General features: G+C 41.4%; 6 protein-coding genes across 7 annotated transcripts in view; all 6 read left to right on the top strand.

Moving 5' to 3' along the window:
* Positions 1-9356, top strand: part of LOC139450054 (uncharacterized) — a 9479-nt gene extending 123 nt beyond the window's left edge. The window contains exons 1-4 of one of the 2 annotated variants that reach the window (XM_071231686.1): positions 1-43; positions 4248-4356; positions 6881-7026; positions 7543-9356. The exon at positions 1-43 is cut by the window's left edge and continues 123 nt beyond it. In XM_071231686.1, the coding sequence (XP_071087787.1) occupies positions 1-43; positions 4248-4356; positions 6881-7026; positions 7543-7907 (663 nt within the window). In that variant the 3' untranslated portion in view covers positions 7908-9356. Of the gene's footprint in view, positions 44-840; positions 894-4247; positions 4357-6880; positions 7027-7542 lie in introns of those variants that run through there. The other variant, XM_071231687.1, reaches the window with a different exon arrangement.
* Positions 9357-12416: 3060 nt separating this feature from the next.
* LOC139450478 (uncharacterized) lies at positions 12417-16156 on the top strand. Its single transcript, XM_071232189.1, has 2 exons — positions 12417-12534; positions 15385-16156. The coding sequence occupies exon 2, from the start codon at positions 15395-15397 to the stop codon at positions 16085-16087; it is 693 nt and encodes a 230-aa protein (XP_071088290.1). The 5' UTR covers positions 12417-12534; positions 15385-15394; the 3' UTR covers positions 16088-16156.
* A 7931-nt stretch (positions 16157-24087) lies between these two features.
* LOC139449710 (uncharacterized) lies at positions 24088-31325 on the top strand. The gene is made up of 6 exons (XM_071231222.1): positions 24088-24142; positions 27233-27347; positions 28073-28224; positions 30742-30793; positions 30875-30997; positions 31085-31325. The coding sequence occupies exons 1-6, from the start codon at positions 24088-24090 to the stop codon at positions 31323-31325; spliced, it is 738 nt and encodes a 245-aa protein (XP_071087323.1).
* Positions 31326-33667: 2342 nt separating this feature from the next.
* Positions 33668-40484, top strand: LOC139450664 (protein shisa-4-like). The gene is made up of 4 exons (XM_071232461.1): positions 33668-33770; positions 37745-37859; positions 39387-39574; positions 40080-40484. The coding sequence occupies exons 1-4, from the start codon at positions 33668-33670 to the stop codon at positions 40361-40363; spliced, it is 690 nt and encodes a 229-aa protein (XP_071088562.1). The 3' UTR covers positions 40364-40484.
* A 3896-nt stretch (positions 40485-44380) lies between these two features.
* On the top strand, positions 44381-48760 carry LOC139450656 (uncharacterized). The gene is made up of 4 exons (XM_071232450.1): positions 44381-44456; positions 45585-45708; positions 47581-47750; positions 48278-48760. Exons 1-4 carry the CDS (start codon positions 44381-44383, stop codon positions 48586-48588), a joined length of 681 nt encoding a protein of 226 aa, XP_071088551.1. The 3' UTR covers positions 48589-48760.
* Positions 48761-58166: 9406 nt separating this feature from the next.
* LOC139450587 (uncharacterized) lies at positions 58167-66163 on the top strand. The gene is made up of 4 exons (XM_071232342.1): positions 58167-58232; positions 58812-58911; positions 64612-64766; positions 65718-66163. The coding sequence occupies exons 1-4, from the start codon at positions 58181-58183 to the stop codon at positions 65834-65836; spliced, it is 426 nt and encodes a 141-aa protein (XP_071088443.1). The 5' UTR covers positions 58167-58180; the 3' UTR covers positions 65837-66163.
* The last annotated feature ends 5926 nt before the right edge of the window (positions 66164-72089 follow it).

Genomic DNA, 72089 nt, shown 5'->3' with positions numbered 1-72089 from the left:
GTTATTTTACCGATTGTGGCCGTTTGTTTTGCCCTTATACAAGGTGAGTGACAAAGCTAGGTTATTTGTGTCCAGTAATCGCTTGCTATAGTATCAGATAGACACTGAGTGAACACTATGAAATATATCGCCCAGCACATGCCTAGTTGTAGAGTAACATATATAAACTGACACAGGGTGAACACTATGAAATATATCGCCAAGCACATGCCTAGTTGTAGAATAACATTTATATACTGCCACGATTAAACACAATGAAATAAATCGCAGAGTCTATTGCACGACAGAAACGTCAGTAACGTGTGTATGATCCACGGACATTGACCACAGCTTCAACCCTACGCCTCATACTCATTACAAGTAGTTGAATGCTTCTCTGAGGCAAACGGATCCATTTTTCATGAAGTGCGGCTTCGAGTCCAGCGAGATTTTGAACTGGGGGATCACGATGTCTGATTTTCCGGCCAAGAATGTCCCAGAGATGCTCAATCGGATTAAGATCCGGACTACAGGCCGGCCAAGGAAGAGTAGCAATAGCTTCTTGACTCAAATAAGCCAAAACTGCCCGAGATCTGTGTGGTCTAGCATTGTCGTCCATGTAAATAGGTCTTGTCTGAAGAGGACTACCACTGGACGAAGAACGACATCTTGTTATTGTTGGCCATTCAGGTTTCCACGAATTGTCACCAGCGGAAGTTTGCAGCCGAAGGAAACACAACCCCATATCATGACAGACCCCCGCCACATGCTAAGGTCTTCTGGATGTTCCTTGGTGCAAAACGAGTGTTACGTTGCCTCCAAACACGTATTCGACATCAACAGTTCGTAGCAGCATTCGACACTCGTCAGACCAATGGATCCTTCTCCAGTTGGCCAAGTTCCATCGACTACGGGTACGACACCATATCAGACGATTCCGCATGTGCCTCTCAGTCAGTTGAGGACGTTTTACTGGTCTTCTGGCGTTATAACCAGCTGCTCTGAGGCGACGCCTTACGGTCATCGTCGAGAGTCTCTGATGGGTAATTCGCTGCAGTCCTAAATCTGTTAAAATGGCAAATGGATTTCGTCTGACTATCCTGAAAAGACGTCTATCCTCTCTGTTAGAGGTCTTTCTTGGCCTACCAGACCTATGCCTGTCATTGACATCATTGTTAGGACCATGTTTGACAATGAAACGAGTGATAACACTGTGATGACGACCCATTTGTCTTGCAATGGCCCTGCATGACATGCCAGCATTTATCATGCATATCACTTGCCATCTTTTAGCGTTCGTTAACTTTCTCCTTACCATGGCTGATTTTCAACCTCTATTGGAAGGGGAATCTCACACAGGAGCAATATGGAAGTATCCTTGTGGTATCTGGACAAATTTGGGTTCATGAAACTATGGAAGCCTAATTCAGTCATACATCATCATATTTCGTATTTCTGATTCCCACACGTGAAATCAAGAGACTATGAATTTGGTGGCGCTTAATTTTTGTGCATGTGTATATATGAACTGACACAGGGTGAACACTATGAAATATATCACCTAGAGCATGGCTGGTTGTAGTATTAGCTATAAATTGACACAGGGTGAACACTATGAAATTGATCCCGTAGACACATGGTTAGTTTTAGTGTTAGATATAAATTGACACGGGGTCAACACTATGAAATATATCGCCTAGCACATACCTAGTTGTGGTGTCATATATAAACTGACGCGGAGTGCACACTATGAAATATATCACCTGGCACATTGCTGGTTGTAGAGTAACATATATGAACTGACACGAGGTGAACACTATGCCATATATCGCCTAGCACATACCTAGTTGTATCATATATAAACTGACCCGGGGTGAATACTATGAAATATATCGCCTAGCACATGCCTAGTTGTATCATATATAAACTGACACGGGGTGAACACTATGAAATATATCGCCTAGCACATTGCTGGTTGTAGTATCATATATTAACTGATACGGGGTGAGCACTATGAAATATATCGCCTACCACATGCCTAGTTGTATCATATATAAACTGACCCGAGGTGAACACTATGAAATATATCGCCTACCACATGCCTAGTTGTATCATATATAAACTGACCCGGGGTGAACACTATGAAATATATCGCCTAGCACATGCCTAGTTGTATCATATATAAACTGACCCGGGGTGAACACTATGAAATATATCGCCTAGCACATGCCTAGTTGTATCATATATAAACTGACCCGAGGTGAACACTATGAAATATATCGCCTAGCACATGCCTAGTTGTATCATATATAAACTGACACGGGGTCAACACTATGAAATATATCGCCTAGCACATTGCTGGTTGTAGTATCCTATATTAACTGATACGGGGTGAACACTATGAAATATATCGCCTAGCACATGCCTAGTTGTATCATATATAAACTGACACGGGGTCAACACTATGAAATATATCGCCTAGCACATTGCTGGTTGTAGTATCCTATATTAACTGATACGGGGTGAACACTATGAAATATATCGCCTAGCACATGCCTAGTTGTATCATATATAAACTGACACGGGGTCAACACTATGAAATATATCGCCTAGCACATGCCTAGTTGTATCATATATAAACTGACACGGGGTGAACACTATGAAATATATCGCCTAGCACATGCCTAGTTGTATCATATATAAACTGACGCGGGGTGAACACTATGAAATATATCGCCTAGCACATGCCTAGTTGTATCATATATAAACTGACCCGGGGTCAACACTATGAAATATATCGCCTACCACATGCCTAGTTGTATCATATATAAACTGACCCGAGGTGAACACTATGAAATATATCGCCTAGCACATGCCTAGTTGTATCATATATAAACTGACACGGGGTGAACACTATGAAATATATCGCCTAGCACATTGCTGGTTGTAGTATCCTATATTAACTGATACGGGGTGAACACTATGAAATATATCGCCTAGCACATGCCTAGTTGTATCATATATAAACTGACACGGGGTCAACACTATGAAATATATCGCCTAGCACATGCCTAGTTGTATCATATATAAACTGACGCGGAGTGAACACTGTGAAATATATCACCTAGCACATGCCTAGTTGTATCATATATAAACTGACCCGAGGTGAACACTATGAAATATATCGCCTAGCACATGCCTAGTTGTATCATATATAAACTGACCCGGGGTGAACACTATGAAATATATCGCCTAGCACATACCTAGTTGTATCATATATAAACTGACACGGGGTCAACACTATGAAATATATCGCCAACCACATGCCTAGTTGTATCATGTATAAACTGACGCGGAGTGAACACTATGAAATATATCGCTTGGCACATGCCTAGTTGTATCATATATAAACTGACGCGGAGTGAACACTATGAAATATATCACCTAGCACATGTCTAGTTGTATCATATATAAACTGACCCGGGGTCAACACTATGAAATATATCGCCTAGCACATGCCTAGTTGTATCATATATAAACTGACCCGGGGTCAACACTATGAAATATATCGCCTAGCACAAGCCTAGTTGTATCATATATAAACTGACGCGGGGTGAACACTATGAAATATATCGCCTACCACATGCCTAGTTGTATCATATATAAACTGACGCGGAGTGAACACTATGAAATATATCGCCTAGCACATGCCTAGTTGTATCATATATAAACTGACGCGGGGTGAACACTATGAAATATATCGCCTACCACATGCCTAGTTGTATCATATATAAACTGACGCGGGGTGAACACTATGAAATATATCGCCTAGCACATGCCTAGTTGTATCATATATAAACTGACCCGGGGTGAACACTATGAAATATATCGCCTAGCACATGCCTAGTTGTATCATATATAAACTGACCCGAGGTGAACACTATGAAATATATCGCCTAGCACATGCCTAGTTGTATCATATATAAACTGACGCGGAGTGAACACTATGAAATATATCGCCTAGCACATGCCTAGTTGTATCATATATAAACTGACACGGGGTCAACACTATGAAATATATCGCCAACCACATGCCTAGTTGTATCATGTATAAACTGACGCGGAGTGAACACTATGAAATATATCGCCTAGCACATGCCTAGTTGTATCATGTATAAACTGACACGAGTTGAACACTATGAAATACACCATGCAGTACATGATCACGACATGTTTGAACGGGTTTGAAAGTAAACTTTGTGTTTCAGCCTGTCATGCGTATGCGTACTGTTACAACAGTTACAGCTTCACCACCACCTCCTGCTATGGCTATTGCTGTGGAAGTCTGAACGCGTCGTGCTGCCCGTATTTCTTCAGGTAAGCAAATGATTGTGATGGTATACCCTGATGATGTACCCTGATAATATGCCCTGATGATATAACTCTGATGATATACCCTGACCGATTATCTTCTCTGATTGTCGATATGCACTGGTTTACGAAGAACACCTACTGTCGATATTTCTACATTGACGTACACAACATATCCCGGCTTCCGAGTTGTTTATTCCATGCTGGGTATTACGCATTGTGATTTTTAGAAAAAAATGAAAAGGCGTATGAAAAAAACTAACTGAAGAATATTTTCCCTGACGTCAGCTTATATTTGAGATAATCTTATCAATGTGTGACGTCTTGAATAACGAATGACAATTGAGAATCGCTTAAATGCAGATATCAGAAAGGTATTGCTTTATTCTCTAACGTATGGAAGAGTATTAGTGCCACAGTTTAAAATAAATACCATCTGCGTAGATGGTACTTTCCTCTCCCTAGTTGAGACTTTCACCTCCCTAGTTGATACTTTCATCTCCCTAGTTGATACGTTCATCTCCCTAGTTGATACTTTCATCTACCTAGTTGATACTTTCATCTACCTAGTTGATACTTTCATCTCTCTAGTTGATACTTTCATCTCCCTAGTTGATACTTTCATCTACCTAGTTGAAACTTTCATCTCCCTAGTTGATACTTTCATCTACCTAGTTGAAACTTTCATCTCCCTAGTTGATACTTTCATCTACCTAGTTGAAACTTTCATCTCCCTAGTTGATACTTTCATCTACCTAGTTGATACTTTCATCTACCTAGTTGATACTTTCATCTCCCTAGTTGATACTTTCATCTACCTAGTTGAAACTTTCATCTCCCTAGTTGATACTTTCATCTACCTAGTTGAAACTTTCATCTCCCTAGTTGATACTTTCATCCCCCTAGTTGATACTTTCATCCACCTAGTTGATACTTTCATCTCCTTAGTTGATACTTTCATATCCCTAGTTGATACTTTCATCCCCCTAGTTGATACTTTCATCCACCTAGTTGATACGTTCATCTCCCTAGTTGATACTTTCATCTACCTAGTTGATACTTTCATCTACCTAGTTGATACTTTCATCTCCCTAGTTGATACTTTCATCCACCTAGTTGATACTTTCATCTCCTTAGTTGATACTTTCATCTCCCTAGTTGATACTTTCATCCCCCTAGTTGATACTTTCATCCCCCTAGTTGATACTTTCATCTACCTAGTTGATACTTTCATCCACCTAGTTGATACGTTCATCTCCCTAGTTGATACTTTCATCTACCTAGTTGATACTTTCATCCCCTAGTTGATACTTTCATCTCCCTAGTTGATACTTTCATCTCCCTAGTTGATACTTTCATCTCCCTAGTTGATACTTTCATCTACCTAGTTGATACTTTCATCATCCTAGTTTATACTTTCATCTACCTAGTTGATACTTTCATCCCCCTAGTTGATACTTTCATCTCCCTAGTTGATACTTTCATCTACCTAGTTGATACTTTCATCCCCCTAGTTTATATTTTCATCTCCCTAGTTGATACTTTCATCTACCTAGTCGATACTTTCATATCCCTAGTTGAAACTGATCTCATCTACGTAGAAGATACTTTCATCTACCTAGTTGATACTTTCATCATCCTAGTTTATACTTTCATCTACCTAGTTGATACTTTCATCCCCCTAGTTGATACTTTCATCTCCCTAGTTGATACTTTCATCTACCTAGTTGATACTTTCATATCCCTAGTTGATACTGCGCTCATCTGCGTAGAAGATTCTTTCATCTAGGTATCAATATTTTCTCGAGTAATCGACACTAGTTCCGGGTCAGTTATATATAACCACTGGCTTAACTGATAATGACCGATTTGTTTGAATCTCCACCTTGACATGTCTTTTCTGAGGTATAATCTTCATTTCATTACGTCAAAGTTACTTGAGAATGACACACGCCTTGCTCTCTCACAACCGTAATAAAGAGAGTAGAGCACAAAATGTCCTCCAAACTACAATGAAATAAACACCTGAAGGTCATTATTCAAAATTTTAGCGAAATTATACATCAACCATAACATGGTTAAAGCCGGGGGAATATGTTGATCCTCATGATTTCTCCATTACGGAAATTAGGTTTAAGAGGTAAAACGTGAATATGAAAGGGTAAGAATCATTCAAACTATAAACCTATATCAAACCAATACTCGCCATCATCATATCATCATATGGAGGTACAATTCTGTAGTTTGAGTTTTTATTTTAGCGCTAATAGTTTGACACGTTGAAAAAAAACCAACATGCTCCCAAACATTTAATTAAATCAGTAATTAAGTAATCACCTTTATTAACAAAATATTAACGTTTGTATCTAACTAGGTTCGCAACTGCAAAAGACAATATCGCTCTCTGAGAAACGATACTTACGATCATTATATCACATACGGAGATGGAAGTATTATCTACGTAGATACAAACACTTTCTTCCCTAATGGGTAATATTTGATAAACAAGCTGACGCTCATACTGTTCCAGCACGGGCATCATCATTGCAATTGTAATAGGAGTGATCTTTGGCCTCGTCGTCTTGATTGTTACTATCCTGGCCATCGTCAAGACATGCTGCAAGAATGAGACAGGACGAGTGATCCACCCACAACCTCAGACCGGTGTATTCGTGGGTGGGTGAGAATTGTCATACTTTAGATTAAACGTTCCATAAAAGTTAAGTCATAATAATAGTTTGAAAATGATAAAATTGAGTGTGCGGAAAAATGACATAATGATATATCATACTGCATTGTTTGAAATATAATTATATTTCAAGGATGTAGACGTTGTTTTAAGTCTTTACTCATGGTTGGGGGCGGTCGGGTAGCCTAGTGGTTAAAGCGTTAGCTCGTCACGCCGAGGACCCGGGTTCGATTCCCGAATGGGTACAATGAAGCCCATTTCTGGTGTCCCCCGCCGTGATATTGCTGGAATATTGCTAAAAGCGGCGTAAAACCATACTCACTCACTCACTACTAATGTTGGACGACATCATTCTCGTAGAAATGTGTCCGGTTGTGACTTTGTATTTACCAGATTAGATGCTTTGGAACTAGGAAGTACCGTTGTACGTGTCACTAGCAGATGTTCCAGTTCTGTGAGAAACGCTACACACTTTGTAAATAACATTTTATGATGTATTACAGGTCAGAGCGGCTATGCCCAATATCCAATACCCGCACCAATGCCAAATATGACATATCCACCCTCGGGGGGCAATCCAGCTTACCCCCCACCCCAACCTCCATCAGGCGGACAAGCCCCACCTGCTGCTGTGTCTTCTTATCCGTATCGAGGCCCTGGTGCAGCTCCACCTCCTGGTCAAGCTCCGCCTCCAGGTCAAGCTCCGCCTCCATATCAAGCTCCGCCTCCTGGTCAAGCTCCACCCCCTGGCCAAGCTCCGCCTCCAGGTCAAGCTCCACCTCCTGGTCAAGATCCTCTCGCTGCAACTGCCCCTCCCTCTGCGGGAGGTCCTGTTAAACCACATGCAGCACCTGCTGGGAACGCTTGACAAGCGTGGCATCCTCCTGACGACATCATCGTTGATGCTTCTCCATGCGAGATGCTATCTTCAATAGGATGCCATCGATATCAACATTGTAGTTAGAAAATCGAGACATACGTTTAGTTAGTACACATATTATCAATACACGAAAACCTAATCCCATGACTTTACAATTACATGTCCATACACACGTTGTACATATTATTCATCGGGAAATTCTGTGTTGTGTTGACCGCCGCCGTGGTCTAGTGGCAGAGCGTCCGCCCGGAGAATAAAAGATCAGGGCCGCGTCATACCAAAAGACATAAAAAGGTGGTACTTGTTATTACCCTGTCAGACGTTTGATTTATCCTTTAAGGCGCTCGGCATTAAGGGGCTAAAACAAGGACTGGTCGGCTTGGAGTCAGAATATACTGTGTCTGAGTGGGGTATTCATGTTAAACTGCGGCATGGTATCTCAGTTGGCTGGCACTATAAATCGGCATCAGTCTGGACTAGTACAAGCAGCCACACATACACACGTGCATGCACGTCACTATGTAGGTGTCAAAATCTTGGACGCGGCGTTAAACCCCATTTCTCCTCACCGCTATGTTTTGTTATTTGTTTAGCCCTAGGGTTATCATGTGTTATCCGGGCTAACATGGCACCTGGTACAATAGCTGAAATTAACGAGATTTTCTCTGTGTCGCTATTCCTTAAATGATACGACAGCGATATTAACCTGATTGACCTATTAATTTACCTCATGATTTACAAAACAGAAATTCCAAAGATTCCGCAATTGTGTCCAACAACTCTCGTTCAAAGAGATATATATCACCCAGGTCAATTTTCAGGAAATAATATTGTATGCGAACATATTGTATGGGAAAGTTTTAAAAAAAACATGTTGATATTAGTGTACAAATCACAAAAACACAAAATGGATGAGTAAACTGCCGGGCAAAGGAAAGAAAACCTCCATGTTTAATGATGGCTAAATATGAACCAAACAAGAAATGGTTATTCTATGACGACCGCCTCCGTGGCCTAGTGGTAGAGCGTCCGCCCGTAGAGGGGAAGGTCCGGGGTTCGATCCCCAGCCGCGTCATACTAAAAGACGTTAAAAGGTGGTACTTGTTGTTACCCTGTCTGGCCATCGGCATTTAGGGGCTAAAACAAGGACTGGTCGGCTCGGAGTCAGTATGCTGTGTCTGAGTGGGGTATTCGTGTTAAACTGCGGCATGGTATCTCAATGGGCTAGCACTATAAATCGGCATCAGTCCGGACTAGTACAAGCAACCACACACACAAACACGTGCATGCACCTCGCTATATAAGTGCAATACTCTTGGACGCGAAGTTAAACCAAATTTCACCTCACCTCACCTTATTCTATGATGATGCATTTGATACCGGTTTCCTGGTTAAGTGTATTCATTATTTTGCCCGGCAGTTTGATTTCTGCCATTTTCTTTTTTTTTTTGGGGGGGGGGGGGGGGGGGGGGGGGGGGGTGTTAACTCTGCTCTGGTGATGGGTTAATTAATCGGAGTAATATTGCTACACCAGAATGCGTTCGTGAATGTTGCTTTACGCCGCTTCTAACAATATTCGAGCAATATCACGGCGAGGGGGTGTAATTATAACTGTTGCTATTATGTACCCGCTGTGTCTTTGAATAAATCTGCTTTTTGTATTAATAATGTCTCATTTCTGTGATATGTATACAATTTTTAACACAAATCATGAGCATACATGAAATGTTTGTCACATGTTGTCTGACTGATTTCTTTCAATCAAACTGATGATTCCAATCTTAATAAAAATAGTCATCCAGCCTTACTATAAGAATGGCGGACCTTAAGTGTCACCTAGCCTAATAGTCATCCAGCCTTACTATAAGAATGGCGGACCTTAAGTGTCACGTGGCCTACTAGTCATCCAGCCTTACTATAAGAATGGCGGACCTTAAGTGTCACGTGGCCTAATAGTCATCCAGCCTTACTATAAGAATGGAAGGCCTTAAGTATCACGTGGCCTAATAGTCATCCAGCCTTACTATAAGAATGGATGACCTTAAGTGTCACGTGGCCTAATAGTCATCCAGCCTTACTATAAGAATGGCGGACCTTAAGTGTCACGTGGCCTAATAGTCATCCAGCCTTACTATAAGAATGGATGACCTTAAGCGTCACGTGGCCTAATAGTCATCCAGCCTAACTATAAGAATGGAAGGCCTTAAGTATCACGTGGCCTAAATATGTCATAATGGAATTCTGTTTCTGCACACGTCAGCAACGCAGCATCTTGATAAAAAGTATCTCGCAAAACAAACAATCCATTGAGTAGACATTGTATAGAGCGCTGTGTTACACATTGTGTAGTCATGTGTGTGAGCTCTTCTTGTAGCTAAATGTAGGCAGTTAATTATAGGCAGTTATTTTTGTTATATCGATAAATCATCTACTTTGATGCAACGATTAGTGCATTTATTAGGTTGTAGTTCTGTGCTGGAAAACCTATTAATACAACTTGTAGTGAAAAGTGAATAAGTGTCAGCATCAACATGACGTCAGTGCCATGTCTGTCTTGCCCTTTATGTGAGCCTACATTCCCATTTGATGTATGTATGTAAGCCTACATGCCCATTTGATGTATGTATGTAAGCCTACATGCCCATTTGATGAATAAATGTGAACCTACATGCCCATTTGATGTACGTATGTGAGCCTACATGCCCATGTGATGTATGTATGTGAGCCTACATGCCCATTTGATGTATGTATGTGAGCCTACATGCCCATTTGATGTATGTATGTGAGCCTACATTCCCATTTGATGTATGTATGTGAGCCTAAATGCCCATTTGATGTATGTATGTGAGCCTACATTCCCATTTGATGTATGTTTGTGAGCCTACATATGTGAGCCAACATGCCCATTTGATGTATGTATGTGAGCGTACATGTCTATTTGATGTATGTTTGTGAGCCTACATATGTGAGCCAACATGCCCATTTGATGTATGTATGTGAGCCTACATTCCCATTTGATGTATGTTTGTGAGCCTACATATGTGAGCCAACATGCCCATTTGATGTATGTATGTGAGCCTACATTCCCATTTGATGTATGTATGTGAGCCTACATGCCCATTTGATGTATGTATGTGAGCCTACATTCCCGTTTGATATATGTATGTGAGCCTACATGCCCATTTGATATATGTATGTGAGCGTACATGTCTATTTGATGTATGTATGTGAGCCTACATGCCCGTTTGATGTATGTATGTGAACCTACATGCCCATTCGATGTATGTATGTCCGCGTCATGCCCACGCTTTATGATACAGACCTCTTTAAGCAGCTTCCTGTATAATGACTACAAACTGTCAGTGAGGTGTCCTCCTATTAGTTAGACGTCCCAATAGTTAGACAGCTTATAACAACACTTTAAACGGCTGAGTGCACACTAATCCTTATGTTTGTTACCTCAGACTTTAAAATGGAATAGTCCAGATAAGATCTGACAAACAAAGCAAAGCAGCTTTAAGTAGATACTTTAATATTATACTTAACATTTAATGACACTTTACATTTGATAAATATTATACAGTTTGTAACAACACTTTGTGACAGTTTCTGGTTATGTTCCGACTGATTGCGAAGAAAGTCACCGACAGTCGTACATTTCCCATTGCACGTCTTGACGACACATCTCTACTTTCCTTAAACCAGCCATATCGATACTGATAATGATACGTACCCCAAGATCATTTTCATTTGTTTGATAAGTAGATAATCTAAACTCAGCTCCTTCAACTGATCATACAGTAAGACATTTAAGCTACTCCATAGTTCACATAGTTAATCTCATGCCTATTGAACCTGTGCTGAGAGTAAGGTAATTTAGGTTAATTAAACGAAATTGTAACATATATACTCCCTAAACTGTGAGTCCCCTATCCCTATTCAGTACTTTAATCTAATTAGGACTGATCCATTACATCTGTAGGTATATTCCCTCTTTGCCTAACGAAAAATGTCTAACAATTGGGACGTCTAACTAATGGGACGTCTAACTAATGGGATATAACCACCGACAATGTCCCTTTCTAAGGTGTAATAATAATGGTAAAGCCTTTTATTTTCATGCATTTAGGCCAGCGTCAGCTGACAGACTGATCACTGACGGTTATATCCCATTAGTTAGACGTCCCATTAGTTGGCCTAAATGCATGAAAGTAAAAGGCTTTACCATTATTATTACACCTTAGAAAGGGACATTGTCGGTCGTCTGTAGAAGTATCATGACAACGATATTGGTAGACCTCTTTATAAATGTGTGTATTAGAATGAATGGTATTGTGCAACGCGAGAGTTGAGTGACAAATGAAAGAAGGACTCGGTGGCCAAAGCGCATTACAGATCTATAGGAATTCATACAACTCCTTTGACTATTATTGACAAAGGCGAAACAGTCGCTTCACACTACGCAGTGACAAGCGTTATTATGACTTTGTCGACCGACTGAAAAGCCTGCATCAACAACAGCACATATAACGAAGTATTACTTGTCTAGTGCTGTCTTGGACATCCCTGTACTACTTACAGAGTCGTGTTGGCTATTTTCCTGTGCTAAAACAAGGTACGCATCTTCTTACATTGTCTTAATTGCATACCTGTCTACATCTGTTATAAAATAATCTTTAACATTAACATGAAGCCAATGCTCCTTGCTGCTTCCTACAGGGTTACGTACACATTGTAAAGCTGTTCACGCAGGTAGATCTATGTGGGATACTATGTATCAGTCCTTCTTATCAATATGTATACACTCAATGTATCATCTCCAAAATGAGGGGCGGTCGGGTAGCCTAGTGGTTAAAGCGTTCGTTCATCACGCCGAAGTCCCGGGTTCGATTCCACATGGGTACAATGTACGAAGCCAATTTCTGGTGTCCCCCGCCGTGACATTGCTGGAATAGCGGCATAAAACCATACTCATTCACTTACCTAATGTAATAGAAGCACACGAGGACCGAGATAACAGGCGTTGACAACCTCAGTTACACCAACAAATATGTAGCTCACAAACCAAGGTCATGATTGCAACGAATTTGGGATTAGAACCAACGAAATGCGGCGTCTTAAACCTCTGTGTCACTTCTTGCTCCAAGGGAGGGTAGCATTCGGGGGCTACCACAGGGGTTGTACCGATTGAGCGGACTGGAATGACAATGGGTCATGTGTAGCTAGGCTGTATAGGTTGAAAGTGCATGTTTATGTTTGTTATGCGGTGTGGACCCCAGAGGCAATGTGTTGCTTGAGAGAAATAACAAACCATTATGGGGACAAAACACTGCAGGACAATGAAGACAAACATCTTGCCCTGAAGCAGATGCCGTGAATCCTTTATAAGAAACTAAGCTTGTGTTAATTGGCAGGTCAGGCAGACAGACAGATAGTTTTATTCAATAAAAGTTCCCCAAAGATACACGCATACACATGCATGAGCATGCATGATCATGCATACATATATTGTATCAGATATACATTTGAGCGCTGTATTTACATGATTCAAACAATATTTAACACGTCCGTAAGTTGTATAATGTAGATTAGTCTAGGAAAATATAATTTACCTTATAGAGTCATGACTAAAGAGTGAGTGGGTGAGTGAGTGAGTATGGTTTTACGCCGCTTTTAGCAATATTCCAGCAATATCACGGCGGGGGGGTAACCAGAAATGGGCTTCACACATTGTACCCATGTCGAGAATCGAACCCGGGTCTTCAGCGTGACGAGCGAACGCTTTAACCACTAGGCTACCCGACCGCCCCTGACTATGAAGAACTGTCGGTGTTCCATTATCACACAAGGCACCGAAAGTTGACCTCTGACTTAGGAGTCTTCCTATTAATGCGTTGAATACACAAATTGGTCTCATGTAACAAACATTATATCTGGGATAACATTCTTTGTAAAGTACAAATTCTACTACGGTTGAGTCCCACCTGGGATTCGAACACACACTGCAAGAGTGAGGCACCTAATTGCCAGTAAAGTCAGCGATCTAACCCACTCAGCCACCGAGGCTTCCATACAAAAATGACAACTGGTAGTTTAGATCACGTACTTTGTGTACCCCTCTGACAACTGTAAATTGGCATGACCGAAAGCTATGAATACACAATGCCATTTAGAAAGGGGTCAAATGTAACAAATGTTATATTCGGGATAACACTTACTTAGTTAAGTACAGATTCTAGTGTTTTGAATTTCAGTACTAGAGTTTGCACTTTACTAAGCAAGTGTTAGCCCAAATATAACATTGGTTACATTCAGCTGAAGCAGCTTTTTTTTTTAGTATGCAATATCGACCCCATGTGTTATACTTGTAAGGTGTACATCCTACACGCATTATGATGGTTGGTTGGTTGGTTGGTTTGTTGTTTAACGCTGCACACAACAATATTAGAGCTATATGACATCGGTTTGTAAATAATCGAGCCTGGACCAGACAATCCAGTGATTACTATCATGAGCATCGATCACGCAATTGGGATTGATGACATGCATGCAAGTCAGCGAGCCTGATCACCCGATCCCTTTAGTCGCCTTTTACGACGAGCATAGTCGCCTCTTACGGCAAGCATGGGTTGCTGAAGACCTATTCTACCCCGGATCTTCACGGGTCACACGCATTATGAAATCACGTGGATAAAAATGAAAACCTACTCATTGCCCATACAGACACAGACAGGTCAGACTTTCATTGTCGGCAAAATCACAACAAATATACGCTGAAGCGCTCGTAACATGCAGCCATCCACGCGTGTCTTGTTTCTGTGCGTGTCAAGTGTCACTGACAACTGGCTATTCGCAATAAGCGGTGACGATGCAACCTTGTTCAACTTGCATTATGTTAATCTTATCTGTAATTGGACTAATCTTGTCTGTAAAACAGACATTAAACATATAAATCACAAGATTGTGTCAAAGTGTCAGTTCACTTCCACATGCTATCAGGGCGGGCAGCAGTAAAAGGAAAAGCTATCAGTCTGGACACAAAATTGCGAATGATAAATGCTGTTGATGCAGGCATACCCTATGAACACACACAACAATTTAGAAAGTGGTCAAATGTAACAAATGTTATATTTGGGATAACACTTGCTTAGTAAAGTACAGATTCTTGTACTTTTGGGGGTTGAGTCCCATCTTGGATTCGCACCCTCACTGCCGGTTCCTGAGTGGGTTAGAGAGCTAACTTTGTGTGCTGGCGATTAGGTGCCGCACACTGGCAGTGTGGGTTCTCGGATGGGACTCAACCCCAAAATAGGATAAGAATCTGAACTTTACTTAGAAAGAGTTATCCAAAATATAACATTTATTACTCACACACAGACACAATAATCACTAATTATTCCGTATATACTAGTGTTTTTCGTTTTTTAATACAGTTCAACTAATTATCGTTTGTGATTGTTTTCAGGTCGGATGAGATGAGCGGACCACCTCCATACAAGGGGGAGATGCCCCCGCCTTACTCCACATACCCAAACACTGCTCCTTATCCTGGGATGGCGCCTTATTCAGCATATGGTCAAGCTGCTCCTCCTGGTCCTAATCCCGGGTTCCCCATGTACAACCTCGGTCCTACACCGTACCCAAATACGGCTCAGTATTACGGAGTCCCTCATCACAGCATGGGGCCCTCACCATACCCAAACACTGCGATGACAAGTCAGTTTCCATCACAGAGCCCTGCATATCAGACTCCATATGGTAGCCAAGCCCCGCCTCCTGGTCAAGTACCGACTCCTGCCCCAGTCCCTGCTTCAGGACAAGCTCCGCCTCCTGGTCAAGCACCGCCTCCTGCTCCAGTCCCTGCTTCAGGACAAGCTCCGCCTCCTGGCCAAGAACCGCCTGAAGATCAAGACCAAACCACACTTCCAGGACAAGATCCGCCTGAATGTCAAGCAATAGGCATCACATCAGAAGAACAGGACCCGGCGAAGTCTCCTCCAGAAAATGCTGATTTTGATCCAACGCCGGATCAAACTTCATCTGAGACGCCTCCGGATCCACCCAAAGAAGAAACTTCGGATTCGGATCCGTTTGGTGCTTTTCAATCACCTCTCCCTGATTCTGCTCCTCCTCCTGTCGCGCCCAGTGCAACTGCTTTCCGTAAATAGCCCCCGTTTTAAGAGGAAATGTAATTTCAGTCTGATAAGTGTATTCCTTAATGAAATATAAATTACTGGTTATTGCATATGCGTATGGCTTGTTTAATTTAACGAGGAAATTAAGTAGTTAGGCGCTGCAATTTACTATGCATCCCTTAGGCGTCTCTGAAACCTATGGTCATTGTTCAAACTCCAGATTGGCCCTGATGTTTCTTGGTTTGTAGGTTCATGCCTTAACATGTAGATAGTAGCTCATGCTGTCAACCACTGATTTGCCTGGGCAGCCTATTTACAGATAAACATGGACTCGCTAGAATATTTTGCTAACTAGCTGCGTGAAACATACGCTATTACACGGTTTAAATGTGTGTGTCTTGTTGGCATCACCGTATCATGTTTCAACCTGAGGTTGAAATAACTGAAAGAATGTTACAGTACGTTTAGACACTTACTTTGCAACTATTTAACTTTACAAATGAGTATGTAATGTAATGTCTAGTTTAAAGTTTACAAATGCATTAAACTATTTTGTGATGCAACTATTTACTTCTTACTAATGGCGACCATTCTTTCAGCATGTTGAAAGCTTCGAGGAATTATGCTGTGTACATTTGTACTTCCGTTCACTCCATGGACCATTTGACACAAAACGTGATGTAAATAGATGAAATTTACATCTCTATCATCAAGGTTCAGGACAACGTGTCCAGAATGAAAGCAAATGCCATCCGAAGTTTTCTAAGGAAATGGTTATGTTGAAAGGTATATTAGCTTCGGGTATAACTGTGATCTGATGTTTTTTCAATAATGGTCAAATAACCAACTTCCTTCAACTGATTTATCCATCTGATAAACAAGTCAAAGAGGCGATTGTAACTGTGTCATCTGTTTCCTGTTAAGAGACCGCCTCCGTGGTCTAGTGGTAGAGCGTCCGCTGTCCGGGCGGAAGGTCTGGGGTTCGATCCCCGGCCGCGTCATACCAAAAGACGTACTTGTTACCCTGTCTGGCGCTCGGCATTAAGGGGCTAAAACAAGGACTGGTCGGCTCGGAGTCAGTATACTGTGTCTGAGTGGGGTATTCATTTAAAACTGCGGCATGGTATCTCAGTCAGCTAGCACTATAAATCGGCATCAGTCCGGACTAGTACAAGCAGCCACACAAACACACAGACGTACATGCACGTCGCTATATAAGTGCAATAATCTTGGACGCGACGTTAAACCCCATTCACCTCACCTCCGATTTAGATCTGTGCATAAAGATTCAGAGTGACAAAATTCTCTCCACAAGGCTGTAGACAAGAGGTGTGACATCAACTTTCCAAAAGTCAACCTACCCTTTGTGTCGACCAATATGCCTGCAGCTCCAGCCTTTGGTGTCCACATTTCACAACTCTCGAGCATACTCTTTCCATGAAGAATTGAAAAAAAGCGTCATGCGACTCCTGCTCAAAGGTTGTTTGATCATAAATAATGTTTGATGCAATTCCCCTTTTTTGACTTCTATTATATGTTTCCGAGTTATTTTTCTGGTGAACAACATACGTGCATGTGTTTATGTGAGTGTCATCTTTCACGAACACCTGGTGAACTACAGACATCCTAATGATATAGTCGGATTCATACAATGGACTCTGCTTTAAGCAGTGATTTTTGTATGATTAAGGAATTTGTTTGTCGCTTTTATTCCGCAGATGGAATCCACTATGGTCATGGTAAGAGATCCAAATAGATCAATTTATCATCCCAAACTGGCTTCCACAGGGGATATCGCTTGGGTGAGATCAAGCGATATCTACATTGTAGATATCGCTGCAATGAAATAGCATCACAATGCTTTGCAGGTCATTGTGACGTCATATGACATCACTAATGGCTTTGCTACTGAAGCTGTTAGTAGTACTTTATACATTTAAGACACTGCTTGTTACTGTCTACAAACTGAAAAAGTTGAAAGAATGATTTTGGATAATAAATAAAATCTCAACCTTGTGTCATTTGATATTAAATATACAATTGTTGATAAAAGTGGAAAAATCCTCGGCATGTCTTGGGTTTTTTCCATTTTTTTATGAACTTGTGTTGATATATTTGATATCAAAAGACAATGGGGTGAGATTCTCTATTTTAGTCATTAGATCATTCAGGAACATGCCCTATTGAATACACTAATTGAATTATAACCTTTTCCCTTGATATGAAATATATAATGTTTGACAAGCCAGCGGGAATATTCGAAACTATATTGCAGTCATAATTTAGGGATCGGTTGATTTCAGAGATGTGTTTGATTGTTGTTTAACACCGCACTCAGCAATATTCCAGCTATATGACGACGGTCTGTAAATAAATTACAGTCTGGACCAGGCAATCCAGTGATTGATATCATGAGCATCGATCCACGCGAATGGGATAAGATGACATGCATCAACCCGTTAGGGTATGGGTTGCTGAACACCTATTCTACCTTTTGTTTGTAACTTCTTCCGATCTCACTCCTTCTTGAATTCACAGTCTGTTTCTGTTTAGAGGCAGGTTGTTCTCTAGCGTTGATCGTTTGTATTGACTTGAACTTGGTCGATGTTTCATTTGTTTCCGAGTTTCATCATGAGCTCAGTGGCATTTATCATTTGTGATGAGTCAACTATAAAAGAAATGTTTGGGCCGAGATATTAAAATTGCCCCCCCCCCCCCCCCCCCCCCCCCCCCCTCCCCCTTTATTGCACAAAACATGTTTCTTAAGTGTTTCTCTTTCAGAAACTCTGCATTTGTTAGCAGCAGGCGTAATTCAAAATTGAAACATAATTTTAGTTTCTTTTCACCAGGTTGTCTGGTCGGGACTCGATTGTGTGGGTAACGGGTGCTTGCCCTTTTCACGAAAACCTGGCGCCATCACTGATCTTCTGTTTCCATTCAAAACATTCAATAAATTCAATAAAAAAATCACAAACAATGTAGGTGAGCGATTGGGAAACGCCTGGCAACGGACTGTAACGCCCTCCCTTATACAACACTATATACACATAAACGTAGTAATCCACCTTGCACATTATCTTAAAGAAGTATATTTTTGGTTATGGTGTCTTTAGTTGCTTTTTACGGTGTCACTCAGAAACATATTTACACCATATTTACGGCAGCTAAAGAAGCCATATTAACGAATATATTATGCCAAAAGGTTTACACTATCTGATATCGATATCACACATGTCATGTCAAAACACATGTCATGTCAAAATAAAAACTTGACACTTACAACCGTTGACGTTAAGGTTCAAAAGGAGACTACTCTTCAAAACTTAGAGGCCAAACCTTGTTGATAATTTTAACCATAATCTTTATCAATGAAGTCACGAACGATCTAAAAAACGTTAATGTCCTTGCACATCAAAATCAATTACATTAAAACACAAAACGAATTTCTGTACCAGAATTTTGATGTGAAATATGTGAGGTTGGTGTTGGAAAATCCGAAATGGCTGTTACTGACGGTATACGTCTCATATTGGGTTAGTAGCTCTGCTCTCTGATTGGTCAAGCTCACTTTCAGGCATAGGTATAACGTATAGACCTTCGTATTTCCTAGTAAATGTATTAAAAATTCATCGTGTAGTTTCCTCCATGTAAAACCAGTCTCCGACAACTAAAACGAGGCTGACCGGAAGCGGAAGCCACGGCTGCAGTGCAGCATTGTCACGATCATCTTGATCACGTTGAAACAAGCTGATTTGCTCTAATGAAACACCCGACTCATCTATATTGCCATTGACCAGTACCAAGACACCTGACACTTAGAGTCCAAAGAAAGCACTTATTCTAATATCTTCCTCTTTCTTGAGAGGCGGTGTTTGAATATTCTCCTAAATACTCGTTGTATGTTAAAAGCTTAAAGCTGATACAAGCAAACAGAAAAGAAGCATTACGAATGAAACGACAATTTCTAATTTGAATGCTCCGAATCTTTTACCGTCGTCATTTAGTTGATATATTCCGCGGCAGTGGAGAGTGATAGCTTTGCTAATGGTCAAAGTGTTCGTTCTGTGAACTAAAGACCCGGGTTTGATTCTTCACATGTGAGCAATTTGTGACGCAAAAGCATGCTTGGTGTCCACCGTAGTGACGTAGCTTTAATTGCAGCGTTAAATTCTTACAATTAATTAACCCGCTGTACTTCTAATGCAGTTATTAAACGTCTTTTCTTTTCGAATTCGCCAAATCACGAAAACAACCCATATCTTGAATGTAAAATGATATGTTTATGTATTGCACAAACCTGGACACAGCGCTGACACACAAGGTCACCAACAGCACCCCAAACACCAAGGTCCCGAACAGCTTTGGTAAGGGAAAAGGTCAACAGTGTAGAACACAGACACTTTACTTACTTTATGTAATCGTTAATGGTTTAAACCATCACTATGAACACTCCTAAATCTTAATAGTCGGTCACTTGCGATAGCAATCTCTTCAAGGAAAACCTACTCTGAAGAGGAACTTTGCTCTATGATCTGGTTTCTAATTTCATCGTAAGAGGCGTCTAACGGGATCTATGGAACTATGCTCTATGGTCTGATTGATCTGGTTTCCAATTCCAGTCTAAATCTGGATATTCTTATCTGTGCCATCTATGACACGTTTCTGTTTAATTGACATTTCCGATTGATAGATAATATAGTTTGAGTTTGAAGACAAACAAAGAGCTACTAAATACCTTGAATCAAACATAGTTCCAAATTCAACTTTAATACTCTCGGATGTCCAAAACATCTTTGAAAGAAACTAGCGTTTGTAAGTACTCCAAGAATGGGCATTTCGTCTCGTTCATGACTCTCTAGTGTATTTTTATAGACATTTAGTTCATCATTATCATAAGGTAAATGGCAGGATGTAATTACAGAGTACTATGCAACCTTCTCATCCAGTTATTGACTAAGGGCATGTGTTCAATGTTACAGTTCACATCATTATACATCAGTCGATACACATCAAGGCACGCCCCTGTTTATATGGGATTCTGTCATGATAACGTGCTGATTACTACCTGGTCAATAATGGGCAAAATATAACCATAAATGAACTAGAAAAAACAGAAGCAACATTCTTAACAATAGTATATTATATTGTGGCTGTAAAAAAGCGACAAAAACCTTTCCAAAATCATAATACATCTCAAATAAAATAAACGTCCTTTGTTCGATTGCAATAGGAATATATTATGAAAACGTGTTTTTGCATCAATGTCAATATGTGATGATGCAAATTGTTCACGAAACGTTGAACATATTCTGCGCATAGGTGGCTTCCGTCACAAACACAAGCAAAGGCAAGTCAAGTGTTCGCCTAACAAAAGCAACACGGGAATCTATGGTACAAGTCAAAATAGGGAATCATGTTGGTCATTGATACGTCAATTCCTATAGTGTCTCCACATGTCTACCATAAAACGTTACTTAGGCCTTGAATGTCGTAATCCTTATCAAAAACCTTTGACATCAAGCCCTAAGTGAAGTTTTATGGTAGACATGTCGTAATCCTTATCAAAAACCTTTGGACCCGTGAAGATTCCGGGGTAGAATAGGTCTTCAGCAACCCATGCTTGCCGTAAAAGGTGACTATGCTTGTCGTAAAAGGCGACTAACGGGATCGGGTGGTCTGGCTCGCGACTTGGTTGATGCATGTCATCGATCCCAATTGCGTTGGTCGATGCTCATGACATTAATCACTGGAGTGTCTGGTCCAGACTTGATTATTTACAGACCGACGTCATATGGCTGGAATATTGCTGAATGCGGCGTTAAACAACCGACCAACCAACCAACCAAAAACACTCTTTGAAATCTCCTTAGACCGAGCACGCTTGCTTGTACCTCAAACGTTTTGAAATGTAGAGTGACACAGCTGCTTGAATATTGCTCGACATAAAGGGAATATTCTTTTTTTACTCTAAATATGATCTTAATATGAAATTGATGAGGCGGTCTCACTCGTCGCTTTTATTTCTAACTCAGGTGAATAAATCATTGGAAAGGAATTGGCTATTTTACCACAACTGAACAATGTCACATCATAGATATACCTGAAGCTTAATCAAACTCCATGGCATCAGTTCCTTGGTTTGATGTTGCAAATTCGAGACTCGTAATCATAAAGAAGCTGATCAGCATGCAGTGGATCAGCACAATTGGTGTCCAAGGAGATGCCTCCTTGCCTAAATGTCCTATCACCACATTTTATACAACATTTTAAGTCGGAGTCAGTGTGCGAGACTGTCAGATTAATGGGTCTAAATAGCACCGATTTAATCGGTTCCCATCATTAGTGTCGGATAAAGCCGATTGTCGGATTAACGATGTCGGATTAACGAGCCTTCACTGAAGATGTTATCTAGGAGGATGTCCAGCATTTCACCTACTGCTTTCTCAGTAAACTTCAGATGCATGTGCTTTCATTTATCCAATAGTCCTAACGCTCTGAAGATAGAGATATAGCTATATTTATGGTTTATAATGATCCCCCTGCATCAAAAAATGATGTTTTTTCGTAAGTCTGTCGTGTGGAAAAGTGGAGTACCCAATTGACATAAATGAACTTGGTTGTTTCCTTGGATTCCACATTTCAAGCAAATACTGTGAGTTTTTAAAAATCCTCATCAATGTCACTTATCTCAAGTACTTTCTGCGAATAGGAAGATACATTCTATTGAGGATTATGTTTAATGTTTGGAATAGGAAGGTGGTAGTATATTTGCTGGCTTATTCCATTTCTGTTCCCTCTTTTTTAGTTTGTGCATTCTACCAATGACAATATGCATTTACTTTACCCAATTTAATCTTTTCATTGGGGCCATGTTTTAGCGAACGCTTCAACAGCATCCATAATGATTTTAAAATTGTGATCCTTATTGAAGCAGGATGTTCTTGATATTTTGGGATATATTTGAATAAATGACGATATGGGGTGAAGGGAAATGGAGTGAGTGAGTGAGTATGTTTTACGCCGCTTTTAGCAATATTCCAGCGATATCACGGCGGGGGACACCAGAAATGGGCTTCACACATTGTACCCATGTCGGGAATCGAACCCGGGTCTTCGGCGTGATGAGCGAACGCTTTAACCACTAGGCTACTCGACACCGCAAATTGTTCCTCATGATATTAATCACTGGACTGTCTGCCCAGACTCATTATGTATAGACCACCGAAATACAATTGTAATCTTGTGTGCCGTTAAGCAACAAACAAATCAACAAATCTGTACAATTAAAATATGAAAGATATCTATAATGTTTGTGTTGCTTTTCACTGCAATGAAAAAATATAAATAATTCATTCTTACGTTACTGTATCTTACAATATGTAACTGTTTCGCTTTTAGTGTCGTTATTGTTTAGAAAGTTCAGTGTTTCCGCGAACACCTGGTATCATCACTATTTGATAGGGATTCATGAACACATGCTTATGATAAAGTCGGAATCGTAAAATGAACATCACCCATTTCAGATATTTTTTATGAATATGGAACATCCATTGAACCAGAGAAACATGTAGTAATATTCAGAAGCAGACCTCTTTCCAGTGTATGTGAAAAAGAAGATCGGTGTCACATTTTATTAGTTTCTGCTCACATAGAATAATCATTTTTTCTAAAATGAGTTTTTATTGATCCTCATAATCATGAAAAAACAAGGTCTAACGTCGCGTTGAAGATTAATGCACTCACATGGCGATGTGCATGTACATAGATCACATACAGCACTGAATCTACCTTTCACATAGATATATGCTCATTTGCCCTTACAAAATTTCTTTACACAGTAAACATTAAGTATTCATTGAGTACCGTACACCATTGCCGGTGAGCTATCAAACCTGCATACAGGCAATTTCAACATGTGCCTCGATATGGCACGTGCATATGTTTGCAAACATAATAACAGTATACGCTACAGAGTGTGGTCTCTGTTGTCAGTTGTCAGGTCCAGTTCAGTCTGTAGGACTGCGAGATATTAGATGGTCATGGATGTACTGCGGTGCTGTTTCTTGTTGGGCGTTTTCTGTATTAAGGGTAATTATATTCTAGTTCTGATCTCGTTGTGTTGTGTACACCGTTTGTGTATTGACCGAAAGGTCTCTGCTTTGTACTAATAATATAGGGTTCACAATGGTACTCTTTTTTAATGTTACCATAAGTTTTCACAGTGATACCCACACATTTTTCTAACGTTAGCATATGTTGTTTGTTTGTTGTTTAACGCCGCAATATCCAAGCCATATGGCTGGGGTCTGTAAATAATCGTGTCTGGACCAGACAATCAAGTGACTGGCATCATGATGATCGATCCACGCAATTGGGATACGATGATATGCATCAACCAAGTGAGAGAGCCCGACCACTCGATCCCGTGATAAAATCATATTTGCTTTTTACGGCAAGCATTGGTTGTTGAGGCCCTTTTCTTCCACGGATCTTCACGGGTCTTATCATATTTATTTTTCGTGAACATCTGGTAGCATCACTATTTTGATAGTGATTCATTAACATGATTCAGTAGTCGGAATCGTTCAATCGACTCTGCTTTTAGCAGAGATTTCGTATGAATAAGGAAAGGGTTTTATACGGGTTTTTTTATTATTGTTTGCGTAAATGTTTTTCATTTACATTTCCGGCCCAAAATTCCGAAAATAAAGTTTCCGTTTTGAAATTGTGGAAATAACTTCTGTCACAGTTGCTGATTGCTAGTAAACTATTTCAGTTTTAGGAAATGCATATGTGAATGATTCATTTAGGTGTTCTTTGATGTTAATTAAAGGGCAAAACGAATTTCACAATCATTAGAAATCTGCATCAAAAGCAGCGTCCCTTGTACGACTCCGAATAAGCATAAACATTTTTATGAATCACTATCAAAATAAGGACCATCCACGAGGAATTACGTATACTACGGAAGCGTAGTAGGGCCACGGTGAATTTTTTTGTCTAAGTATCTCCTACGTAGGACTTAGAATCTTCTACGTGGGACTTAGTATCTCCTACGTAGGACTTAGTATCTCCTACGTAGGACTTACGTAGGAGATACTAAGTCCTACGTAGGAAATAGTGATTCTAGGCCATACTAAGTCCTACATAAGAGATACTAAGTCCTATGTAGGAAATATTACGTCCTATGTAGGAGATATTAAGTTCTACGTAGGAGATAATAAGTCCTACGTAGGAAATACTTAGACAAAAACAAAATTCACCGTGGCCCTACTACGCTTCCGTACGTATACCATTATTTCATGAGAGGCACACAACCCGAATTTCCCTGCCGTATATTACCCATTAACATGAAATCGTTACGAAAATAAATGACGATCTTCAATTGTTTACGGCAATTCGTAAACAAGATTTCAAGTAGCTGAGCGCAACCATGGGCGGGTATCAGACAATCAACATGAAGCAACAAATAATAAATAACAATTACTAAGAATAATATCACCATGTCCTTGCGTTGCCCCGATACTAAGTGTAATAGTGGCCGCTACCACTCGAAAAGCATCATCAACTGCAAAATTATTTATTATTTAATATTTATTACTTCATGTAGCACTATTAATAGTATCTAAAGAATTTTCTGTAGTGTTACCATACTATGTTACCAAACACGTGTTTCTACATTAATCGTGTTACAATCAGAGTCCACTGAAGTAAAGAGGCAGATTGTACGGTTAGTTAGCCTATATACGGGAGACGGCTAATCAAAACGTAAGACTGTCTCTCAACAGAAACCTTTTTTCCTTCTGTCATCACGTCACCGGTGTTCCTGAATGTGGTCCCAAATAGTTCTGTCTGCCGGTGTACAAAACAACCTTACCCCTACGACTGTCATAAGTCTGTGGTAATGCATCGTGGGAGTTACGATCCCCTCATCGCTGAGACCACTCGTACAACGCTACCCTGGTATTACCAGCGGATGTGTCCCTGATATAGGGCATAACTGACGATGGTGTCACATATTTCTGGAGTTACCGGCGGGGTTGTGGCACTTGAAAATTGGATATAGCCCAAAAATTACAAACTTTATGAAAACGTCACTAGGCTGAAAACAGTCGCCGAAAGAATGCTGACTTTATATCCAAAACATAACTATGATACCCGTATCAAATACATCACATCGAAAACACATTTCTTGTTTGTTATATTACTAGCCACCGTCAAACATGGGTGAAAACATTCACTTGCCCGGCATTCTATTTCTGGAATTGACCTTTTTCGTTTGTCACCCGACCCGTGAAAATCCGGGTCCAGAATAGGTCTCCAGCAACCTATGCTTGCCGTAAGAGGCGACTATGTTTGTCGTAAAAGGCGACTAATGGGATCGAGTGGTCAGGCTTGCTGACTTGGCTGAAGCATGTCTTCATTTCCAGATTGCGTAGATCGATGCTCATGATGTCAATCACTGGATTGTCTGGTCTATGCTCTATTATTTACAGACCGCCGTCATATAGCTGAAATGTTGCCGAGTACGGCGTTAAACAACAAACAAGCAAAACAAACAAACGTTCGTCACACATTTCTGGTGCTACCTGTAGGACTAACACATACATATTATTTGAAACAAACTGTCTGTATATGTTTGTGGTGCATCTGACAGGACTGTCACTAACGGCTGCCTTCACCGGTATGTCTGTGATACATTTTGATTACCATCAGCATAGAAAGACCCGTGAAGATCCGGGATAGAATAGGTTTTCAGCAACCCATGCTCGCCGTAAAAAGCAACTATTCTTGTCGTATAAGGCGACTAACGGCATCGGATGGTCAGGCTCGCTGACTTTGTTGGTGCATGTCATCGATCCCACATTGCGAGGATCGTTGCTCATGATATCAATAACTGGATTGTCTGGCCGAGACTCGATTATTTACAGACCGCCTTCATATAGCCGGAATATTGCTGGGTGCGGCGTTAAACAACCAACCAACCAAACAACAGAGACGTCATACCACCAGAAAACTCATTACACGTATTGATACAATCGGCAGGGATGGTGCACAGCATCCCATCACATCAATTTCATCTCGTGTTGGTCCCTCTTACAACTAAAATACATATATATTTATGTATCACATATGCCTTGTAATTTACGTTTTGCCTAAGTTGCTGTTTGATTGCAGGTGTTTTCTGTGTGCAGTGCACAGCTTTTGAGAGCACCTTCAGCAGCAACATCGTCACCTTCACCTGCCCCGAGACATGCTGTACTTCCGCCTACAGCCGGAAGTGCTGTTCCATGTATGTACTATCTACCTTTTAATTGGCTCCTCGTTTCAATGCAACATACAGGGTATGTTTAAGGCTCCAGGATAAAAATGATACTTGAGAGACTCTTGATGCATTTTTTATTGAAAGCACAAGCGGGATTCCAATACTTATTTGTTTTCTCAACTGAAATCGACGACGGCAACTCAAGTCGGTGTGGTTGCCTTATCCTCTTAAGTGGTTACTATAACACAACTTGTTAAAAACATATCAAAGCTTCTCGGTTTGATCTCTTCTCCTACATTAAGCTGACAGACCTTGAGGAAGAGTGAGTGAGTGAGTGAGTGTTTAACGCCGCTTTTAACAGTATTCCAGTTATATCACGGCGTGTCAGCTTAATGTGGGAGGAAAGCCCGAAGTGATGCAGGTCTCAGACCTTTACCACTTCGGTGAAACCCAGGAGCACGGGTATGGTGCTGACAAACCTAGAAACATAATCGGGGCGAACCGGGATTCGAACCCACAATCATAGGTTTCTGGCGTCCCAAAGGGACGCAACTCTGCACAGCGAATCGCGTCGCCTTAGACGACTGGGCCACCCGTGCCCCCACCTTGAGGAAGAGAATGCTGATGGTCTTGTTGTACTTGTTGATCGATGATACTGCATCATCCCCACGTCTAAATGCCATTCAAAGACTTAACAGACCTTGATGTAAATCGGCGTGAAACCAACTTACCTACACGTCTTCTGTCCGCAGAGAACCCATACATGGCTGGCTTATAGCCATGGCCATCATCATCCCCTTGCTCGTCCTCTGCTCCTGCTGTGGCATCATCATCGCCGTCATCAAGTCGTGTACCAGGACAGGAAACAAAGGCAGAGTTATCGCCCCTCTGGCGCCTTACACCAGTAAGTATCTCCAAAGGATCTATCCTACATGGAATCTCTGATGGATCTATCCTGCGTGTTCCACACATTATCGTACATACACGGTTAGACTAGGCTTCTCTGAATGATCTATCCTGCATCATCCACACATTATCAGTTATCGACCCATCTTCCCGGGGCAAGGGTGTTTACTGACTGTAAAAGTCCAGTTTCCACCCTTGCCGGGATTTCTGGGCTCGATCGTAGCGCCACCAGTGGCTATTACGAGTTATGTCCCTTCTTTTTCCTTCCTATTGACCAATCAGATTCCACCTCTCATATCATTTGCATTTGCCTCAAACAAAATGGCGGCGCCCAGTCAAGACGATCTGATCGATAATCAACATCTATTTTGTAATAAAACTGAACTGACATCGCTAAAGTGTATCCACTCACATGAGCACCTTGATTAAAAACATGAAAAGATTTTGGAAAATATATGTCAACGCCTAGATGACGGTACACATGTTTTGCAAATCCTGCAATCGACCGAAATCTGCAAGACTGTTACGCGATTTTCATTGGACAATGAATAGACTCGTTAGTCCAGCCAAAACATAACTCCATAGTTGCAGCCTCGTTCGGGAAGGGTGGAAACTGGACTTTTATAGTCAGTTAACCCCCTTGAAGTCAGTTGACCCCCTTGCCTCGAGTAGATGTTATCGCTTAGTCTCGAGGAGTACATGGAGTGATGTACCCTGTGTAAGACTCTACGCACCCCGAGCCGGTAGGGTTCATAGGCTCGCACGCAGGGATTGCCTCACACCATGAACAAAGAGGGACAGATTGACAGCGACTTTATCCTTCCAGCACAACTTTCGCCCGTTTATCTCACATACATCATTATGGCTAGCGAACCGGACATCTTGACAGCTAACAGACGATGTAAACGCACCTAGAGTTATCGCCCTTGCATTACAATCGGATATGCTCGGTGAAGTTCGCCACACTGAATTTGATAGGTGTTCATTTTCGAGTGAGTGAGTGTGTATGCTTTTACGCCACTTTTAGCAATATTTCAGCAATATCACTGCGTGGGATACCAGAAATAGGCTTTACACATTGTACCCATGTCGGGAATCGAACCCGGGTCTTCGGCGTGATGAACGAACGCTTTAACCACTAGGCTACCCGACCGCCCCTCATTTTGCGAGATAATACATTGATTGTATACATATTGATAAGAAGTTCGGTATTTCTTCATGTCGATTTGGAGCGATGTATCTATCATCCTTTATATAACACACGGGGAATACAACTACAATCTCTGCATACTCTATTTTAGTCCAGCGGGTTTGTCAAAAATCGTATACACTGTCTTCAATGCACCATACTTTGCAACATATTACTTTCTGATATAACCTTTTAGGGGGGCCACAAAAAATCAATTATGGCCACCCCGGGAGGCCAAAAAAGATGTTATTATTGGTAAAAAAAAGGCTCATATACTCCCAAATTGTGTGAATAAAATAATTAAATTGAAATGTATTGATAACAGAGTTGTTCCCTTCTAAAATAGTTAATTAACGGGCATTTTCATATTGAGAATATTTCTTAATATATTTTTGCCAATGTTTGTTATATATATTTTGAAAATGCCTGTTATAGATGTTGTTTTACAGTGAAAATATATCCATAATTCTCTACAGCTCACCTGTCAAAATCGTGTGTCAATTCGCATTACATTTTAACGTTTTTAATAATTTACATTCAGAAATACTTTAGTAATGACCCACAATATTGAACCGTATAATAAATACACGTTTGGAGATCATTGCTCCATACATTCTTGTGTGGACAAAAATAATTTCACGGTAACACATTTTGTTGAAAATTAGTTTTTTCCCATTTGCCGTCACATGCATTATCATTAGACAAGTCCGAATATGTCTGTATTTGGTTGTTTTTTATACTCATATATTTCAAAATGCCCCAATAGCATGTCAATCAAGAGCATTTTGTAAAGAACTATATATTTTGAGAAGGCTTGTTTTTCAACTGGCCATCTTGAAAATACCCAAAATGACTGACCTCCATATACTCGGTATATTACAGACAGTCGGTGAAGCAATGTCTACTACCATGCCAAGTTTCATTTTAACACAAAAACAAACTAAGTCTATTGGTTTATGCATTTGATAAGGCTTGTTTTAACTTCTGTTGGTGGACATCTTGGAAAAGAATGGATAGGCACTATGTCCATGTACATAAGGAATCGTGCTTTCAACGTAAAGTGCACAATCCACCCAATTATCTCCACTTAACGGCTGGAGTGAGTGAGTGAGTTTTTACGCCGCTTTTAGCAATATTCCAGCAATATCACGGCGGGCGACACCAGAAAAGGGCTTCGCACATTGTACCCATGTCGGGAATAGAACCCGGGTCTTTGGCGTGACGAGCTTTAACGACTAGGCTACCCGACCGCCCCTTAACGGCTGGACTATTCCTCATGCTTCATACATACCCACGTATGATCTAATTGTCCCATCTATGTTTCAGTGCCCGCGCCGCCAGCATATTCCACTTACAATGCCACACCTCCACCGTACACCGCCTCTCCCGTCTCAGCTAATGCCACAGGACAAACTACAGGTACCATGTTGCCTATGCAAACATCAGAACATCGGACGATGAATACTCAAGGAGTCTATATTTCTTCTAACACAACCCAGTTACCCCCAGCCGTAGCGTTTCCCCCTGTGGGACCAACATCTGGTGTTCCTCCAGCATCAACAACCGCTACATCACATCCACCCCCGTTCTCCATGACTGAAACGTCTCCTGTTGATCAGCCAACATCTGGTGTTCCTCCAGCATCAACAACCGCGACATCACAACCACTCCCGTTCTCCACGACTGAAACGTCTCCTGCTGTTGGGCCAACATCTGGTGTTCCTCCAGCATCAACAACCGCCACATCACATCCACCCCCGTTCTCCATGACTGAAACGTCTCCTGTTGATCAGCCAACATCTGGTGTTCCTCCAGCATCAACAATCGCCACATCACATCAACTCCCGTTCTCCATGACGGAAAATGTTCCATCGGGAAGTGTTCCACCCGCAGGCACGGCCACTACCTGACGTCTTGTTCGACCAAATCTTTGGAAACTCAATCTAGAGACGCCTAAGTACATCAGCATCAGTACATCAATCGCATTTTGTTGAAGACAACATTATCAGATAAGCCATACAATTAAAAACAAACTGACCATTTTAATTCTTGTTTAATTTAAAGTCATACTACAATGAAGATATTGAAGTTATATGCAGCAAGGAGAAGACTTCACTGCCTAAAAGCGCAACTGAAGAATCAGAACTAAACCTGGATTATTACGACTTTTAATGTAATATGTTTAGTAACGCTGGCTGTTCAGAATTAGATTATAGCGTGTCGTGCCAGTTCACGGTGGGTAGCCAAGGCTTGTCGTAACCGTCGACTAAAATGAGGGTGGTCAGGCTGTCTAGTCTATAAAAATAAATTTTAACAGAAAAAAGGGTGTTCAGTTATTGTTATAAAATATAATAAAAAGGAGCCCAGAGACTCTCTTCCTGATACTGCAGTGATTTAGACTTTATAGACATTATAGACTTGCCTGGACTGTATTGGCTATATTTGTTTCAGGGTCTGTATGACAGACTAGCTGTGTGGTTGTGTGATATTATACTTCGAGACCAGTGGGCATTACGATAAAGTGAATGAGTGAGTGAGTTGGGTTTAACGCCGCTTTTAACAGTATTCCATTTATATCACGGCGTGTCAGCTTAATGTGGGAGGAAAGCCCGAGGTGATGCAAGTCTCAGATGTTTACACTTCGGTGAAACCCACGAGCACGGGTATGGTGCTGACAAACCTAGAAACATAATTGTGGAGAACCGGGATTCGAACCCACAATCACAGGTTTCTGGCGTGCCCAAGGGACAGCGAATCGCGGCACCTTAGACGACTGGGCCATCCGTGCCCCCTACGATAAAGCATATTGGTCTCCATCAATCTATGCTTGTGGTGTAATGGATCGGGTGGTCAGACTCGGTGACTTAGTTATTGCATGTATTCACATATCAATTGCGTGGATCGATGCTCACTTGATTTTCTGGTGCAGATCGATTATTTACAGACCGCTGAGTACACGTCAAACAAACAAAGAAACGGAGAAGGCGCGATTCCTACTCATACTGGTTTGACTTGTTCTGACTAGGTTATTTTCAGACCACAGTTATAGAGCTTAGCTATATTTGGCAGCGGCGTTTAACGATATTCATTCGCTCATCCAGCTCTGATCATGGTGGCGACAGGGAAGTGGCGAGAGGCAACAATTTGTGCACTATCATGTATCAGCGTGGACAGCTACACATACCGGAACGATACATACGAAAACACGATAGTCACAGTAGTGATATATGCCTGTCCAAAGCACTGGCTACTAGGGGATATTGAAAATAGCGGGGTGTGAGGCTGGATTTTATATGGAGACTAGATATTTAATTCAGCTACAGCTAGGGGCGGTCGGGTAGCCTAGTGGTTAAAGCGTTCGCTTGTCACGCCGAAGACCCGGGTTCGATTCCCGACATGGGTACATTGTGTGAAGCCCATTTAAGGTGTCCCCCGCCGTGATATTGCTGGAATATTGCTAAAAGCCTGCGTAAAACCATACTCACTCACTCACTCACTCACTCAGCTACAGCTGCAAAGACATATTTTTAATAAAACCTTAAGCCTCAATATTTAAATTTTTTTTAAAAAACCCATCTTGCAACGATATTTTTTTGTGGCTGTCAATTTATGTTTCTTTTAACAATCTGAAGCATAAATATTTTTCAAGCTTATTCTGTGACAATTAATTTCTTTCGTTAAATTCCAGGACCTCCCCCCCCCCCCCCCCCCCCCCCAACACACACACACCCACCCGCTCCCACCCCACCTAGAATAGCAAATGGTCGGTCCCTATAAAACCCAATTCACTTTACTTTCCTTCAGAAACAAATAGGATCACTTCTGCAAAGCCTAGTGGTTAAAGCGTTCGCTCGTCACGCCGAAGTCCCGGGTTCGGCTGCAATGTGTGAAGCCCTTTTCTGGTGCCCCCCGCCGTGATATTGCTGGAATATTGCTAAAAGCGGCGTAAAACCATAATCACTCACTCACTCTGCATACCATGCATTTAATGGCTTGAATGAAAATCAGCCGATTGTAGTTAACAATAAACACATATAAATGAAATCACCAAAGGCAACACACGTAATTGGCCCAATTTGGTTATCAAGCGTTTGGCATGTATAATGATTAATAGTAATGTAGTGCAGTTGATATTCTATCGTTAAGCACATGAATAACCTGCTGTATGCGGGTAGCGTAACATGACTCCTGTAAATAACCTGCTAACTACAGGTAGTGTAACTATACAGCTTGTGGGAGCCTAGCGATCAATATGGTTGCCATCACAAAGGGATCAAAATGCATAGAATTAAACATGGCGCGGCACACTAAGATGTGGGTGGTTGTACCTACGTTTCTACTTTTCCTTTTTGAAGGTAAGCTTCTGATGTAGTTATCTGTGCTTATGTCATGCTTCATCAGACAGTTTATGTTTGGGAAGGATGAGGAACACTTTTCGCACGAAAACCTCAGACATGCTTTACTTATGCTTCATATAGCATACCGTGTGTATGGATAGCCTTGTCGTTTGTTGGGTAGCACTGTGTTATGCTTCGTATGATATAAAGTTGTTATAAATAATCGCTTTGCTGGGACTTTGTTTTAATGGGTGCGACATGAACGTCCAACGTTTCTCAGTTCTCACATGATTCAAGGGGAGATTGTTTTGGGGCGATTGCTTAGATTCCTTGATTTTGAAATTTTCTGCAGCAGAACATTCTCAAATTGCATAACAATGTATATATTACATTTTTTGTTTGTTTGGCGGTATGTAAATAATCGAGTCTGAACCAGACAAGCCAGTGATTGACATCATGAGCATCGATCCACGCAATCTGGATACGATGACATGCATCAACCAAGTCAGTGAGCCTGAACACCCGATCCCGTTAGTCGCCTCTTACTACAAGCATAGTCGCCTTTTGCGGCAAGCATGGGTTGCTTAAGACCTATTCTACCCCGGATCTTCACGGGTCCGAAGCACACGTACATGGGTGACTTATATAGAATGATATCACCACATATGTGTTTTCTATTCACAACACATATTTGTACGTTACTTTGGCACACTCATCACACATATTGTGCACGTCTGAACAAATGACTACCCGGGCACCTTTGGTCTCACCAAAGTGTTGGACGCCTTTAATTATCCTCCTTCACTTCGATCTTTCGCCCACTCAATTCAACATTGAAGCCAGAGTAGCGTTGATCCTATGGCCGCGCTCAGTCCCTTGTTCCACCACGGCTTCCCGTGGCGTGGCGTGGCGTGGCGTGGCGTGGCGTGGCGTGGCGTGGCGTGGCGTGGCGGTGCGGTGCGGTGCGGTGCGGTGCGGTGCGGTGCGGTGCGGTGCGGTGCGGTGCGGTGCGGCGCGACGAGACGAGACGAGACGAGACGAAACTTGACGTGACGAGAAAAACGTGTGGTTCTGATCGTTGGCGTGGCGTGGCGTGTCGTGGCGTGTCGTGGCGTGGCCGTACATACATGTACATATCGATACAGATGGAGACGGGGTTTAAAGCATCTATAAATACACAAGCCTTCGGGAAAATAACAATTCTAACAATAACGCAAATAGTTTTAACATTGCGACTCAAAAGGCTTCCTCCTAAAAAAGGGTATAGTATGGCAGCAAACAGACGTCATGGCTATAACTGACCTCTGTACAGTATCCCTGAACATCCAGTTTCACCCGTTAGCAGCAACCTGTTTCAGCGCATAACGCATACATGAATTACATAAGGAATATTACATTTCAGTTCCTCGTTTAAAGGCAGTAATGATAACACACTAACAATACAGAGTACAATATGAAATAGGATACAGCCATACAAATATGCGAACAACAATAGGTGTTCACATGGCTAGCTATTGTGCAGGTGAGGTCATTCCATTTCAAGTTAACTTGGAGCTGACATTTCATTGTTTGGAGGTAGGTTTGTGTGGAATTTTTTAATGAACCACCAAATTAGGGCAATATGTTTGTGTATTTCCAGTTACATATTACTTACAATATACTTATAGACACGTGACAAAGACTCATAATACATATATAGAACGCATATAACGTTTTTTGATATGCTTGTTTCATTTATAACTCTCTTTGATGACGATCGGTATGAAAAATAGAATACCGTAAGCAACGCGACGGAAAGTTCAGTTTATCATAATAAGACCCTTGAAGATCCGGGGTAGAAAAGGTCTTCAGCAACCCATGCTTGCCGTAAAAGGCGACTATGCTTGTCGTAAGAGGCGACTAACGGGATCGGGTGGTCAGGCTCGCTGACTTAGTTTAGACATGCTATTGTCTGGTCCAGACTCGATTATTTACAGACCGCCGTCATATAGCTGGAATATTGCTGAATGTGGCATTACACAACAAACAAACAAACGATTCTCTGAAATCAACCGATCTATAGGCTATCACTGAAATGTAGTTTTCGATTATTCCCACTGGCTTGCCAAACAGTATATTTAACATATCAAGGAAAAGGGTATCTATTTCAATTTGTGTATGACGGCTCAAAAAATAAATAGGACATGTCACTGAACGATTTAATGAATATAATGACCTATTCGGATCTCTTACTATGACCATCGTCCATATACAGCTGTGGAATAAAAACAAAAAACAAACACTTTCTCTAATCATTAGAAATAAGAGTTCATTGTATGAATGCGACTATATTAAGGATGTGTTTATTAATTACTATCAACTAGTGATGAAACCAGGTGTTCGTGAAAAGGTGATACTGACATAAACACACGCAAAGGCAAGTAAATTGTTCACAAACAAACAATATCATGATAGTGATCCTCTATTTCCCTTCAAAGCCATACCTTCAGATTAAAGAAACTGTTATACTGTACGGTTTTACGCCGCTTTTAACAATATTCAAGCAATATCACTTGAGTATTTTATTTATTAAGTCCCGGAAATCACAAATGGGACCTTATCTAGTCTATGAACAAGTGGGTGACAAGATAGTGACCTCAAAGAAGAGAACTCTTCCTCCGGTAACTCCATCATGTGTCACTGTGAAATGTCTTGTGAAATTTCACAGGTCATCTATCAAAATAGACGTCCGATATCAAACTACAAAGCAGACCACTGGCAAATGCTCTGATGGCTCTAGATGTTTCATGAAACTAATTATTTGCCGAAACATAACCACGTAAGATCAGCCACCCAGGGATATAGGTCCATGGCTAAATACACTTAAGATAGCATAACATAGCCATTGATAGAAAATAACACGAGCACAGAGTGTGGTTTCCAAGAGTAAGAGTAAGAGTAATAGTTTCAACCAGTGAATAAGTTATATTTTTTAACCTAACGATTCTGAAGTAGAGTCAAGTCCTGTTAATCCGACATCGATGGTTGCATATGATTATGTCGGATTAACGAGTATGTCGGATAAACGAAATTTAGTAGTATCAACACGATAGATAAGGATTCAAACACGTAATAAAAAATAAAAAATAAAAATTCATATTTTTATGTTACATTGTTGGCGGAATAGGTTTTCTAATTATGCAACCTCTAAAGTTTAACACAAAACAACTGTTACGGACTGTATGACTTATTCAAAATACTTTAAAAAGCATAGTCTGAAATGGAAGTCGCAACTTTGAAACTGGTACCCAAAGCTTATAATTAAAAAAGCTGCTTTCTAAGTGGCTAACGTCGACATCCTGTTGGCCATGTATGTTAATCCTGTTGATACATATATTAGGCTCTAGCTATGATCTCAGAGACAAATTAAGCTATACCGGTTACAATATTAATTTAACATTATTTACAAATCCAAATCCCACTTATGAGGCAACAACTTCAGCGTGGAAACCTAATTCACTTTACCATGTCAAGCATAACGATTGGGTCCCTTTTGTCCGCCCGATCTGCATGATTCAAGAAAGGAGCAAATGTTTAAGATTTTGTTGTGATAATAATAAGCAAGGTTGTATATAGAATATGTTCTTTTCAATACTTTTGGAAATCACAAAATATAGAACGTAAGCTAAAATGTATCAAACAGGCATGCTATTGAGGTTCCCGAGGCACATTTTCTGAAATATGAACTCAAAATGTTTAAAGTTGAGTTTTCTGGGAGCATAGGTAAAAGATAGTTGAGACACTAAAAACAGTTTGTGCCACGGTCTATGTCATAGTTACCTATTCTGGCGACGGTGAAAGAGAAATAAATGTTTTTCACTTATTTTAGCTATTCACTGTACTGATCAGGAGTCAAATTATATTAAGTTAACCAATTGACAGTAATAATAAATAACATACCCGTTGCTGCTACTGAGGTGAACTCATCTGTCCATGCGTATTGGCTGTTTCAGGGACCCATGGATCATACTGTAGATACAAGATCAGCTTTTCCACAAGTCGGTGGATATCATACTATTGCTCCACATCATGCTGCGGGTCCATTTACAGGAGAGAGTGTTGTTCCAGGTAGGGTATGACGTTCTGTGCCCAGCTGTGGGTCCATTTACAGGAGAGAGTGTTGTTCCAGGTAGCGTATGACGTTATATGTCCTGCTGTGGGTCCATTTACAGCAGAGAGAGTGTTGTTTAAGCTGGCGTATGACGTTCTATGTCCAGCTATGGGTACATTTACAGCAGAGAGTGTTGTTCCAGGTAACGTATGACGTTCTGTGTCCAGCTGTGGGTCCATTTACAAGAGAGAATGTTGTACTGGGTATTGTATGACGTTCTATGTCCTGCTGTGGGTCCATTTACAGCAGGGAGTGTTGTTTAAGCTGGCGTATGACGTTCTATGTCCAGCTATGGGTCCATTTACAGGAGAGAGAGTTGTTCCAGGTAGCGTATGACGTTATATGTCCTGCTGTGGGTACATTTACAGCAGAGAGTGTTGTTTAAGCTAGTGTATGACGTTCTATGTCGAGCTATGGGTACATTTACAGCAGAGAGTGTTGTTCCAGGTAACGTTTGACGTTCTGTGTCCTGCTGTGGGTCCATTTACAGCAGAGAGTGTTGTTCCAGGTAACGTATGACGTTCTGTGTCCAGCTGTGGGTTATTTACAAGAGAGAATGTTGTACTGGGTATTGTATGACGTTCTATGTCCAGCTATGGGTCCATTTACAGCAGAGAGTGTTGTTCCAGGTAACGTTTGATGTTCTTTGTCCAGCTGTGGGTCCAATTAGAGCTGAGAGTGTAGTTCCAGGTAACGTTTGACGTTCTGTGTCCAGCTGTGGGTCCAATTAGAGCTGACAGTGTAGTTCCAGGTAACGTTTGACGTTCTGTGTCCTGCTGTGGGTCCAATTAGAGCTGACAGTGTAGTTCCAGGTAACGTTTGACGTTCTGTGTCCTGCTGTGGGTCTATTTACAGCAGAGAGTGTTGTTCCAGGTAATGTTTGACGTTTTACTGTATGTCTTGCTTCGTGTCCATTTACAGCATAGGTTGCTGTTCCAGGTATTGAATGACGTTCTGTGTCCTGCTGTGGGTTCATTTACTTCAGTGTTGCTCCAGTTAACGTATGACGTTTTATCCAGGAGTGGGCCCATTAATTGCATTGTTGCTCCAGTTAAGGTATTGCGTTCTCTCCTGTTGTGGATCAGCCTGCCACAGAGAGTGTTGCTCCTGGTTACGTATTGCGTTCTCTCCTGTTGTGGATCAGCCTGCCACAGAGAGTGTTGCTCCAGGTAACGTATTGCGTTCTCTCCTGTTGTGGATCAGCCTGCCACAGAGAGTGTTGCTCCAGGTTACGTATTGCGTTCTCTCCTGTTGTGGATCAGCCTGCCACAGAGAGTGTTGCTCCAGGTTACGTATTGCGTTCTCTCCTGTTGTGGATCAACCTGTCACAGAGAGTGTTGCTCCAGGTTACGTATGATGAACTATATTCTGCAACATGTAGCACAGTATATGTCTACCGGCAATAAAGTTTGTTTATAAGACAATAATTACCATTTTTTATCAGTCTAAATTACTGAATGGCATTATCTCTTGTTATTCCTCAGCCCCATCATCTCACCCTATACAGTTGGGTCGCTTGCGACGAGCTACTTCATTGCCATAGTGGTAGTCAGCGTCCTCATCGTCGTCGGTTTCATTGCTACCCTTGTCTGTATAATCTTAAAGAAGAAAGGTGAACCAGGGCGCGTCATACGTCCTCACCCACAGACAACTGTAGTCGCCCATACAAGCGGTAGGCATAAGCAATGACACTGTCTGAAGTTAAACGCCAGGAATGTATACCTTTCATGTGTAATCATTCAATAAATATGCACTCTCTAATTTACTTCTCATCAGCTGAGGGGCACGGGTGGCCCAGTCGTCTAAGGCGCAGCAATTCGCTGTGCAAAGTTGCGTCCCATGGGCAACCTGTGATTTCGGTTCGAATCCCGGTTCGCCTCGATTATGTTTCTTGGACTGTCAGCACCATACCCGTGCTCGTGGGTTTCACGAAAGTGGTAAACGTCACTTCTGGCTTTTCTCTCACATTAAACTGATACGCCGTGATATAACTGGAATACTGTTCAAAGCGGTGTTAAACCTAACTCACTCAATCGATCACCCTCCTCAACTGTCAGGTTTAATACACACACTGATAAGGAAGCAAACTGAATAGTTGTTTTTAACAAACGTAATTTACGGTTTCGTATGTTTGCCAAGAATAGTGCGATATTACTGGTATTTGTCATCCGACACAGGTGCGCCACCTCCGTACCCCCTGGCCCAGGGGCCTCATCCTGCCTACACATCCCTTGCGTATCCACCTGCGGCACCATCAGCCTTCTTATCCACACCAGTTCAACCTGGAGCACCACCAGCTTATCACCCCCAACCAGGACCTCCTGCTTATCCACCTCCCCCAGAGTCTCAAGGACCACCCCCTGGTTATCAACCTCCTCCAGGACAAGGACCACCACCTGACTACCAACCTCCATCCAGACAGGGACCACCACTGTTCTGCCAACCGCCACCTGGAACTTAAACAACCCTTGGGACAGTACGGCTCCTGTTTAACCTTATCCTCCAGACATAGAGTCCACCTTAACATATAACGCATATTTTTCTTATGAGAGCATTATTTTTTGCTCTTTACACAACCCCATCTCATGCCCATCTGAAACATGTACACCCACCTCACTCATGAAAATCCATCTCAACTACGTACGCCAATCTAAAGAATGTACATGCATATGTTTCATGTACAATAATCTGAACCATTTACACCCATCTGAACTAAGTACACCCATCTCAACCATTTACACCCATCTGAACTAAGTACACCCATCTGAACCATTTACACCCATCTGAACCAAATACACCCATCTGAACCAAGTACACCCATCTGAACTAAGTACACCCATCTGAACCATTTACACCCATCTGAACCTAGTACACCCATCTGAACCATTTAAACCCATCTGAACCATGTACACCCATCTGAACCATGTACACCCATCTGAACCATGTACACCAATCTGAACCAAGTACACCCATCTTAACCATGTACACCCTACTGAACCATGTACACCCATCTGAACCATTTACACACATCTGAACTAAGTACACCCATCTGAACCATTTAAACCCATCTGAACCAAGTACACCCATCTGAACCATTTAAATCCACCTGAATCAAGTACACCCATCTGAACCAGTACACCCATCTGAACCATGTACACCCATCTGAACCATGTATACCCATCTGAATCAAGTACACTCATCTGAACCATGTACACCCATCTGAACCATGTACACCCATCTTAACCATGTACACCCATCTGAACCATGTATACCCATCTGAACCATTTGAACCCATCTGAACCATGTACACCCATCTTAACCATGTACACTCATCTGAATCAAGTACACCCATCTGAACCATGTACACCCATCTGAACCATGTATACCCATCTGAATCAAGTACACCCATCTGAACCATGTACACCCATCTTAACCATGTACACCCATCTTAACCATGTACACCCATCTGAACCATTTGAACCCATCTGAACCATGTACACCCATCTTAACCATGTACACTCATCTGAATCAAGTACACCCATCTGAACCAGTACACCCATCTGAACCATGTACACCCATCTGAACCATGTATACCCATCTGAATCAAGTACACCCATCTGAACCATGTACACCCATCTGAACCATGTACACCCATCTGAACCATTTACACTCATCTGAATCAAGTACACCCATCTGAATCAAGTACACCCATCTGGACCATGTACACCCATCTGAACCAGTACACCCATCTGAACCATGTACATCCATCTGAACCATGTATACCCATCTGAACCATGTACACCCATCTGAACCATGAATACCCATCTGAACCATGTATACCCATCTGAATCAAGTACACCCATCTGAACCAAAATATATAAATGAAACTATATCTTACTCAACAGAGTCGTTTGAAGCAGTCGATAGTTGTTGTAGCATTACTAAACTGTTTCCAAGAATATGCTTCAGAACGTGGACATACTGGATAAAGCTAATGCATTCATATACTGTTGGATAACCTTTCAACTCATATAAATTATAAATAATGCAGTTTAATTTTAAAATATATGTTTTTTCTGCGCGTATTGTATTAGTGTCTATGTTTCCGATACAATAAAAATGTCTTCCAAAAATATGCAGTGTTATTTGTTGGAAATGAGGACGACAATATCGGTGACAATAACACTTTGATATACGACAGAAATTTGATGCCAAGTATGGCTGTTATATATAGATAAACACCAGTGGTACTAGTGATGTTATGTAAGTAAAAGATACAAAACTCTTTCAGTATTCATAATACAACTGTGCTAAAAGGTATTTTACGATTCCGAAAATTTCCCGAGCGGGGGTTTATGAATCACTATTAAATACCAGGTGCTCTTGAATAGACGAGCGTATACGCCCCGCCCGTGGCACTCGTCACAAAACGAAGTCAATAGTTCACTTGAAATAAATGTACGGAAGACTGGACCAGATAATCCAGTGGTCGATATGATGAGCAACGATCCACGCCGTCGGGGTTCGACGACAGACAATCAAGTAATCACCGAGGCTGATCAGACGATTCTTTCGGTCGCCTCTACCTACCGCAATAGGTTGCTTGGGAGCACTTCTAACCTAGAATCCCAACCGGCACATATATACTGCATATATAAGCAATCATGTGTTTATAGTTTTAGAATGACAATCTTCTCAATAACTGTTCAATAACTCTTGTGATTAATGCATGCCTTTTATATACATATTATGATCAATAGACTATGTTAACATTATGTTAACTACAAGACGTGCTTATATTTGCTGTAAGCATATTTCGGTATAGAAGTTTTGTTGCAAGGTAGGTAAATGTAGGTATCCCACAAACTATTTATCAATAACATCCCCCTACCCAAATGCCTTTTTTAAATTTTAAAATATTTAAAAGTAACCAATTACAATTAAATAAACAAATGCGGAAAGGACAATACACGTAAACAATCAGCTCAATCTGTTAGAACAAGAACAGTAACATACATATACGAAAGAAAACAATATACAATATATAAGCAATAATATGAAAACAGGAACTGACACCTCCCCCCCCCCCCCTCTACTAAGCCACCCCCCTAAAACCAACAAACCATTTTATAAAATACCGATAAATAGCCATCGAGAACACAATGCAGTTTTCTAAAGAGGCGTTGATTCCAACGAGCAAATATTCAATTTGATGTGGCCTAACATGACTTATGATTGCGGCAATGGCCACCGAGCCGTCTCTAAAAGTAGTCAATACGTCGTAGCTGTGTACAATAACCAGGTAGGATTATATTACAACCTGACACAGGGTATAAATACCAAATGGTTTATCAATATGTGACGCTTCAGTATTCAGCAATACAGCAAACCCCCGCTAATTCCGGATGGTACTGTTCTCCTGAGTGGATCAAGTTTCCGGATACGGAGACACGGATACTGTACACAAACATTCCGAACAATAAATATCCGGTTCACGAGATTTACGAACTAACGTTGTCCGGCTTAACGAGGGTTCACTTTATGTATATCACAATACATGGTACTTCTTATTAAAAAGACCGCCTCCATGGTCTAGTGGTAGAGCGTCCGCCCGGAGCGTGAGCGGTACGGGATTCGATCCCCTTTCGCGTCACACCAAAAGACGTAAAAAGATGGTACTTGTTGTTACCCTGTCTGGCGCTTGGCATTAAGGGGCTAAAACAAGGACTGGTCGTCTCGGAGTCGGTATACTGTGTCTGAGTAGGGTGGGGCGGTCGGGTATCCTAGTGGTTAAAGCGTTCGCTCGTCACGCCGAAGACCCGGGTTCTATTCCCGACATGGGTACAATGTGTGAAGCCCATTTCTGGTGTTCCCCGCCGTGATATTGCTGGAATATTACTAAAAGCGGCGTAAAACCATACTCACTCACTCACTGAGTGGGGTATCCATGTTAAACTACAGCATTGTATCTCAGTGGGCGAGCACTATAAAATCGGCTTTAGTCCTTACTAGTTCAAGCACACACACACACGTGCATGCACGTCGCTATATAAGTGCAATAATCTTGAACGCGACGTTAAACCCCATTTCACCACACCTCTTATTAAATAGTATTCAATTATTAATATAATTAACTTTTAATGAGATAAACATGTATTCATAAAAGCAATTGGCATGGTTTCCCGTCTGTAATTTCAACGTATGGGCAACCTACATCTGCAATAGCATGACCACATTGTTTAAGGTAATACAAAACCAAGCCATTGTCTGCTGATCAAGTAGTATAATTTACGTTTTGACACGATCCGTGTCGTCAATAGTCCCACAAAGATCGGATCTGTGGGTGATACTTGCACATGCTTGTTCGGCCTGTTGCCATAGTCACCGCTGATAATCAAAGATATCATAGCCATCATGAAGATTAACAAATGCCTTTTTATCAACGCCGCGTTGACTATAGTCAACAAACGCTATTACTATGGACACGTTATGTCGACATATGAACACGAGTAGAGCCTCTGTTGTGATTATCTTTCTTCTGCTTCAGACTGAGGGTAAGTACTGCTATCTATCATATGAATATGTTTTTATGTTAAAAGAAACATGTCTTAGAACGATCATAGTTAGATGTGTTTTGAGTACCAGTGTGCCAAATGGATCTGTGTTTGAAATAACTCGACACTTGGATATATTGAGTAAAAGATGTACAGTGTGAGTGAGTTGGGTTTAACGCCGCTTTTAACAGTATTCCAGTTATATCGCGGCGTGTCAGCTTAATGTGGGAGGAAAACCCGAAGTGATGCAGGTCTCAGACGTTTACCACTTCGGTGAAACCCACGAGCACGGGTATGGTACTGATAAACCTAGAAACATAATCGGGTGGAACCGGGATTCGAACTCAGAATCATAGGTTTCTGGCGTGCCCAAGGGACGCAACTCTGCACAGCGAATCGCGGCGCCTTAGACGACTGGGCCACCCGCGCCACCCGCGCCAACCGTGCCCCCTACATAATGTACAGCTTATTCGTAAACCTTTCTCATACTATTGTGCAAAAAAACAACACATGGTGTTACTTGGTTTGTTTTTTGTTTAACGCTGCATTCAGCATTATTCCACACAGACACACTGAAAGAGAGAGAGGGGGGTGGGGGGGGGGGGGGGGGGGGGGGGTGGAGGGGGAGGGGGGGGGGGGGGAGGGGGGGGGGGGAGGGTATATCAATACCGTCTGCGCGCATAATAAACGTACGCGTGTTAATGACCCCGAGGATAGATTCAGGGTCAGAATAGGTCTTAGTTGCGTCCCTTAGTCATGCCAGGAACCAATGATCGAAGGTTCGAATCCTAGATTCACCCTAATTGTGTTTTTTGCTTATCGGTACCATAAACACAAGTCTGGATTGCCTCAGCACTAGGCCTTAAAATAGACATTGTTCGGGGTTCCATTTGTATCATATTCTTTATTTTGTAGATGATATAAAATATTATCAACAGCTGGTTTGCCTGATCCAGATTCCATTGTTTACAAACAACCGTGGTATGTCTTCAACATTGCGGTGACTCCGGCTTAATACACAAGATATTCTATTTGATTTGAGATCAATATTCGTTTAGCTACCTGCGACCTGAGTACTTCATACGCATGACGTTTGTCCTGGTAAATATTACTGGATTACTGTTGTAGGTAGCCTGGCCACGAGGTGCTTGGTGCACGCAACCGGGAGATACATCTACCGCTACTGTGACGACTGCTGCGACTCCGGCAGGAATCGAAGATGTTGCACGAACACAGCAGATGTTAATGACAGGTAGAAACGTATATTCTTGCATCTGTCACTTGATTCCAGTAAATAGGCGACTGGCACTTACCTTCTCCATTCCCAGTATCACCGTGTCTCGCTTTAGACACTTAAAGGAGTTGCACGTTATAGTAACACCCACGATCAGTTACTTTTTTTGTGGAGTGAGTGAGTATTGTTTTACGCCGCTTTTAGCAATATTCCAGCAATATCACGGCGGGGGACACCAGAAATGGGCTTCACACTTTGTACCCATGTCGGGAATCGAACCCGGGTCTTCGGCGTGACAAGCGAACGCTTTAACCACTGGGCTACCCGACCGCCCCCTTTTTTGTGGACGATAGGTGATTTAATGGTTAGTGCGCCGCAATTTGCTTGGCTGATTGGTCTCAGTTGTGCACGGATCCGTTGGTGGCAGGTTCGAACTCCCTATATTCCACAATAGCTTGTTGGTTTTAAGGCGAAAAATGAACAGATTACTCGATCCGCTGTGGTAAAGCTGAAAATACTATTAGTTTACACAGCAGCGTGTATCCTACGCACTCACGTGTGGTGTTACGTTATTTTACAGAATCTAAGTCTGACTTAAGGAACTGTTCGTTACTGGCTCCTTAAGAATGAACTTCGATACTTTTTACCTCTATAGACGCAAATAATACTGAAGTCAATTCTAACAAATAAATATGTCAACAATAACAACTCGCAGCTTATTTGATCATTTAGACAATAAACGTTCAATGTAGAGTGAGTGAGTGAGTGAGTATGGTTTTACGCCGCTTTTAGCAATATTCCAGCAATATCACGGCGGGGGACACCAGAAATGGGCTTCACACATTGTACCCATGTCGGGAATCGAACCCGGGTCTTCGGTCTGACGAGCGAACGCTTTAACCACTAGGCTACCCGACCGCCCCGTTCAATGTAGACAACGAAACGAAATCGGTAACATCGTTCTGCGCAATAATTCAATATTAGCAAATAGACAAATGTCAATGAGCCTCAACGTCTTCAAATAGCCAACGACTGTAGTCAGCTAGTGTGCCTTACCTTAACAAATGCTTTGGGATCGCATATAATTTACGTATGCAGATCTACTTGCAGATATGTGTGAGGATAGTAGGGTAGCCTAGTGGTTAAAGCGTTCGCTCGTCCCACTGAAGGCCCAAATTCGATTCCCCACATGGATACAATGTTTGAAGCCCATTTTTGGTGTTCCCCCGTCATATTGCTAAAACGGCATAAAATCCAATGCACTCACTCATCATTGCGACTTTCACACTTCGAAAGTATAAGCTTGGATTTCGTTGAGCCTAGTTCATAATAATGAAAGAAGTGTTTTGTACACACTCTTACAGATGTGTTTACTTCCTGAAAAACATCTTCATTCAATTTGCTTTATCAAAATCTACTTTATATACAGAGTAAATGCCACCGCATTGTGGTTTATAAACACGTCGTCAAAAAGGAAGGCATTTGTATACAACGACAAAATACATACACTTGAGCCACGTGTAGGGTAATTAAATATATATGGTCAATGCGTCAATGCCAGTGTCAATTTTGCGCCAAAATACATTCAATTCGGCGTAAAAAGGAAAAAAATACATCAATTGATCAGTGAAGGTCAGTAATGACACCGGGCGATGACACCAGATTAACTTACATTTGTTTTAATACGGTAAAAGTACAGTAAACTACGGTTATAACGAACTCGACCACTAATTTCAGTTCGTAATAACCGTAGTTCGTTATAAGCATATATACGACATTTATACAACAAATGGTCGGGACTCAAAAATAAGTTCGTTATATCGGTCAGTTCGTTATATACGTGTTCGTTATAACCGTAGTTTACTGCATGAATACTTTTTGTTTCCACAGTTCCGTGGCAGTTGTTGGCGTGGTGTTCGGTTGTCTCATTGGACTTCTCATCCTTGGAAGTGGCTGTATGTACGTGTATAAGTTCTGTGTGGGGCCTGGTAAACCCAGCTCTGTACCACCCCCGAGCCTCACAAATCCTCACCCCCATAGCATCACAACAGATCATACGGGTAGGTCCTGACATACACATATAGAGTTTTTTAATGCAATATCAAGAATATCAAACCTACAAATAACATTTTATTTTTCTAGTTAATCACCTGTGGGTAATTAAACGCATGTGAGGAATTTTAGGTGCCAGTCTCGGAGTGTTGGTTCGATTTCCGGACGGGACTCTAAAAAGTACGAGAATCTGTACTTTACTCAGAAAGTGTTATAGCAAATATAAAATTTGTTATACATGTAATTAATCACAATATTTAGTTATGTTGCACATGGTGTGAAGGAATTATGCAACTCTCAAATGGAAAAAGCAACACCCCAAGGCATAAGTTATTTACGAGAAGGTAAATCTTAACCTCACAAAGTTGATAATGTCACATCTATATTTACATCTACATCTTGCAATTATTGATATACCAAATTTGACGTCGTATTATAAAATATCAATTATCATGTGTCAGTTGCAATGACAATAAATAGTAATGAATAATGACATGATTTTGAATGTGCAATGATTTAATCCTATAACTTTCAGAAGTCTGTGAACACCATCTGGACCCCCCAGCGTATACCCCTCCCGGCTCCCCTCCGCCGTACAGTCGTGACGGACCTACAGCTCCACCCTGCCGCACACACGCGTCACCATCACCCCTCTGGACCAGCCAGAACATGAGTGTCATCGCACCATCATCTTCACCCCCACCCCCATACACAGCATCCCCTCACCCAACACAGACTCTTCACTCCAGCCAACACCGGCACGACCGGGGTAGTGAAATCCAGGTCCTTCCTTATGTTTATTTTGATAGCATTTTTTACCATGATTTTTCCCGTCCAGATATTTGATCACAAAGATAACATTACTTTATTAAACTGGACACCGATGAAAAGGCAACAAAACACATCCGATATCATTGCTTTATTCGTGGAGAGAAAATTTAAGACATGTCTAGCAGAATACATGTTCTTAGTCCATGTTCTGTACTTGTATCTGCGGTATTAATAAACAACATTGTGGAATAGCAGAAATGGAAATCTTTGTTGAATGACGGAATGTATTTAATTCATGATTGTGTCGCCATTATAACAGAAGAGACCCCAAGAATCACTATCACATTGCGTTTCATTTGAGCCAATGCAGATGGCATTCAAAGGCATTGAAGCTTCTTATAATATTTAGACCGCCTCCGTGGTTGCGTGTAATGGTTAACATTCCTGATACAAGGCTACAAATAATGCACAATCCATGCTCTTGGAGCATGCTCAAAGTGCTTCATTATTACCCTGGTCATTCTCAGCTCCATTGGGAGTATAAACCCAAGTTGACTGTAAGGCGTGAGAAGATTAACAATCACATGACCATCCTACTGGGTACCCATTCACTGCTGAGTTGACAGGGGCATGTTTGGAACAAAGTCACTTGACCAGGGAGACACCACATGTGCTACCTGTGCTTCAGTGTGGGGCAGGACCGAAGCCCTCGAAACTCTTAGGAGCTGAGCTAGCGAACATGGTCATCCAAGGACTCTCCGCGACTAACACTGCTTAACTTCTGATTAGTGGCCCCCGCATCTGTGGTCTAGTGGTAGAGCCTGGAGAGCGGAAGGTCAGGGATTCGATCCCTGGCCACGTCATACAAAAAGACGTTAAAAGATTGTACTTGTTGTTACCCTGTCTGCCGCTCGGCATTAAGGGGCTAAAACAAGGACTGGTCGGCTCGGAGTCAGTATACTGTGTCTGAGTGGGGTATTTATGTTAAACTGCGGCATGGTATCTCAGTGAGCTAGCACTATAAATCGGCATCAGTCCGGACTAGTACAAGCAGCCACACACACACGTGCATGCACGTCGCTAAAAGTGCAATAATCTTTGACGCGACGTTAAACCCCATTTCACCTCACCTCACATCTTATAATATTTGGGTATTCAAAAGATAACTGATCTTCCACTTTGACAAGTAACATGTGAAAGCTTTGTACATAAACTATGATCACCATATCAACGACGTGATGTATATTACTACGAGTTCCTTGTATATTAATCTCCGTGATTTCATACTGTGTGACTTCACTCGATATTCTTATCACAATTATAATCAAAAGCAGTAAATCAATTCATATTCTCTGTCGCCATACTAATGCTATAAAACCGAATGCTATTCCAGTGAGCGGATTACAAGGGTCGGTGGGGTGGCCGACTGGTCAAAGTGTTCGCTATTCATCATTAAGGCCTGTGTTCGATTCCCACATGGGCACTATTTATATGCGATGGTCACCTTTGTTGCCCCCACCGTAATGTTGCTTAAAGCGGCGTAAAACTCAACTCAAATACAACTTACAAAAAAGAAAAATAGTGTCTTGATTGTCTGCGGTGGAAAATGTAACGAAACATATGCATAGTGTCCACGGGTTATGTCAACACACGACAAGAGTGATGATAAGCCAAGTTGGTCAACATGAACAAACACATACAATACAAGTGACGTGTTATGATTAAAATTAACTTCTACACATCAATATGATTGTTTGTTACCGAATCACTTGTCGATATGTGAAATATGAGTACAATTTAAATATAAACTTCTCTAATCGATCAGTATAAACGGTCTCGTTAACCAAAGGCAAAACGTTACAGTGTGTACAAGGTATTGACACGCATCCAAACTTGATCTACAAAAGGACCACCCCAATACCCAAGATGATCGCATTAATCGACTTCCAGACAGTTACTACATGTAACGACTGATCATCTGTGACCCACGTGATCTTAATGACTGTCGTTGGTTCGATCCCCGGCCGTGTCATACCAAACACGTTAAAAGATGATACGTGTTGGACTGGTCGTTTCGGAGTCAGTATACCGTTTATGAGTGGGGTATCCATGTTATAAAGTGACATGATCTCTCATTTGGCTAGCAGTATAATACCGGCATTATTCCGGGCTAGTACAAGCAGCCACGCGGGCGCATAATACACGCACGTTGCTATGTAAATGCAGTTAAAGGCGTCTTTAAATATCTTTTCCCCTCACCTCACCCACTGATACATATCTGTCGATATCATCCTCGATTTTCTGGTGAACAAATATCCATAATGTTACGGGATCCGTGAAGATCCGGGGTAGAATAGATCTTCAGCAACCAATGCTTGCCGTAAAAGGCGACTATGCTTGTCGTAAGAGGCGACTAACGGGATCAGGTAGTCAGCCTCGCTGACTTGGTTGATGCATGTCATCGTGTCCAGATTGCGTGGATCGATGCTCACGATGTCAATCACTGGATTGTCTGGTCCAGACTCGATTATTTACAGACCGCCGTCATATAGCTGGAATATTACCGAGTGCGGCATAAAACAACAAACCAACCAATCGTTTAGCACAAAAGCCATTCTGTTCTTCAGGCAAACTATCATTAGAGTCAAGCCAATAGGTGAAAACGGACATTCAACAATTGAGGTGCCAATTTTATCCTTCTAATATGAAGACAAGGCTCATTAGCTTCAACAAACAAACTTTCAGCAGGGAAAGTTCCAAATGCACGCTGACACAGTCTAAGACCCTTGTGGTGGATGTTGTTAAGCTCTTGTATGTACGAGTTATGACCTGGACCTTATATGAAACAGCCTCAACAAGTTCAGTTCCAATCAGTGTTCTATAGAGATGGGGCAGAGTTTGTTGGTCTGGCATTTGAAACGACCTTCAGTTTAATATCAAGGACGCTTAAGGATTAAGGATTAACATTGTTAAGTTGTGGATCCTTTTCCTTTGATGCTTCTGATCATATTCCCCACTTTATTCTATGATCTATTTTGGAAACAAGCTTTCTTCAAGTTTTTCGTTTAGTTTCTTCAATAGTTCTTCATGCTTTTGTACGGAAAACTTTCAGGGTCATTTGTTTTTTTCTTTCTTTTTGAAAATTCAAGATACTAAGTTAAAATGTCAAGATACTAAGTTGAAATTTCAAGATCATTATCTTGAAATTTAAACTTATACATCTTGAAATTTCAGCTTTTGTATCTTGAAATTCAACTTAGTATCTTGAACTTTCAACATAGTATCTTGAAATGTCAACCTAATATCTTTCAATTTCAAGAAAAAAGCAAGTGGTCCTAAAATGCTTCCGTATATTATTTCTAATTGTTTTAAATTGTCAGATGTGTATTAAATAGCTTCTTCTTCTTTTTCCCAGCCTGACTACAACAATCAGTATCACATCGTAAATATGTCGAGGTATGCGATATGTTTTGTAATAGCAATGAGTTTCAACAATGATGCCGTTGAGGGTGCCGTGTTCAGTTCCATGGTGGGTTTGTGATCTTCTGTGGTACTTGGATTAATCGCTTTCAGACTGTACTACCTCAAGATGAAGAGTGGTTGAATGAGTGTCTTCCTACTCCGAAGCTTGGGACGTTGTTCATTATCGTCTCACATGTGGACCCCGATGAAACGAATCTCAAAATAATACCTAAAATAATGGAGTCCCTCAACCCCAACCTCACACATCACTACTGTCAATGACTGCCAATATTGATGTTTACATTCTCCGTACCCCAGACACACGAAGAAAGTTGACAACCCCGATCTGTCATGTGTTTCAACATTAACCTGTAAATTTACTGCGAATGAGACTCATGGTACAACGATTTGAAAATGATGTAAATGATTTTCTTGTCAGTTTGGTTAGTTGAGGTTCTACTACACTAAATCAGTACAGATCAAGAGACATATGCAGGCTGTGATTGGATGATATTGTGTAAGATTTTTATGTCTTTTAAATGCACATCCATCCAGTAATACAAACTGTCCATATTTTTCAATATTTGGTGCTGACTTTTTGAACAAGATGACTTGTGCTTTATGTGAGCACAGATATTTTCAAGCAGGTGATATTTGGTGCGGAACTGGGGTTGGTGTGTTCAGCTTCCTGTACTCGGAAAAGGAGCTGGGTAACCTAGCCAAAATTTGTGTTTTTATTGCAGCTTTAAGGCCAGACTGTGCACATATGTAAATGTAATGGCTGTTGAATGCCTAGTTATTTTTTAAAAAGCTATAACGTTACTATAGAAGTCTATGGGAAAACATTTGGTTGTGTGTAACCTGTAGACTGCCGTTCATTCATTGATTGAAACGGGAGAAGGCTTTGTGTGGAAAGTAGGGGCGAATAAAAGAATTTTATGTGCGCTCCAAACGATACTCTTATAATGCCGATAATTTGAGAATGTTATAAATGATTCTATTTTAAATGTGTTAGTTGGGTTGCGTCTCTTTGAGTGAGTGAGTGAGTGAGTTGGGTTTAACGCCGCTTTTAACAGTATTCCAGTTATATCACGGCATGTCAGCTTAATGTGGGAGGAAAGCCCGAAGTGATGCAGGTCTCAGACGTTTACCACTTCGGTGAAACCAACGAGCATGGGTATGGTGCTGACAAACCTTGACACATAATCGGGGCGAACCAGGATTCGAACCCACAATCATAGGTTTCTGGCGAGCCCAAGGGTCGCAACTCTGCACAGCGAATCGCGGCGTCTTAGACGACTGGGCCACCCGTGCCCCCTGAAATACTAATGAATGTATAAAAACAAGGTCTCAATGTACCGAATGAAACTGGGAAAAGCTCGCGTGTGACAGATTTTCGAATCAAAATGTATTTATATACTTCAGTGTGAATGGCGGAGTTTCTGGAGTTGCGAAAAGTGATGGTTTGATTGTAGTGAACATAACACTTAATATTACACTGCAGTGAACATAACACTTGATATTTCACTGCAGTGAACATAACACTTGATATATCACTGCAATGAACATAACACTTTGACAGAACTTTTGTCATACAAGAGTTACCTCCCAGCAGATTGTCTCCCTTTATCGTAAGTGTCCGTTCACAAACTGTTGACGTCCTTTTTACGTTAGTTCCACATTGACAAGGCAAAATAATGATAGAATGTCATTTATGGAGTTAATATCGGTTCTTGCCGTTTTTCTCTTGAAACCCATCGTTATAAACTGTAACTTTCTCATGTAACTCGTCAATCGAGACTGTTCGTTTCGCAAAGCGGCACGTTTGTTACTTGACCAGCGTGTATTATTTCGCTCCCAAAAGCGGTCTCCTACATTTCAAGAATATTTGTTGTTAAAGTTGATTTTGTATAATATTATGATCATATGTAAATGTATGATAAAGAATTTTCATGATCCTAAATATGTTATTTTACTTTTGTTTATATTTTTTAAGATTTTGCAAACACGGAACTACTTTTTAAATTCGTAAATACAAGGGGTAGTGAAAGTCCCTGTGTGTGAGGTGGGGAGAATTTACATTTCAAGGTTTTACATTGTAAGGAAATAATTTAATTTTCCGGAGGACAACGACACAAAAAGTATATGATAAGTTGTATATTTACTGTGTCGAGTGAAATATCATGTTCCCCACATCTCGAAACGGGGTCAAAGGAGACATTTTCAAGAGTGGCGTAGTTGCCACTCAATATACTCTATCTTTTACGTGCGCTGCAAACCAATGATACTCTTTTTCTGATATGGATAATTGAGAATGTGATAAAGTTTCAGTCACCAAATAATCATACCGAGAGTGCTGCAGTGTACAAGGTTTTGCTAGCAGCACTCAATCTAAACATTGATAAGTGGAATGGTTCCCCTTGTAGAGGGTTGATTCTTAATTCATGCAGGATCACCCTGAAAAAATTGTGTTTACCCAAAACAGACAGTACATGTTTATTGCATTATTGTAAATATTGACTTGATGCTAGTTGGCAATGCAGTTTTATCTAATCGTGTGAACGAAACCATCTTTAAGAATTACATAGAGGATTAACCACTGTGTTCGGTTGTTACCGAAAAATCTACACACGAGTGATTAATCTGTCACGATTAGAACGAGGCTTTCTAAAAGTTGGTGAATGAGAGAAACCATCTTTAGGAATTACATACATTTATCACCCAAAACTGGCTCCCACAGGAGATATCGCTTGGATGAGATCAAGCGATATCTACACTGTAGATATCGCTGCAATGAAATTACATCACAATGCTTTGCAGACCATTGTGACGTCACTAGTTACCATGACGTCACAATCAAATGACATCACTAATGGATCTGATATTGAAGCTGTGAGCAGTACTTTTTACACTGAAGACACTGTTAATTACTATCTACAAATTTAAAAAGTTGGAAGAATGATGTTGGATGATAAATAAAATCTTACCCTCGTGTCTTTTGATATCAAATATATCAACACTCGTTGATAAAAGTGGCAGCATCTGTGTCATATATGCCGGTAAGACATTTAGACAAGAAGTTGGCATCCCCATATGGGCACCAAGTGTGCTAGCCTTCCTCCTACTTGATCTGTTTCTTTCTGCATATGAATCGGAATTTCCCCTCGGCATAAGCCAAGTATGCAAAGAAGTTTAATTTAAGCTCCGGGTATGTCAATTATCGGATATCTTCAATAAAAGTCAAGTAGCCATCTCCCTTTCACTTTCCAATAGTCAACTTTCCCTTTATGTCGAGCACTATTTGAGCAACTCTTGCCTTTACATTTATCAGCTACTGAGGCACGCCCTTTCTACTAAGATGTCAAAGAGCTTCATACAACTCTTGTTCAAAAGTTGTTAGTCCATGCAGGTAGCAAAGGTACTCGTTCTGTAAGTCCCCATGGTCCCCAGTATGGTGATCTATCTTCAGTGGTTGACGATCAATATCCCGGTTTTATCATATCTTGAGTATTGTTACATCTTTTTACAGTTCCATGCTAGTTTTATGTTCATATCTGTGATAGTCTAGTTTGTTTTACTGTCCTTTGTCGACAGGTTTTTAAATTGTCAAAATGTATTAATTATTGATGTATCAATTGATCTCGTCACCATATGGCTGAAATATTGCCGATGTGACGTTAAATCCCAACTCACTCACTCAAAAGTTGTTCGACCAAGGTTATAAAATTCAAGGCAAAGACATGTGGTGAGGTGAGGTGAAATGGGGTTTAACGTCGCGTCCAAGATTATTGCACTTATATAGCGACGTGCATGTACGTGTGTGTGTGGCTGCTTGTACTATTCCGGACTGATGCCGATTTATAGTGCTAGCTCACTGAGATACCATGCCGCAGTTTAACATGAATACCCCACTCAGACACAGTATACTGACTCCGAGCCGACCAGTCCTTGTTTTAGCCCCTTAATGTCGAACGCCAGACAGGGTATCAACAAATACAATCTTTTAACGTCTTTAGGTATGACGCGGTCGGGGATCGAACCCCGGACCTTTAGCTCTACGGGCGGACGCTCTACCACTAGACCACGGAGGCGGTTGGTGGAAATGTGGATGACATTTCAAATTCAACGCATCAGTTACAATAATGATGTCCAATGCAATTCCCTGTATTGACTTATGCCACAGATTCCCATGTTTTTCTTCAATTGGCAGTCGACTTGTCTTTGCATGTGTTTGTGGCGGGTGGGGCAGGATTCGCTTATCCTTTGGCGAACACCTGGTGCCATCACTAACTAACACATGTTCGTGATATGGACGGAATTTACAAATGGATTTCTTTTTCTCATGGAAAGGTTTTTGCAGTTTTTATTTCAAATTTTACTTTAGTGTTAAATAATAACTCCGGGATTTCGGGTTAGAATGGGTCCCCAGAAACCTACGCCGGTCGTTGGATGTGACCAAATGGATCGGGTGGTCAAATTCAATGACTTAGTTGATGCATGTCATCGTACCTCATGGGCGTCGCTTTACAGGCCACGATCATATGTTGCTGAGTAGGCTATGGCAACAAACAAACAAACAAACAAACTAATAGGCGTGACAGTATCATCCGTGTACATTGTTCTGTGCTGGTATACTCACAAATGCAATGTATTTTTAGGAATAGAAGAAACGTGATATAACTTTTTCGTTCGTTATGAATCTTCTCTGGGGATTGCCACATAGAAATGTTCTGCGTGATAGGGTGGGTAGTGGTCAGGTTGTGGGAGCGCTGTATCTTATCGTAAAGATTAACTATAATTATGGTTATTTCCTGTTGACAATATGCATGTTGCGCAATCTATCTATCTATCTATCTACATCGGATTTTTGGGTATGGGTCTGCTGTCGTATTAATTTGGAGACGCATTAATTTAAAGATTTGCCGTATATGACTATGAAACTTAATTAAAATGTTGCGTTATATATATATATACTACACACACACACACACACACACACACACACACACACACACACACACACACACACACACACACACACACACGATACTTCAATGAATACATTTAATGTATTTGCGAAACAAAATCATGAGTTTTAAGTAAAGGAACATATTCTCGCCCATGGGCCTGCCCATGGGCCAAACCTTTTTCTCGCCCATTCAATATCGCTATAAAATCGTTGAATTAAGTTAAAATGAGTTAAATTTTGTGTCATGATACTTCTTTCAATACATTTAATGCATTTGCGAAACAAAATCATGAGTTTTAAGTACAGGAACATATTCTCGCCCATGGGCCAAACCTTTTTCTCGCCCATGGACGAAATATTTCAATATCGCTAAAAAATCGTTGAATTAAGTTAGAATGAGTTAAATTTTGTGTCATGATACTTGAATGAATACATTAAATGTATTTGCGAAACAAAAACATGAGTTTTAAGTAAAGGAACATATTCTCGCCCATGGGCCTGCCCATGGGCCTACCCATGGGCCAGACTTCGCCCATGGGCAGGCCCATGGGCCACACTTCGCCCATGGGCAGGCCCATGGGCGACATAGTCTAAATATTGAGTTTTTAAACAATTTTTTTTTCATTTTTTCTTCCTTGGTATGTTCCCATGAAAACGGCATGTTTAATTTTGTAAATACCTTTAACCGAGACTGGGCAAAGAGCGTAGAGTTTCTGGACTTTTGGGTTTCCAGAATTAAAATGGGACGTGTTATACATACATACATACATACATACATACATACATACATACATACATACATACATACATACTTAAACAAAATATTATGCAAAAATTTGTTTGCACAAAACACACCCATGAGATGAGCAAATAAAATAAATGCTTGAAACTTCATTATTGCGCAATGTAACCCGAATTGCATGACGTCCAAGTTTCGAAATATGTGGCCAGTGTTTTCCTTGCGATATCTTTACCTTCGTGGAAACACAGACACGCCAGACCCAATTTGACAATCAGCACACACATAAAGCCGTGTTATCAGGAACCTGACTCACTCGGTTTGTCCTCAGTGTTCAAAATGGCTGCGAATATTCTCTTGCCCTTATGGATTTTACTTAGCTGTATTATAGGTATGTAAATGTTACATATTCATTTCACAGAGAAAACGGTAATTTAGATGTTTGGCAAGTTCAGAATGGACCACGTTCACGAACATGTTTGTCGTCAGTGTTCAAAATGGCTGCGAATATTCTCTTGCCCTTATGGATTTTACTTAGCTGTATTATAGGTATGTAAATGTTACATATTCATTTCACAGGGAAAACGGTCATTTAGATGTTTGGCAAGTTCAGAATGGACCACGTTCACGAACATGTATTCAGGGAGTTCCTCATTTGCATGGAATTCACTGTGTACATACAGTAAACTACGGTTATAACGAACACGCTTATAACGAACTAACGGATATAACGAACTAACTTTTAAGTCCCGACTGTATGCTGTAGGTATGCTGTATATATGCTTATAACGAATTACGGTTATAACGAACTAAAATTAGTAGTCCCTTTGAGTTCGTTATAACCGTAGTTTACTGTAGTTGACAACTAATGTCATGACCAAGTCTATAACAGTTCAAGCATTTTGTTAACACCAAATGGCACTTTTACATTTACGACATACCGATATATTAACGTATTGTAACAGTTCGTTAACGTCGTCTATGGTAATTGTAACTTGGACTACTTTATGTAATGATTTATGTCTGATTTTACCTGGAAAAAGGCAAGCTTTGGCTCAGTGATAGATCCAGCAAGCCATATTTTCGAGGGAGATTACACCGCGTCTTTGTTATTTGTTTGTTCTCCAGGTGCGCTTGCCGAAACTTGCTACGGGGCCTACGAATCAATCACCTGTATTTTCGGATGTTGTGAGGATTCGTTGTATGTTTACTGCTGTTTGAGTAATGGGTAAGTCAATGGTCAATGGTGTGTGTGTGTGTGTGTGTGTGTGTGTGTGTGTGTGTGTGTGTGTGTGTGTGTGTGTGTGTGTGTGTGTGTGTGTGTGTGTGTGTGTAACAACCCCTGGAACGATATTTCAGTTGTATCGCGACCTTTCAGTGTCGACATATGAGAGGTCCACCACCTTGATGAAACATTAGGTTGGCTCGAAGTTAGTATTATGTTCCAGGTATTAAGAAGTATTTTGTTCCAGGCATCAGAATTGAAGTGTATTCATTTGTTTTTCAAATGAAAACAAATTCTTTCTTCTTTTTTTAAATTGCTTGTCCAAAATCTTCGAAGCAGTTGAGCTACAATTTGCATTTACAATGAAACGAATGGTCTCCGAAGATATTCTTAATTGTCTCCTTCTTAAAATGTTATGTATATCCATAACTTCTCCTATGCCTACGTGTTCTCACGGATGGAGAGGGTCTGCCCGCGTCCTGCCAAATGAAGTGGGAAGATGGTACTTGTTGTTACCCTGCCAGGTGCTCGGCATTTAGGGGGATAGAACAAGGAGTGGTCGGCTCGGAGTCAGTATACTGTGTCTGAGTGGGGTATCCATATCAAACTGCAACATGGTATCTTAGTGGGCTAGCACACCCAAATTAGTCATTCTGTCATTTGTCCAGACTAGTACAAGCGCGCGCGCACACACACACGCACGCACGCACGCACGCACGCACGCACACACACACACACACACACACACACACAAACACACACACACAAACACACACACGTCAATGCATGTCGTTATATACGTTTAATAATCCTGAACGCGTGTTAAAACCCATTTCGGGCCGGTCGGGTAGCCTAGTGGTTAAAGCGTTCGCTCGTCACGCCGAAGACCCGGGTTCGATTCCCGAAATGGGTACAATGTGTGAATTCCATTTCTGGTGTCCCCCGCCGTGATATTGCTGGAATATTGTTAAAAGCTGCGTAAAACCATACTCACTCACCTCTGACAACAAAGGATCATTTTCTACTAACGGACAATGGATCCTGACTCGTGACAATGGATCCTGACTCGCTGTACAGCTAATTTCGGCGGCTGAGTCGCGGGGCCAACCTAGCTGAGAGTTAGCCAAGTTTAATAATATTATACAGTAACACTTACTACACTCCGACATACAATTTTGCCATTCGTCACCACTCGCCCCTTTCCGTAACCTGCAAGAAGACTCGTCCCACTATCGATGAATGTTATGTGCAAAAATACAACAAACCAATCAGAATGCGCGTATGATTTCAAGTTCTTCGTCAAAGAATCCCTCAGAAATAATTTTTGATTATACATATGTATTGCATCTAAAAATATACCCAAGACACAGCTAAATGTGTTCAATCATAATCCCGCATGTCCAGATGAGCTTTAAATTGCATCTGAAATATATATGATATGTGGGGAAATATATGTGAACCATAACGCAACGAGTTGACAATTGTTTTAGGTACAGTCGTGCCTCGTTTATACGGACACTTGCGTCATTTCACAATTCGTCCGTATAAACGAATTTCCGTATAACTGAAACCAGCTTCTTACTGGAAGAGTTACTTCCCTTCAATTATGCAACTCATGACAAAATTCCTTATACATATTGTTTTTATTAATTTCGGCGAAATCGTGTGTGAAGCGATCGGAAGATCGCACAACTCACCGTTATTAACAGCAACCACGGTCAGAATACCGCTATTGACGCCTTGAAACGAACTTTAGTTGACAGAGAATGGATACATATATCATAAATGACATACTTTGAGTCATATTTGTTTTTGTTTGACGATTCTATGTCAACATGAAATTCTCACGATCACGCGATCACGTGCGCGTGAGCCTTGACGGTGACTGGTCAGACTGGTTCCATGTAAAAAATAATACCCGAGAATAGCGATCAGCTGCTTCGCTTAGGGTTATTATTATTTTAAATATGTTTAGTAAAGGCTGCATATAATTAAGAAAATAATGGAATATATTATTCCTGATAAAAAAAATAGTTTCAGATACAATTGTTGTCAATCCTTGCATTAAAAATCCTATAAGGTTATATCATTGGGTGTGTCTTTACCGAATCACCGGTCGATTGTATGCCCGTTTGCGCTAATACGGAACCCGGTCGCAAAAAGTGAATTGGTCACGAATGCTATTCGCCTTGTCCCGGAATAACACGAGTTGGTCATGAATGACAATATTGCTTGAGATGATTTCTGGTAGAATCCTTCTTCTTGTAAATTGAACTGATCGTATACTGAATGAAATAATAAGTATTTAAGACAGGTCAAGGTCAAGGTCAATATAAAGCCAATTCGACAAATATTGGGGAGGTCAAGGACACTTGACGAGGACTAAACACAACCTTGACTGGTTTCCGTGGCCGGTTGATAACTGGATGACGTCTTTCCCTTCTTCCGGAGATCTTTGTGTGAACACTATGTAACAAGCTCCTCACCATGACCAGCGCGACACTTTCGGTAACATCGCTGCCACCAGTGTGGGTGCGGCCATGATAAGACACTTTCCCTGACCCCAATGCAGTATCTTTTGTACTTTTGTTTATGTCTTTTGGAATGCCATCATAGTCAATTTCGAAAAGGTTTACGACTGACCATATTTCCCAGATAAAATTACCCTTTTGTATGTTTAATCAGATTGGTTCGAGACTGCTGACTAACGGAAAATCAACCAACTTCACCCTTACATTCTTACTATATCAGTAACATAATTGTAATGAAACCGAAATTCAAATTGACAAACAAAGAATGTAATTTGGCAGGGGTAAGAGCATTCGGCGTCACGGCAGTCATCACTTGTTTGTATTTGTTTGTTTGTTGTTTAACGCCTCTCTCAACAATATTCCAGCTATATGACGGTGGTCTGTAAAATAATCGAGTCTGGACCAGACAATACAGTGATTGACATCATGAGAATCGATCCACGCAATTGGGATCGATGACATGTATCAACCAAGTCAGCGAGCCTGACCACCCGATCCCGCTAGTCGCATAGTCGCCTTTTACGGCAAGCATGGGTTGCTGAAGACCTATTCTACCCCGGAATCTTCACAGGTCCACTTGTTTGTAAACATAATGGCCCGTCGGTTGCGAGCATGGTTGTGGTGACCTATCATCTCTGTGAGGAGCTTAACAAAATAGAAGTAAAGGGACATTACTCTAAACCACGATTCGTCAATCCGGAGATTTGATAATTCACTGGAAACTGAACCGTCCTGATAAAGGGAGATACACAGGTATTTTTTACTGGTACGATATAAAAGTGGATATAAAAGGTCATATGACAAAGCCTATCAAAACTGACATAACACCTTAACTCTTGGAGGTGAGGTGAAATTGGGTTAACGTCTCGTCTAAGATTATTGCACTTATATAGCGATGTGCATGCACGTGTGTGTGTGTTTAACATGAAAACCCTACTCAGACACGGCTCGGAGCCGACCAGTCCTTGTTTTAGTCCTTTATGCCGAGCGCCGGACAGGGTAACAACACATCTTTTAACGTCTTTTGGTATGACGCGGCCGGGGATCGAACCCCGGACCGTCCGCTATCCGGACGCTCTACCACTAGACCACGGAGGCGGTCTTTACTCTTGGAAATGAATGTACCATCTAAGTTTTAAAAATATTTATAATTCACTCCATTTGGACTTTTTATACATTAACATACTAATTATTTAGGTGAATACTTAGATATTTGACACAAAAATCATAATATGTATATTAATCTTCATGTGAACTTTAGGACTGCAAGACTTTACAATAAGTGACTCTGTTCCTTGTGTTTTCAATAAACCTTGTAAAATGTCAATATTGTCTGGTCTGAAAAGTGACAAAACAGGATTAATGTGTACTGAAAAGTCGCAAAATCGTATATTATCTAAATTCGTCTACCACACAAGCCTCACAATCTCAACATTCGGACCTACTGCTGTTTATCATTAATGATTTAGCATGTCACATGCACACAATCCACGCGTACAAAATGGACTATTCAATTGGGCAAAGAACCTCGCAGAGTTACGTCCCGTAGGTGTGCCAGAAACCTTGACCTTCGAATCCCTGATGCGCCCAGGGCCCCGTTCCACAAAGCGATCTTAGCGCTAAGGTGATCGTAACTTCCTCACTTTAACATAGGCTTACAGTCATCGTAGCGCTAAGACCGCTTTGTGGAGCGGGGCCCTGGTGTTGTTTCCAACTAAGTGAGCACCAAACTGTTCGTGTTGGTTTCGTCAAAGTGGTAAACGTCAAGTAGCTGTATCACCTCGGGTTTTGTCCATACATGAACTGACAGGCCGCCATATAACGGAAATACTGTTCAAAGCAGGGTTAAACCCACAAACATCACTCACCGTGCAAGGGGAGCTGGGACGGAACTGTAACCCGTGCTGGGTGAAATGGGTTTTAGTGAGTGAGTGAGTACGGTTTCACGCCGCTTTTAGCAATATTCCAGCGATATCACGACGGGGGACACCTTAAATGGGCTTCACACATTGTACCCATGTCGGGAATCGAACCCGGGTCTTCGGCGTGACGAGCGAACGTTTCACCCACTAGGCTACCCGACCGCCCCGAAATGGGTTTTAACACGCGTTCAGGATTATTAAACGTATGTAACGACATGCATTGATGTGTGTGTGTGTGTGTGTGTGTGTGCCCGCGCGCTTGTACTAGTCTGGACAAATAACAGAATGACTAATTTGTGTGTGCTATCCTACTGAGATACCATGTTGCAGCTAGATATGGATACCCCACTCAGACACAGTATACTGACTCCGAGCCGACCACTCCTTGTTCTATCCCCCTTAATGCCGAGTACCAGGCAGGGTAACAACAAGTACCATCTTCCCACTTCATTTGGTAGGACGCCGGCAGACCCTCTCTATCCATGAGAACACGTAGGCATAGGAGAAGTAATGGATATACATAGCATTTTATGATTTTCTACCTTCGGAGACCATTCGTTTCATTGTCAATGCAAATTATAGCTCAACTGCTTCGAAGATTTTGGACAATCAATTTAATAAGAGGAAGAAAGAATTTGTTTTCATTTGAAAAATATATGAATACACTTCAATTCTGATGCCTTGAACAAAATACTTCTTAATACCTGGAACATAATACTAACTTCGAGCCAACCTTGTTTTTTTACCTTAATGACGACGGCAGGCAGGGTAACAACAAATACCATGTTTAAATGTCTTTTGGTATGACTCGCCCGGGGATCGAACCACCGACCTCCCGCTCTCCGGGCAGAGGCTCTATCCACTAGACCATGGAGGCGGCCGAATCGACAAGAACGGGTATTTAGTGTCTGAATAGTACTTCATGGACAAATGCCAAATCTAAATTTAAACAGATGCACTGTGTGCCCGTACCCCAATATAGTGCTTATCGGCCCCAACACACCATCATCATTATCATCATTATTGTTATCATTATTATTTACAGACTAAAATTTCAAAATGCAGCAAAGAGGGTTTGGGTGATCCTGGCACAGTCAGGCTGGTTAGGCTCATCATCAGCTCAGGGCCCTTGCCCCCTCTACACGCAGCCCAGACAGCGAATGGGACTTCAAACCCACCCAGAACCTTTCGGAGAACGTGTATTATTATTATTATTATTATTATTATTATTATTATTATTATTATTTCAGAGCTGGTATTGGTATCATCTGCGCATGCCTGACAGTTGTCCTCAGCGTCATAGGCGCATGTTGTCGACGTGCTTATGCAAATAACAACCGGAGACCTCACACTGTGATACAGACGGTCGGGGCGCCTTCCGTTGCAGTGGTTGGGAGCACCCAGAGTAAGGATGATCCACGTGACTACGCTAAACATTACAAGGGGGCATGGAATTTGCCGTCTAGAGATTGGCGTGTCAAAAAACTAGGATCATGGGTCGAATCCCAGATTCGTCATGGTGTGGTTTCTTGGTTTATCGGTGCCATGCCCGGTCATATCGTTTATATATCGTTGGTATAGCGTTTCAAACCTGCATCACTTCGCACCCTTGCACATTTGCACATTTGGTTGGCACACCGTGATATGACTGAAATTCTGTAGAAAGCTGTGTTAAACCAAATTCATCATCAAAAGTCAGCGAGCCTGACCACCGGATCCCGTTTTACTGATCGATGCTCATGGTATTAATCACTGGATTGTGTGGTCCAGACTCGATTATTTTACAGACCGTCATATAGCTGGAATATTGCTGAGTGCGGCGTTGAACAAGCAAACAAACAAACAAACAAACAAAACAAATCATCATCACTTGCTTACTAAGCATAACATAATAGTGAGTGAGTGAGTTGGGTTTAATGTGGCTTTTAACAGTATTCCAGCTTTATCACGGCGTGTCAGCTTCATAAGCGGTGGGATCAAAGCTCGAAGTGATGCGGGTCTCAGACATTCACCACTTTGGTGAAACCGATGGTGCTGATTTAGCCGGAAACATAGTCGGAGCGAACAGAGATTCGAACCCACAAACATTGGTTTCTGGTGCCAAAGGGCAACAACTCTGCACAGCGAATTGAGGCGCCTAAGACGACTGGGGACCAAGTGCACCCCACATAACATAATAAAAACATCAAAGTGTTTTTATTGAAATTCTTACTCGTATCTGCCAGATAAAAGAATCCAAACTAAATTTGAAAAAAAATGTTGAAGCCAAACACTGAAACTTGAATAGATAAAACGATGAAATGAATTTATTATTAATAATGCAATTTGATATCGATGTGAATATGACCATTTTCAGATCAGTACGGCTTCAGTAACCAGCAGATGGTGTCACAATTTGATCCTCCTGCCTACCCGGGACCTGCATCAACCCCACCCTATCCGGGACCCCCTCCAGCCTACTCTAACAAGGTGTAGCACACTACTGATGAGTGAAAGTGCCAAACCCACATGGCTAAAAAGGAGGAATGCTGACTGCACGGCGCTGAACGCACGTCCTTGGAAGATAATCATCAAACAGGTCTTTTCTGGAAATGAGATCAATCTGATTGACATGTATATAATACACAAAATGTAATGTTTGACATATATTTAATGCTTTGTTAAAGAAATTCATGGATTTATAATCATCTTACAACTGTTTACCATACAAACTAATGTTTTACATACATGTAATATTTTGATAAAAATATGATTAATATAATTATCATAAATATTATTTAAGATCTCATATCTAAACCAAAGTGTCGCTTTTATGTGTTCATTGTAGATCGCATTTATCACAATAAAATGTTCTTTATAAATATCATGTCTCTGTTTTTGTGTTATTCCGAGACAAGGTTGGCCCAACTCAGACACAGTATACTGACTCCGAGCCGACCAGTCCTTGTTTTAGCCCCTTAATGCCGAGCGCCAGACAGGTTAACAACAAGTACAATCTTTCAACGTATTTTGGTATGACGTGGCCGGGGATCGAACCCCGGACCTTCCGCTCTCCGGGCGGACGTTCTACCATTATACCACGGAGGCTGTCAGTAAACAGACAGACACGCAAACGTACATAAATTATGCAATGTATGTCACCCAGGTTTTACCTTGTTTTGACTGAAATACTGTTTAAACAGCGTCAAGGAGCCGGGTATCGAATGGTACGGTCCTAACGATTTGGCCATCGTACCATGTTTGTATGGATCCGTTCTTTCAGTGACTGGTTTGCTTGGGCCAGACATTTGGCCACGACAGATTAACTGTAGCAATATGAAAGCATCGACTGATCCTTAAGTTCTTTTGAGAAGTATATAACTACAAAGGATGACTCCAACACATTATTATTGAGAACACACAGACAGGTTAAGGACATCCCATAAGGGGTCACGTAGGTTAAGGTGAGAAGGCTAAGGTTGAGGTTAAGAAAGGGGCGAAACTGAAATATCTTCCGATGTAACCCTTTAAACGCTCTAGCAATACTGTAGCATGTAAATATCATTCTGGACCGAACTATCCAGTGGTTAGGGTTAGGGTTAAGGTTAAAAGGATTAGGGTTAAGGTTAAAAGGTTACGGTTAAGGTTAAGGAACAGGCACAAATGTAATATCTTGCCATGTAACTTTTTTTATGACACTGAAAACATCGGTTTAAAATAATCAATCGTTTTTTTGTCTGTTTCTTTGTTTGTTTGTTGTTAAACGTCACAGCAGCATTGCAGCATGTAAATAATTATTCTGGACTAAACTATCCAGAGATTGATAAATAACCAACGATTCACGCAGTAGGGGCATGGTGAAACGTACTCAACCGTGTCACCGTGCCTTACCGTCCTATCTGTCCGAGCATCAATGGTCACTTGTCATTTTGAACATTTTAATTGAGCGGTCGAAGATAGCACGGTGTAATATCGCTAAAATATACGCCATCTTCATTTATGAGTGAGTGAGTTGGGTTTAACGCCGCTTTTAACAGTATTCCAGTTATATCACGGCGTGTCAGCTTAATGTGGGAGGAAAGCCCGAAGTGATGCAGGTCTCAGACGTTTACCACTTCGGTGAAACCCACGAGCACGGGTATGGTGCTGACAAACCTAGAAACATAATCGGGGCGAACCATGATTCGAACCCACAATCAAAGATTTCTGGCGTGCCCAAGGGATGCAATTCTGCACAGCGAATCGTGGCGCCTTGGACGACTGGGCCACCCGTGCCCCTCTTCATTTATTGTCCACAAGCTAATACCACTATGTCAAAGAACAACAGGTTGAGACATTTCAAGCATGTCCCTGTCAGTGTGTTTGATTAACCACATCAAATTAAAAAATGCCCTCTCTGAGTACTTGCGTTGTACACAGCCAATTAAGTAGGTTTAGATAAAGTCGTTTTTTCTCGAATCTATAACTTCGTGCAAACAAACAAACTTGATGCTTTTCAAACGCCCCCTCTATGTGAGGTGAGGTGAGGTGAGGTGAAATTGGGTTTAACGTCGCGTCCAAGATTATTGCACTTATATAGCGACGTGCATGCACGTGTGTGTGTGTGTGGACTGATGCCGATTCATAGTGCTAGCCCACTGAGATACCATGCCGCAGTTTAACATGAATACCCCACTCAGACACAGTATACTGACTCTGAGCCGACCAGTCCTTGTTTTAGCCCCGTAATGCCGAGCGCCAGACAGGATAACAACAAGTACCACATTTTATTGTCTTTGGGTATGATGCGGCCGCGGATCGAACCCCGGACCTTCCGCTCTCCGGGCGGACGCTCTACCACTAGACCACGGAGGCGGTCTCCCCACTAGGTCATTGGTAGAGTACTGCCCTTCAAGTGCTTGGATGATAAAAGGCATTCGTGTTAGCGCTAAATATTTACCCCGTGTATGTACATAAGAACATGGTGATATCTGCCTAACACGTCTTGGCACGTTTTACGTGAGTGTGAGTGAGTGAGTTGGGTTTAACGCCACTTTTAACAGTATTCCAGTTATATCACGGCGTGTCAGCTTAATGTGGGAGGAAAGCCCAAAATGGTGCAGGTCTCAAACGTTTACCACTTCGGTGAAACCCACGAGCAGGGGTATAGTGCTGACAAACCTAGAAACATAATCGGGGTGAACCGGGATTCGAAGGTTTCTGGCGTGCCCAAGGGACGCAACTCTGCACAGCGAATCGTGGCGCCTTAGACGACTGGGCCACCCGTGCCCCCTGTTTAACGTGAGGCTATCATATGTATTAAACATGTTACATAACATCCTTATTCGTTGAGGAATCTAGCTGATGTGCCGGTAGTACCCATCCTTCTAATACCTTGAATGTAAGGTCTGTGGGTTCCTGAAATACCGGTTTTGTATTCTGTCCGGACTTTTAATGTTTGTGAGACAAGGGAGATAACTCGAGTTGTTGACGTGCAAGCCGTGTGCTCCGAGAATAAAAACGAATGGCCACTACCCGATTCCGGTTGGGTCTGTCTATTTCCACGTAAACAATCCCCTGCGATGACACTCGACTCGTCACCCTGATTAGCCAGTCGCTGTGTGTTTGTAACACGCCCTGCAAGTCGGTTGACTGGCCGCGTCATACTATTTAAAAGATCGTGTGTTTGTCCCGTCCTAGAATGTCAAGACCATGCCCCAGCCCGGGCTAGGTTAAAACAAGAATTGCAGTTAGATCCGCTATCTGTCATAGATCTCCTAAAGCCAAGAGATGCAATAGCGAAGGCCAAACTAACTCTATTTCTGAGAGATGGACAGCTGCACGAACGTATATAAACAGAGCAGCCAAGGATAAAAATGAAATCATATCAACGCAAAAACAGAAATTATCTGAACACCGAACTCACAATAGATATGTGTACCCTTCTCACACACAGGAGTCCCAAAGAGGGACAGGTCAGCCGAAATTGCCTAGGCAGAAGGCGACCTCTTAAACACTTAATGCAACAACAACAACGTCCCGTCCTAAGTGGTCCTGTGCGCATTTCGAATTCTCATACTCAAAGTCCGATGGCAGTCACAGGATTTAATTGTTTTACGCCGCTTTTAGCAATATTCCAGCAATATCACAGCGGGAGACACCAGAAAGGGGCTTCACACATTGTACCCATGTCGGGAATCGAACCCGGGTCTTCGGAGTGACGAGCGAACGCTTTAACCACTAGTCTACCCGACCGCCCCATCACCAAAAGAGAACTCTCAGAAGCTATTGAAATCCGCCATCACAAACCTTTGATCAATAGAGATCAAGGGTAATATATCTCGTCTGTCTATGAAGATCTGATTAAGCAATAGACAATTTTATTTAGCATCCGCTTGTCACAACTGTATCATCCCTTTGATACATACTGCATATCTGGCTTCACTACCCTTGTGCTTCATTACCTGTTTGTTATTTGTTATTCTTACCAAATATAAATGTTTTAAAATATATTTTATTAAACAACGTATCTTTTATCAGTTTAGCCAGACAAGAACAAGTTGGATACACAACTCTCCCAAGGCAGTACTGTAAAACGTGAAATTAATGTGAGCGTGAATTAAATGCGAAAAATGCGAGTGGTCTTTGCTTGCATTATTAAACAACGGATTTATTTCAACAATAAGACATTTTGGATAGCAGAAAAACCAACTTAGACATACCCTGAAAACAAACAACTATGTATTCCACATCAATGTTTATTGAGCAGCACTTGTAACAAGTATATAAACAATGTCATTCAAACACTGATTACATCCTGTGAATTGGCACTGTTGGGGTCAAGACAAGCGTTCAACTCACTTATGTCATCACTGATCACACCTGCAAGTCCACACAGACACCACCCAACACGGTGTCTTTGCTCTTTGCGACTGCATCAAAGGCCGACACGAGCCAGCGCGCACGTATTGTTTTAGCTGAAGTACTCTACTCAGCGCTAATAAGCAGTGCTATTTGGTGTGTGATTGGATTAATGTAAGGATGGATTAATGTGAGGATTCTCCTGTAAACCAGACAGAGGACTTCTGTTTAGATATAAATCCACTGATGCTTGAGTGGACGGGGTGTCGCATTCATATTGAGTCGCATTTTTGGCTAGGGGCCAGCGGTCGCATTCTTTGGGAGACGCATTAATTTCACGTTTTACAGTATTCTACCGATTTTTTAAACATAAAATCCAGTTAGAACATTATCTGCTATCACTACCCTTAAGACTCAGTATCCCCAATATTAACATAAGATCCACAAATCATAGATCACCAACAGAAAAGGGGCGACGGAAAAATATTCCAGGGGAATACAGAATTTGCAGTCACTGTAATATAGATGACGAATATCACTATCTACTAATATGTCCTTTTCTGCATTACTTGCGTAAGTTCTATACACAAAAGAAGTATTTTACAAGACCTAGTGCGGTATGACTTGATATGTTGCTAAAATACAGAGAGTTTATTAGAACAAAGAAACCTAGCAAATTTTGTAAAAGGAATACACGTGCGAGTGTGATGCACAGCTGACGCACGTCTGCCTCGTGCCTGGTGTCACATCATGTATCTTCACTTGTACCTTCAATATGTCACAGTCCCGTGAAGATTCCGGGTTAGAATTGGTTTTCAACAACTCATGCTTGTCGTAAGGGGCGACTAACGGGACCGGGTGGTCTGGCTCGCTGGCATGGTTGATGCATGTCATCGTAACCCAATTGCATGGATCGATGCTCATGATGTCGTTCTCTGGATTGTCTGGTCCAGATTCGATTATTTACAGACCGCCGTCATATAGCTGGAATATTTCTGATCGCGGCGTTAAACAACAAACAAACAATTCAATATGTCACAGCTGTGACGTTGAAGCGAATAAGCGTTTTGTTGTTGTTGTTGTACTATACTCCATTAAATTATCTACTTGTTATCTATTACCGTTGTTGTCAATGTTTATCCGCTGCTTATCACGACACGTCATGCATGTATACCTCTCATCACTTGGTTGACGTCACTCGAGCTTGATAACGGTGTAATAAACAACATCGAAACGTCGCTATATCCAATAAACCAGAAGTTGTTATCTACAAAGTTGTACGTTTTTCTTTTTATTTGCCAACTTCTAGAATGCCATTAGACAGTTATTGTTGATGTTGGTCCGGCGGTTGTTGTTACCGAACTGGTCTCAAAGATTAGAGGAGAGCTGGTTTCCTTCAATCCAAGAAGAGGTGACATAGTCCACGAGGGAGAGGACCTTACCAACTACAGGGCTGTCGGCGATGGCATCGGGCCACACAACTACTTTGTGGAACTACAGCACCGACAGGGCTGCTGCGCGTCCAAGAACATCCGTACTACCTCTTCTCTTTGTGGGGGCACGGGTGGCCCAGTCGTGTAAGGCGCTGTGATTCGCTGAGCAGAGTTGCGTCCCTTTGTTTTTCCGAAGTGGGTTTCACCGAAGTGGTAAACGTCTGAGACCAGCATCACTTCGGGCAACAGTATTCCAGTTATATCACGGCGTGTCAGCTTAATGTGGGAGGAAAGCCCGAAGTGATGCAGGTCTCAGACGTTTACCACTTCGGTGAAACCCACAAGCACGGGTATGGTGCTGACAAACCTAGAAACATAATTGGGGCGAACCGGTATTAGAACTCACAATCATAGGTTTGTGGCGTGCCCAAGGGACGCAACTCTGCACAGCGAATCGCGGCGCCTTAGACGACTGG

This window comes from Haliotis cracherodii, unplaced genomic scaffold (assembly GCF_022045235.1).
Source record: "Haliotis cracherodii isolate W230 unplaced genomic scaffold, xgHalCrac1.p SCAF_8, whole genome shotgun sequence".
Classification (NCBI taxonomy): domain Eukaryota; kingdom Metazoa; phylum Mollusca; class Gastropoda; order Lepetellida; family Haliotidae; genus Haliotis; species Haliotis cracherodii.
The sequence above is the reverse complement of the archived record's forward strand: the minus strand, read 5'-3'. Positions and strand labels throughout refer to the sequence as shown.

Coding starts and splice junctions, on each gene's coding strand:
- LOC139450656 (XM_071232450.1), top strand. CDS start 44,381: ATGGACACGTTATGTCGACATATGAACACGAGTAGAGCCTCTGTTGTG. Junction 45,709..47,580: donor ACAGCAGATGTTAATGACAG/GTAGAAACGTAT, acceptor TTGTTTCCACAG/TTCCGTGGCAGTTGTTGGCG. Junction 47,751..48,277: donor CATCACAACAGATCATACGG/GTAGGTCCTGAC, acceptor TATAACTTTCAG/AAGTCTGTGAACACCATCTG.
- LOC139450478 (XM_071232189.1), top strand. CDS start 15,395: ATGAGCGGACCACCTCCATACAAGGGGGAGATGCCCCCGCCTTACTCC.
- LOC139450587 (XM_071232342.1), top strand. CDS start 58,181: ATGGCTGCGAATATTCTCTTGCCCTTATGGATTTTACTTAGCTGTATT. Junction 58,233..58,811: donor TTTACTTAGCTGTATTATAG/GTATGTAAATGT, acceptor TTTGTTCTCCAG/GTGCGCTTGCCGAAACTTGC. Junction 58,912..64,611: donor TACTGCTGTTTGAGTAATGG/GTAAGTCAATGG, acceptor TTATTATTTCAG/AGCTGGTATTGGTATCATCT.
- LOC139449710 (XM_071231222.1), top strand. CDS start 24,088: ATGGTCATGGATGTACTGCGGTGCTGTTTCTTGTTGGGCGTTTTCTGT. Junction 24,143..27,232: donor GGGCGTTTTCTGTATTAAGG/GTAATTATATTC, acceptor GTTTGATTGCAG/GTGTTTTCTGTGTGCAGTGC. Junction 30,794..30,874: donor GCCACACCTCCACCGTACAC/CGCCTCTCCCGT, acceptor ACATCGGACGAT/GAATACTCAAGGAGTCTATA.
- LOC139450664 (XM_071232461.1), top strand. CDS start 33,668: ATGGTTGCCATCACAAAGGGATCAAAATGCATAGAATTAAACATGGCG. Junction 37,860..39,386: donor AGGAGAGAGTGTTGTTCCAG/GTAGGGTATGAC, acceptor GTTATTCCTCAG/CCCCATCATCTCACCCTATA. Junction 39,575..40,079: donor TGTAGTCGCCCATACAAGCG/GTAGGCATAAGC, acceptor CATCCGACACAG/GTGCGCCACCTCCGTACCCC.